Source organism: Megascapheus bottae, chromosome 17 (assembly GCF_031878675.1).
Source record: "Megascapheus bottae isolate mThoBot1 chromosome 17, mThoBot2.hap1, whole genome shotgun sequence".
Classification (NCBI taxonomy): Eukaryota; Metazoa; Chordata; class Mammalia; order Rodentia; family Geomyidae; genus Megascapheus; species Megascapheus bottae.
In genome coordinates this window covers 36,871,524-36,932,471 of record NC_143525.1, presented here as the reverse complement: position 1 = coordinate 36,932,471, position 60,948 = coordinate 36,871,524, and the positions used below count along the sequence as shown (strand labels likewise).

The 60,948-nt window shown below is 49.7% G+C and overlaps 1 protein-coding gene across 1 annotated transcript; it reads right to left on the bottom strand.

Moving 5' to 3' along the window:
* Positions 1-651: 651 nt before the first annotated feature.
* On the bottom strand, positions 652-33,956 carry Itga3 (integrin subunit alpha 3). Its single transcript, XM_090350966.1, has 25 exons — positions 33,315-33,956; positions 26,150-26,277; positions 25,773-25,852; positions 22,004-22,253; positions 19,705-19,791; positions 18,370-18,577; positions 17,761-17,957; positions 16,009-16,097; positions 15,741-15,877; positions 15,503-15,589; positions 14,187-14,254; positions 13,978-14,114; positions 13,276-13,425; positions 13,084-13,181; positions 12,680-12,827; positions 12,388-12,456; positions 11,602-11,681; positions 11,441-11,518; positions 10,028-10,130; positions 8,920-9,102; positions 8,575-8,697; positions 7,555-7,668; positions 6,392-6,490; positions 3,005-3,130; positions 652-1,987 (listed from the first exon to the last, which is right to left on the bottom strand). The coding sequence occupies exons 1-25, from the start codon at positions 33,515-33,517 to the stop codon at positions 1,832-1,834; spliced, it is 3,198 nt and encodes a 1,065-aa protein (XP_090207092.1). The 5' UTR covers positions 33,518-33,956; the 3' UTR covers positions 652-1,831.
* Between the last annotated feature and the right edge of the window lie 26,992 nt (positions 33,957-60,948).

Here is a 60,948-nt window from a genome sequence, read left to right as displayed (position 1 = left end):
TTCTATTTCTGGCTTTTTTGGTATTTTTTTTTTTTTTGTGGGTCATGGGGCTTGAACTTTGGGCCTGGGTGCTGTCCCTGAGCTATTCAACTTAAGGCTACCTAGCCAAGCCCCACTTCCCATTTTCTAGAGGTTAATTGGAGATAAGAGTTTCAGGTCCTTTTGCGTTCAGGCTGGCTTTGAACCTTGATCCTCAGATCTCAGCCTCCTGAGTAGCTAGGATTACAGGCGTGAGCCACTACGCCCAGCTTGTTATTGTTGTTTTTTAAGCAAAGAGTCTCACAAACTTTCTTACTAGGGCTGGCTTTGAACCATGATCCTCAAATCTCAGCCTCCAGAGCAGCTAAAATTACAGGCATGAGCCACCAGCACAGAGTAGTTTTCCTTCCCTGCACCACCGCTGCCCCCACCTCCCCCACCCCACACCAGCCCAGCACTGGATTTCTCCAAAGTGTCTCTTTGCCATCATCTGAGCTTCTTGATCTCATTTCTGTGTCTGTGATTAGCCTTTAGATAGGGGCTGGCGTTTCCACAGATCTTTACCTTCAAGCCTAGCCACCAGCAACCTGGACTTGTCTACCAAGGGGATTGGCATCATCCATCATCCATTCCGACTGAAAAGTCGGGATGAGTAGAGGGCCAATACAGTGGTACAAACTGGGAGCTATTTATTGGTAGCTGTGAGAAGCTCATATACAAAGAAGGCACAAGGGGGAAGGGGGAGCCCCCCTGCTACAGTACCATGGAGGGGGGGAGTTGGGGAGTGAGCCTGTCAGTGAGAAGGGATCAGGAGAGGTCTTGGGAACCAACCTCAACTGCTAGAATGGGCCCTGGGGTACAGAATGGGGCAAGAGCCAGGTTGCTCTGAGAGCCAAGAACAGCCAGGGAGACTCTAGGCTCCAAACCAGTCAGTGAGGAGAGTGGGTGCGGCTGGCTGGGACAGGGAAGGGGCTCCCTCCGGATTCTACATTCAAGTTTTGTTCGCAGTGGGATCTCGCCAGGCCCTGTTGAGGCTGGGATGGTGGTGGTGGCCTGAATTGATGCCCTCTGCATCCTGCCAACATCTGCTGCACCCTGCCAACATCTGCTTAGCCAGAACTGCCCCTCTGGTCTCCTGAGGCGTCCTAGCACAGCGTGTCCAGGCTGCCCACGGTTTCTCTTTGTTCCTTTGGGCTGCGTTCCCTGCCAGTCCAGTCAGGGCCAAGAAGAGAAGCTTCAGAAATCCATGAAAGAAAATGCTCTAGGGACCTGCTTTCTAGTTTGTGGCTCGAGGGTCTGAGCTCAGTGCCTGTGATCGTGCTCCCACCTGGGACAGTCCTCGGTGGGACCCAACTCTGTGGTTGGGGGTGCCTGGGAGCTGCAGCTGGGAAGGGCAGCGGCTACCAGTCAGTCAGTAGTTTTCCTCTGGACAGCAAAGTCAGTCCAGTGACTATGGCTCAAGTTAGATCCAGTGTGGAAGAGGAGAGGTCACCCCATCAGGGGCTTTTTCTTCCTTCCATGTCTGGCAGAGGTCCTTTGGCTTGGTTTTGGCACAGGCAGAGGCTGAGACATAGTACACAAACACAGGCCATGAATAGTGGGCCCCACGTGTGTCCAGGGCGCAGGGCTGTCGAATGCTCAGCATTGTGAGGCCCTGAGGGAGATGCCTGCAGCCAGACAGCATAGGCCTGGGTCTGAAGGGAGGGGAGAGGGCGGAGAAAGGGGCACATGTGCCTGAGCCTGCTGGTGCCAGCCAAAGGCAGCAGCCCCAGTGGACCACTGGAGGCATAAGTTATGATAAATAGGAAGGGCACATGGTGGGGGAGGGGATACTGGGAAATCGGGGAGAACGTCAGTAGTATCGGTCCCGGGTCTGCCAGCTGGTCACCCAGTGTTTCTTGGTGGGCAGGGTGCTCTCTGGAGGCGGGTAACGCTCCTCCTCCGGGATGCGCACGGCATGGTACTTGGGCATGATCCGGTAGTAGCGGGTCCGCTTAAAGAAGTCACACTGGAAGTGGGGGTCAGAGGAGGAAGACTGTTAGCATCCAGCTCTCAAGCAGAGGAGGAAGTGCCCAGACTCTTCCCTGCCACGGTCCTCAGAATCCAGGACCCTGATGCAAATACACCCATCTCAGTGTGAGATGGAGAGAATGAACTTCCCCATGCCCCATCCAGAGGAAGAGGGAACTGAGGAAGGCAGAGAGGAAAGGGAGAGGCAGAAGGGGAGGCCAGGAATGGAGACGCTTAGACTCATTCTCAACATTCCTACAGAGGTGGTGGTGGGGTTAACCTTGACTGTGACTCTTCTCCTGTCCCCAGAAAGTAGATGGGTCACAGAGAGGACTGTGACACTCTTCTGGGATTCCTTAAGAGCCAGACAGGAAGTGTGTGTGTGTGTGTGTGTGTGTGTGTGTGTGTGTGTGTGTGTGACTGGGCTATCCTCTGAGGTGAGGGGAGAGGAGCAGATAGCACAGAGTTAGAGGCCCTGGCCAGCTGGGATGCTCGGGGGAGAGGCCTGCAGGCTGCGTTACCCAGGTGGGCCGGGGTGGGGGCTGTCCCCCTCAGTAGTCGTCGGTCAGCCTCTCCGTCTCTGAAGGCTGGCTCTTCATCTCCGCCTTCTGCCTCTTGGCTTCATACAGGGCACGAGTGCGGGCTCGCTTGAAGAAACCGCACTGGAGGGGAGGAGGTGGGGAGGGCATCAGGGACTTTTGGGGAGCAGTTCCTGGCCAGCAGTACTCAGGGGTTTGGGGGCTTAGGGCTGGGGAGCCTGCATAACTGAGTTTGGGGGTCCCGCACGGTGGGATGACCAGACACCTGTGCTCTTGAGTGTCCCTTTCAACTCTTAGCTCCCTCCATTATAACCCAGGCAGGGAGGAGACTGGAAGCTAGGGAGGAGGAAGGGAGGAACTGGGAGGAAGGGGCTGAAATGGAAATGTGGAATGGGCTAGGGAGCCATGGCATGGAGCACGTGCTGGCAGGAGGTCTGGGGGAGGGGGGAGGGTCCCAGGTAGCTTGGGGGTCCTACCTTCCACAGCAAAAGAATTATCAGGCCCAGCAACAGCAGCCCAGCACCCACGGACACAAGGACAAGCCACAGCTCGATCTCAGCTGGCAGTTCCTCCACCAGGTCAGAGTCGATGTCCACAGAGAACTGGGGAGGGGAGGAAGAGACTCAGTCCTGTGCCAAATTCTCTACCCCAGCTGGGCTGGGGACCAGAGGTTTGACCTATTGCCAGTAGGGGGCAGCCAGGAAATAGAAAAACCCTTGCTAACTTCACACCTGCAGGTCTATCTGTCCAGCTCCTTAGCACCAGCCTCAGATCTGATAAGGCAGCCTGGAGCCACATATGTGGTTTATGAGCCACATATCTAGGCTGTGTACCAGTTCTGTCCCAGATGTGTGAACTTCTCTGCTGAATCTTCTGTGTCTAAAGGTACTGAAGTTAGTCCTTTATTTTGGCTCATTCCCTTTCCAACATTGAAATTTTTTTTTTAATCTAGCTTCAATATATTTTTGCTCATGGTCTGAACTAAATATATTCTCTCAATACTACTTAATTATCTTTCTACGCTGGTTATGGTGGCCCATGCATATAATCCTAGATGATCCAGAGTTTAGAGACAGCCTGGATAACATTATGGATCCTAGAACAGCAAAATAAAACATTCTCTATAGAGTTAACGTGTACTCTATTCAGGCTTGGTGGGTCATGCCTTTAATCTCAGCTACTCAGGAAGCAAAGGCAGAATGGCAAGCTCAAGGCCAGCACACCAAAAGTTTTGTGAGAACTTATCTCAAAAATGAAATACATAGCCAGGCGATGTATTCCTAGCTAATCAGGAAACTGAGATCTGAAGGTCAAGGTTCAAAGCCAGTTCAGGCCCCAAAAGTCCGTGAGACTCTTATCTCCAGTTAATCACCAGAAAACCGGAAGTGGAGTTGTGGCTCAAGTGGTAGAGTGCAAGCCTTGAGCTGAAGAACTCAGGGACAGTGCCCAGGTCCAGAGTTCAAACCCCACAACCAAAACCAAAAACAATACAATAACAACAACAAACACAGAGAAAAGCTGGGAGAGAGTGAGGGAAGGAGTAACATTGTCAAAAAAGAAATGTATACTTTACCTGTCTCATGTAACTATAACCCTCTGTACATCACCTTTATAATAACAATAATAATAATAATAATAATAATCCAGGTGCTGGTGGCTCACGCCTTTTATCCTTGCTACTCAGGCGGCTGAGATCTGAGGATTGACGTTAAAGCCAGCCCAGGTAGGGAAGTCTGTGAGACTCTTATCTCCAATTAACCATCAGAAAATCAGAAGTGGCACTGTGGCTTTCAGGGACAGTGTCGAGACAATGAGTTCAAGCCTCACAAATAAATAAATAAAATAATAAATAAAAGCACACAAAGCTGGATGGCTATTGGTGGATCACATCTATAATTTTAGCTTCTCAGGAGGCTGAGATCTAAGGATCAAGGTTCAAAGCTAGCCAATGGAAAGAAAGTCCATGAGTCTCTTATTCAAATTAACCACCAAAAGGCCAAGAGGGGAGCTGTGGCTCAAGTGGTAAAACCACTAGCTTTGAGTAACAAAAGAAAAGGGAAGGGTTGGGGCTGGGAGTATGGTTTAGTGATAGACTGCTTGCTTAGCATGCATAAAGCCCTGGGTTTAATTACTCAGTGCCACATAAACAAAAAGAGCCAGAAGAGGTGCTGTGGCTCAAGTGGTAGAGTGCTAGCATTGAGCAAGAGAAGCTAAGGGACAGTGCCTAGGATCTGAGTTCAAGCCCCAGGACTAGCACACAAAAAATAAATAAATAAAAATAAAATACAAAAAAAGGGGGTGGGGGGACTAGAGGTATGGATGAAGTAACAGAATGTTTATAACTTGAGGTCTTGAGTTTAATTCCCAGTACTGAAAAGGGGGGGGGGAGGGAGAGAGAAAGAGACAGAGAGAGACAGAGAGAGAGAGAGAAACCAAAACACCTAAATTCTGTCCCATTGATCTTTCTGTCTGGTCCCTCCTCCACCTCTTCTATAGTACATTATTTTAGGAAATATGCGGTATATTTGACCAACCTCCCTCTCATCTCTCTTGCATGTATGTCCTACATATTTCACTTATATCCTTTCCACAACAAATTATAGACATTTTATCATATTTATTCCCCCAGTTGTGACTTAAAATCAAGTTTGGAAGCTTTTCTTTCAAGCTTTCTGATTCTACCAGGGACGAGACTCATCTGGGAAGATCTGGCAATGGGACAGTACTTGATAATACCCATTATTTGTTTGTTGTACACTAACTTTTGTGCCTATTATGGGGAGTGAATTATATACATACGTTTCATATATGTATGTATACACATGTGTGTAAATGTGTGTACACGTTTGTAAATATGTTTTATTACACACAAACACATCTAGATGCATATACACACATATACACACGTTTACATTTTCTTTTTTTCCTTTTTTTTTGGTTGGTCGTGGGGCTTGAACTCTGGGCCCAATGCTATCCCTAAGCTCTTCAGCTCAAGGCTACCACTCTACCCCTTGGGCCACAGCACCACTTCTAGTTTTCTGGTAGTTAACTAGAGATAAGAGTCTCATGGACTTTCATGCCTTGGCTGGCTTTGAACCATAATCAGATCTCAGCCTCCTACGCAGCTAGGATTATAGGCGTGAGCAACTGGCGCCCGGCCTTCTTTTTCTTTTTGAGACAGCATCTCCCTAAGTTGCTTAGCTCGGACTTCAGGCTCAGGAAATCCTCCTGCCTCAGTATACAAGTTCCAGGATTATACGTACCCATCATCCCAGCCAGTTTTAACTCTATTTTTGATGGGTAGCATGTAGGACATTGGTATTCTGACCTTTCGGTTCTGGGACGTCCTGAATTCTCATTGAGCCCAATTACCTCTTCGTTTCTGTCTCATGGCAGTCATAACATCTATACCGCTGATCAGTGGTCCCTCATTTGCTGTATTATCCACTGCCCTCTCTGCATTGCCAGTGACTAGACACTTAACGTCTTTAGAGTGGATGTTGACAAGGGGTGAGGTGAGGTGATCAGGAAGGCCAGGTAACCAGCCCTTGCCCGACAACCTATGCTACTTTGAGCAGGTCAGTCGTGTCCTTGGGGCTTCAGTCTCCTCTGCTGTAAAATAGATATACAGTCCAAGGCAGTTGTTCTCTACCGTGGCTACCTATCAGAGTCACATTAAGAGTCCTGTGGGCACATCCTAGCACTGTGCCCACTGTCCCGAGATCGTACTTAGTTACTCTGGGGTGTGGCCTGACGTTAGAATGCTTCTGCCTTGTTGTCAAGATGGACATTCCATAGCTAGAGTGTGTCAGCATCCTCTTCAAGGTGTCCTGGCTGAGGCCCTCATTCTCGTGCTCACTCACCCACGTGGTCTTGTTCTCCATGTTGATGGTGGGGACGTGGGTCCGCAGGAACAGAGTGGCCCAGCCATCTACCCTGACTCGATCAAAATCTCTATAATCCTGGAAGCAGGGAAGAGAGGGTCAGAAGAAGCAACCAAAGCCCCTCCAAGCCACACCCCTGACCCTCCTCCCCCCTTCCCTCATTCTCTCACTAGGCAGCATCTTTAAGCAACAACCTCTAAAAACCTATCAGCTAGGCCCTTCTGCCACACAAAAATGCATTTCACTCAGGTGCTGGGCTGGAGACGGGGGACAGCAGAGATAATGAGGGGCATAGATCAAACCCATAGGTCAAATCTAGCCTAAGTTTTGGTATGCAGTCTTGCTCACTCATTTATCTATGGCATCTTTTGGAAGTAAGTAGGGGAAGCCACATATTGGGGCCAGGAGTAGGGCCTAGTGGTAGAGTGCTTGTCTACCATGCACGATGCCCTGGGTTCGATTCCTCAGTACCACATACTGCTGCAAGTAGCATTGTGGCTCAAGTGGCAGAGCTCTAGTCTTGAGCAAAAAGTGTCCCAGGACAGTGCCCAGGCCCTGAGTTTAAGCCCCAGGACTGGCATTAAAAAAAAAGAAAGAAACCACATATCCTAGAAAGATTGATAACCTAGTCACATAGTCACAGCAAAAGTCTGGTCTAGGTGACAAGAGAAGGCTAGCATGTGAGAAACCTCAATTCAGAGTGAAGCATGAGAGGTAGGTGCAGCTTTTCTGAGAAAGTTCTAGTGCGTCCAGAGGGAGAAAACTCAGTTCAGTGGTGAAGTTGGAAAGGTGATGAAGACCTCAAAAGCTGAATGGGAGTTTCTACACAGTGACAGAGCAGAGAAGCTGGCCTTCTACAGGGTGGAAGGAATGGGGTAAATATATGGAGATGGAAAACATAATGGGCACAGGGCAGAGTAACAGCCACACAAGAACAGGTATCATGGAAACATCACATATCCACAAGCAGACACGCAACTGTGACACTGACGAGAGCCCATGATGAGGGACCCACACCTGTGCAGAACACACACACACACACACACACACACACACACACACACACACACCCTGGCTTCACCCCTTCCCTGTTGCTCTCTTCACCCCGGTGTGTGGCATAGCATGGCAGACCCAGGACTGACCTCAATAAAGGTACTGTTCCACACCCGGGCCTTCACGCTCACGTTGGTGGTGGTGGTAGAATCAGGAATGAGGCACTCCAGCCACACACAGCGGGCACGGCCAGTGGCACAGGTCTGAGGTGGACAGTGAACGTAAGACATGAGAACTGGCTCCTCAGGCTTCCTTCCTTCCTTTCAACTCACCTAGTCTTTGCCTCATCCCTGGGCAACGGAGGCCATCTGACTTCATTTCTTCACATACCCACATTCCCCATGGCACACACATACAGTGAAAGTAGATTTTTTTTTCCTGTTTAGGCCAAGCTTATCTGATGCCAGAAACTTAGTGACATAAAACTTATTCTTAGCCAGGTGCTCATGGCTCAGGCCTGAAATCCTACTACCTGCTCAGGAAACTGAGATCTAAAGATCATGGTTCCTAGCCAGCCTAAGCCAGAAAGACTGTGAGTCTCTGATCTCCAATTAATCACCAAAAGCTGGAAGTGGAGCTGTGGCTCAAGGAGGTAGAAACCAGCCTGGAGCACTAAAGCTCAGAGACAGCACCCAGTCCCTAAGTTCAAGTCCCCGGACAGTCACAACCACCTGATTCCTCTTCCCCGCCTTCTTACCCACTGAGCCTTTGGTAGTGTTTAGCCTATTGGGACATCACCTCAGACGTCACCCAGGTTAAGTCCATACTGGCTTCTTAGGCCTGTTTCTTTCCTGTCATAGAAGGTGCCATGCCCCATTCATCCTCCTGCCCCTCCCCACTCCCTGTGCCTGGTGTTCAAAGCTTTGAACAGCCTGCAACAGCTTGGGGTTCATTGGAATAGAGCCAATGGCTCCTCCTCCTTGGTCTAGTGTGTTGAATGCTCCCCTGTCAGAGGAGGGTACCCCTGGGGCAAGAGACAAGCCTCTCTCTCTGTCTAGAAGCTCCTGAGGGCTGGGCCCATATCACCTTTCAAACCAGAGTCTCCTAGTAAGTGGGCTCTACCTCTCATACCCTGGCTGGTTGTACCCATTCCTGTCCTGGTCACTCACCAGCACGGTCTCAGACTTGGCTTTTTTGGCAGCAGCCAGAGTGACAGGTGGAGGGCCCTGTCCATCCTCTGGGTCCAGCTGTCGCCGCTTGCGTTGTGGAGACGGTGGTCTGTCCCCAGGATCCTGAACAGGGAAGACATTATTTGTTGGGGGGGGTAGAAGTGAGAGCAAGGAAAAGGAGATTGGGAAAGCAAGGGTTTTCCAAAGGAGACTTTGAAAGAAGGAGACTTTTTGAAGAAGGGTTGGAAGACACCAGCTTTCTGCTAGGTAGGCTGCAAATGAGATGAGATGCAAATGAGATGCAAATGAGATGCAAAGGAGAGGGGTCCCTGCTGGTGAACTTACAGACAGAGTGAGGTTGAGAGGGTTGACAAGGTCGCCGGGTGGGAGGCAGGGCCAGGATCCATTTCCGTGAATAGTGATCTCCGTTGGGTACAGGAGCCACTTGCCGTTGGCGACTTCATAGGGCCACTCCAGCGCTAGAACCAGGGTGCCTAAGGCTGCCAGCCCCTCCCCTACTGGGCTTACCTGTGGACACAAAGGGTGTCATGGTTACTATCTCTTAGAAAACCACCTCCATCTCACCAGCTCCCAGTCCTCCTGTCTGCTGTGAGAAAAGCGTCTTTTCTATTAAAGTAGTCTGCTTCCTCTCTGTTTATTTTCAGATATTTTGTTTTGCTGAATCGTTCTGCTTTGGCCCGATGGCTTGGCCGTTGTTAATTACATTTTAGTTACATCTTTTTCCTGCTGCACTTTAACTAAGACAGCCTATATCAGTGGCTCCTGCCTGTAATCCTAGCTACTCAGGAGGCTGAGCTCTTAAGATCGTGGTTCAAAATGAGTCCAGGCAGGTACATCCATGAGACTCCACCAGAAAAGGAGAAGCGGTGCTATGGCTGCTAGTGGTAGAATGCTGCTAGCCTTGAGTAAAAGAGCTCAGGGACAGCACCTAGGCCCCGAGTTCAAGTCCCATGGCTGACAAAAAGGAGAAAAAAAATTTCTTTTGAAAAAAAAAAATTTTAAAGAGCTTCTTAATTACATTCTGTTAATTAAGTCAGATACTTTCACAGATTGTGAACCCGAGTTCAGCCAATGTGAGCAGAGGGGCAGGGCTTGCCTGCTTTGTGTGCTTGCTTGCCAGATTTTGGTTGATGATTACTCTTCGGCAGAAGTGAACTTTTTTAAAAAAATTATATTTTATTGTTGGGGTGATGTATAGAGGGATTACAGTTACATTTGTTAGGTAGTGGTACATTACTACTTGAACAGATACTCCTTCCCATGTTTTTTCTCCCACTTTCCCTTCCCCCAAGTAGACTTTGCTTTGCCAAATTCCTTTTGAGTTGGTGTCCTTATTTCTATGCGACACCTCAACATCCTGAATCATTTCTAACACCTGAACCTCCATCATCTTTTCCACAAGTACCAGCCAGGACCCTGCAGGGGTGCTTACCTGGAACTCATATTTGAGAGGGCTTCCCACATCCTCTACAGTCTTCATGCCAGACTCTCCCATTACAGACCCACCAAAAAAGCTCTGTAGCCGGTGATTTACCCTAGGGGTAAGAAAGACAAATCATGGGGTAGGAAGGCAGGGCCCTGGCAGAGGGAAAGACACCAAAGCTGGTAAACAACAGCTCCTTTGAAGTCTGGTGAGCTTGGGTATAAACTCAGCTCTTCCATTTACCAGCAAAGTGGCCTCAAGCAAACTGTCCTCAGTTTCCCTAACTGTAAAAAGTGGAGTTGGTAATAATTAGTATGACATAGGGCAGTTTGAGAAGTCAGTGGGATAATTGTGAAATTCTTTGTACAGTGCATTATTTGTTTTTGTTTTGTTTTTGGCTTCATCTCCCACCATCACCTGGACGCACAATGAGTTTGTTTCTCAGTCCTGGGGCTTGAATACAGGGCCTGGGCACTGTCCCTCAGCCTTATTGCTCAAGGCTAGCCTCTACCACTTGAGCCACAGTTCCATTTCTGGCATGTTTTGTTGGTTAGTTGAAGAATCTCAGAACTTTCCTACTAGAGCTAGCTTTGAACCCTAATCCTCAGACCTCAGCCACCTGAGTAGCATGATAGTAGCATTACAGCCATGAGCAGCTGGTGCCCTGTTCACAAAGAGGTTTTGTTGTTGTTTATTTTATTTTATTTTTTTTTTGCCAGTCCTGGGCTTGAGCTCAGGGCCTGAGCGCTGTCCTTGGACTTTCTCAAGGCTAGCACTCTACCACTTGAGCCTCAGCACCATTTCCGGCTTTTGTCTATGTATGTGGTACCAAGGAATCGAACCCGGGTCTTCGTGCATGCTAGGCAAGCACTTTAACCACTAGGCCAAACTCCCGGCCCCTGTTGTTTATTTTTATTTTTGCTAGTCCTGGGGTTTGAAGTCAGGGCCTGGGCACGGTCCTTGGACATTTTTTGCTCAAGGCTAGCGCCCTGCCACTTGAGCCACAGTACCACTTCCGGCTTTTTCTGAGTATGTGATACAGAGGAATCGAACTCAGGGCTTTGTGAGTCCTAAGTGAGAACTCTAACACTAGGCTATGCCCCAAGCCCTCACAAAGAGTTTTTTTTAAATATATTTTTATTGTAATTAATAGAAGGGTTACATGATATTTGCCAGATAAATGGTGCCTTAATTCCCACACATTGATACCCTCGCAAAGAGTTTTTAAGGAATATCATGGACCAACACCTGAGCCCCAGGTTGCTGACTCTTCCTTTTCTGTTACAAAGGGAAAGGTGACATGTAGTCATCAAGCCAAGAGGGGTGTCAGAGAAATTTAGGAGATACCTTGGGGTAGGGGGACCCTGGCTCAGGCATATCAGGCTGGGGTGGGATGAAGTAGAGAACAGAGCAGTTACCCACATGCTAAGTGATGCCTCAAGTGTGTAGTCCACCAGCAGGGTCAGAGTCATGGGCTGAAGATTGTCTTGGTGACTTGACCTGGGGAGGGAATACAAGGGGTAGAAAGGAGACCCAGAATCTGACCTCAGCCACCACAAGACTGGCTCTACTAATTTACTCACGTGGACAGCTGCAGCTGCACCTGAAGGTCCCTGGTGTTCAAAGTTACCCCGATGACCTCAAAGGCGATGAGCAGCTCCATCTATCCCGAGTCAGAGAGAGGGGCATTGGTGGCCTGGTCAGGTGATAGCTCAGGGAAGAGAAGAGGCCAACACCATGCCAGGGAGATGGCTGGCTGACCTCTTCTTCCTTCCGTTCTAGGTGACCAGTTCCAAACATACCCCTGTCTCTCTTTTTTTTTTTTTCCTCTTTTAACGTCCAGATGACATTTCTATTTTTTTTTTTTTTTGGCAAGTCCTAGGGCTTGAACTCAGGGCCTGAGCACTGTCCTTGGGCTTTCTCAAGGTTAATGCTCTACCACTTGAGCCACAGCACCACTTCCAGCTTTTTCTATCTATGTGGTCTTGAGGAATTGAACCCTGATCTTTGTGCATGCTAGGTAAGCACTCCACCACTAGGCCAAACTACCAGCCTCCAGATGACATTTCTGACACTTCAGCTACTGCAACTTTCTAAACATATTTCTTATGTAAAACAATAGTAATCTTGGGTTAGGAATGTGGCTTAGTGGTAGAATGCTTGCCTGGCATGCATGAAGCCATCTTTAGATTTTATCCTCCTGAGATGCTAAGATTACAGGTTTAAGCCACCAGTGTCTGGCTTCCTTTATCCTAATCTTTACTTCAAGGCAGTGGAGGCAGATAGGTGAGGATGAACACACACAACACCTACACAGACACCCCCCCCACACACACACACAGAGGGGGAAGATATAAGCAAGAGCTTACCCTCTGGTTCCTTTTGAAGGGGTTCCCCAGCTCGCACAGGATGGTCTCATTAGCTTGGCAAGTTCCAGACTGAGGAAAAAAGACCTAAGGTCAGGTGTGGGCTTACACTCTGCTGTTATGGAGCGGGAGCAGGGTCAGAAGTCTTGCAAGATGAGCCCCCAAGCATTAGGGACAAAGCAGGACACGGGAAGAGGCCCAATCCAGAGGAGGCCAGCTCCCAGAATCATGCATATTGCAATACAAATACGTGGGAAGCCCTGAACTGGGCCGAGCCTGGCCAGCAGGCACTCACAGGGCGCACTGAGGACAGGAGCAGGGCGGGAGGCACTTCCAGGGTGAGCAGCGCCTCGTGCGCATCCTCCCCGGCCCGCTCTGGACTGGGGCTATTGGTCACATTGATGCTCAGGAGCAGCTTCCGGACATCCCTGCTGTACTGGAGTCTGGAAAAGGGGGGACAGGGAGAGCCTGGAACTCAGTTAAAACCCCACCTCCAAAGCACAATTCAGATCCACCCGGCCACACCCCTGGGGGTCTCTGGGGATGAGAAAAATCCCCTTCTGCACATGGCCTGACTGGCTCTATCATCTCCCCTGGTGGAGACTCTCCTCATTGGCTCATTACAGTCTTTCCATTCGGACTGGGCCTAGTCAATGGGTCCCTGCCTCACCCTGGGCCAGTCGGCACCTCTGAGCTCACCTGCTCAGCCGCTGCAGCTGCTCAGACACAAAAGCTGCCCGCATCTGCAAGTTGCTGTCACACTTGTTGTCTGGCCCACACTCCTTCTGGAACTGAACCTGGGGGCAGTCAGTCAGAGGCATGAGGGGCTTCCACAGCAACAACATCCCCAGGCCCCCAGAGCCCACCCAAGCATGGCCCCTCCCCACCCACCTCAGTGTGGTTCTCCAGAGCCTGGGCCTGGTTGAGAACTGGGTAAGCATCCAGCGACCGCAGCCCCAGCCGTGGGCGCTCGGGCAGCCGCAGAGGTAGAGAGTAGTTCAGAGAAATAACAATGGGCCGGAGTTTGTCTCGGAAGTTGTCCTGATGAGGCAAAGGGGACTGAATCCAGTCCTGCCATCTCCTGGGAAGGCTCCTCATGCTATCCTAAGCCTCCGACAAAAAACTAGGCCTGTCTCCACCCTGTTAAGCTGAACCCCCATTCGTTCTGCTAGTAAATCGAAACTTTCTACCATCTTGACTCCCCACCATGAGAGAAGGTCCTTCCAGGGAGACGTCCCCTTCATCATGGGGTCTCCATTTCTACCTTCCTCTTCCACCAAATCCCAGAGAGGGGCTGAGCTTGCCACCAGTCAGGGACTCCTTTCCCCCAAGTCCCACAATGAACGAAGCCTTCTCATCCCACAGTCCTCCAGTTTCTCACAGTGACAGGGCCCTTAGGCTTTATCTTCACCTCCCCCTGACCTCCAGCTCCTACTCCAGCAAGGCTTATCTAAGCCCATCAGCCCGATGGCATTCCAGGTTGACTTCCCTAACTTCCAATCTGAGGAGACCCTCCTTTTCCCTCACCTTTGACCTAGAGGACATTGATCACCTTTCCTGGAGCTCCCATCCTGCCCCAATCTCCTCCCTCACCGTCAGAAGCAACTCCAGAGTCTGGCAGAGCATCTCTGGCATGGAGAAGGAGCCATGAAAGATGGCAGACTGGCTTTGAGCAAATCGGAGCCGTGGTGGGCGGCGATCCCGGTCAGCCTCTAGGGTGTAGGCCAGGGCTGCAGGTAGACAGGACAGTCAGCGAATGGTCAGGCCAGTGTGCTCCCCCTTGCCCTGAGCCCAGCACTCACTGATGTTTCGCCTGTAGTTGGGGTTCCCAGCACTCTGGTTGTAGGCAAAGCACAGTTCGACCTGCACACTGCAGGGGTGGGGGGGAGGTGAGGGGGAGAGTCTGGTTACAGTGGGACACAGAGCCAGGCCTCACCTCTCACCTATGTTTTAGGCAAAGGGACTCAATGCTCCTCTCCAGGGAAAGGCAGGGGCAAAACTGGGGTGTCCCCAAATCTGGTCTTTGGTGTCCCTGGCTCCTTCTTTCCTACTACAGACATAGAGAAGAGGTGGTGGCAAAGATCACCATTGGGAAAACGGAATGAAGTCATCATTCATTTGACAGCCAGCCTTTGAACCTAAGCCTCAGGCTCTTTAGTCCAGAACACCACAGCCACCACTATCCTGCCTCCCTGCCTTCCTTCATTTCATTCACATAGAATTTAGGGTCCCAATTATCACATTCTAAGCAGCTAACATTTTTTGAGCACCTAAGGCTCCAAAAAAAACCCAAACTTTTTAATATATTATCTCACTTAATGATGCCAAATTATTACCTCTTTTATAGATGAAGAATCTTGAGATTAATAATTTGCCCAAGATGACTTTCCCTCCTTTCTCACATCCATACACCTAATAGCTTTCCTCCTCCTCCCTTCCTTTGGGAGCCTACCTTCCCACCCTGCAATACACAGCTGGGGTTTGAACTAGTTGTTCCAGAGTGCCTCTTGCCAACCACTTGGTTCTTTTGCCCCCAATTCTACCACTTGGACCATCATTCCATTTCTGGCTTGTTGGTGTTTAATTGGAGATAAGAGTCTCATACTTTGCTGCTAGGGCTTGTTTTGAACTGCAGTCTTCAGGTCTCATATTCCTGAACAGCTAGAATTAGAGGCGTGAGCTACCACCACGAGGAATTTTGCTTTTTAATAAGGTTGGGTGGAACCAAATGCTGGTGGCTCATGCCTATAATCTTAGCTATTCAGGAGGCTAAGATCTGATGACCTGAGTTCAAAGCCAGCTGGGCAGGAAGGTCCATGACACTCTTATCTCCAATAAACTACCCAGAAAAAGCTGAAAGTGGAGCTGTGGCTCAAGTGGTAGAGTGCTAGCCTTGAGCACAAAGGGGCTCGGGGACAGCACATCAGACCCTGAGTTCAAGCCTTATGGCGAGAAAAAGTAAATAATAAGGTTGGGTGAGGAGGGCTAACACTGGGGAATGTCCTGAGATCCAATCGTTATAGATGGGAACAGGGTTTGGGACCTGGGGCCTCTCCTAGTCTACCCATACATGAGGAATAGGGCCTGATCATCTTAGAGCCACGGCTGACAGTCTCACCAGGAGGTGGCTGTGCAAAGTGTGGGGTCCAGCACAGCTGGCCTGGCCACCAAGGTCTTGTGGACGATGTTGATGACAGGCCGAGCCCTGCAGAGACAACAAAAGCAGGCAGGTATCAGTGACTCCCCTGGCCAGGGCTCAAGTTTGGACTTCCACCATGTCAAAGAAGGCTGAAGCTGAGGCGCCACGTAGTCAGAGTTGGAAGAGAGAATGGACTGAGCCCACTTCCCCGTCTCACCGCAGCAGCACGATGTGGTCTGACAGACTTCCTACGAGCAGGTCCGGGTAAGAGTTCTCATCCACATCCATGTGTCCACTCAGGGAGTAGCCAAAGGTGGACAAACCAGACAGTCCCAGGTGTTCTCCACAGATGATCTGTGATGAGAGAAATGCTGAGGACACGCTCTGGCTGATGGGGCCAGAGGGGAATAGGGAAGAAGTGGATGGAAGGAAGGGGACGGTCCTCACAGCTGGAGGGGACAGTGGTCACATCTGTCCATCCGTACCTGCTGCGGCTGTCTGAGGAGCCCCCCAGAGCTGCTATGGTAGATGTATACTGTGCCCAAACCCTCGAATGGGGCTCCCACAGCAATGTCTGGAAAGAAGAGACAGACACAAGATTACCCAGGTATGCTGGACCCCACATCTCCCTGACCCTGTCCTACAAGCTGTAGATTCCAGTGTGGCACTGATTTGACTCGGCTAAATGTGCTTGGAGAGGCAGGAGGTTGCAGAGCTTCCAGGCAGAAAGGTAGAGCCGGGAGAAGGGGGAAGTAACTTACCCAGCGTCTCACAGTAAAACATTCAAGAGTTTTACCCCTTTCTCTCTCCCACCCTAACTTCCTTTCCAGACACGTGGCTCTTCTAAAAAGCACCATCAGAAGAGCGTTGTAAAAGAAGTATTCCTAAAGCCAGCCACTGGTGGCACACACCTATAATCCCAGCTACTCAGGAGGCTTACGGATTGATGTTCTAAGCCAGCCCAGACAGGAAAGTCTGTGAGACACTTATCTCCAATTAACCACCAGAAAACCGGAAGTGATACTGAGCCACAGAGTCACAGCGTGCTAGCCTTGAGCAAAAGAGCTCCAGGATAGCACCCAGACCCTGAGTTCCAGCCCCATGACTGACAAATCAATAAATTAATAACTAAAGAGGTGTCCCTAGTCAGTGAGGCCAGGGGGAACAGGATGTGTCTAATAAATCCTCACAAGAGTTGCTGTAGGGAAGTTATCACTGTGCCCCCTTCACAGACGAGGAAGCAGACGCAGTTACACAACTAATGAGAAGAGAATGCTTGAGCTCCTGCCTAAATACCAAGGACTAGGAGACCTTAACTTTTACGAGGCTCTTTGTCCTTTGTGACATTTGGTTGGTTAAGGCCTGAGTAACCAGAAGGCCAAGTTTGTTAGTACAGGAGGCCAAGGAAAACTACGTAGAGCCTCAGCAGAAGCCATCAATCAACCTTCTATAGGAAGTGCTGGGCTTTGTTGCTGGACTCTGGCTCCTCTGCCTTCCCTTAGGCTCACAGCTATATCCTGGGAAGTTGTCAGAGAAGTGACACTGGGACAATCCAGTTGTTCCCATGGCAACCAGGTTCACACCCATATACTTTTTTACCCCCTGCCACCCCAGGCCTGCCTAGTCCCATGTCTACAAAAGCACTGGAGATGACCTCTACTACTCTAGGGGTCCCACTTTGTTTTAGCCCTTAGTTACACCCCAGATCTGAAAGACTACGTTCTTGATCTTTACCCCTCTTCCCCAGCCCTAACCCCTCCTATTTCACCTTAAGAGCTTTTGGCTTTTTCACTTAAGCCTATAATTCTACTGCTTGAGCCACAGCTCTGCATCCAGCTTTTTGCTGGGTAACTGGAGATAAGAGTTGCACAGACTTTATTTCCTGGGCTAGCTTCTAACAGATATCCTTAGATCTCTGCCTCTGGTTACAGCCATTGGTGAGCTACCCGTGCCTGGCTCATTACTCAAGAAGTAGCTTTCAGCATGTCCACACCATTTATACACAGCCTCCCACCCTGTCATTGGGAACATTCCCGCACTGTGGCTGTGCCCCTGTTCCTTTTCTGGCAAGTCCCAGCCCTTTCAGGAGTGCCCCCAGGACCCTTGCACAACTTCTCTCTAGCATTGCTCTGAGCAAACTGGGCGCAGATCCCAAACCTTTTCCTCTGCGGGCCCTATCAAGCTGGTATGCAGCTGGCACTCTGTGAGGATGCTGAGGGAGGGGTGCTGGCTCATACCCTGGAATCCATCCTGGTTGATGTCACCAATGCTGGCCACAGAGAAGCCGAAGGTGGAGCGACTGGGGCCATGAAGAAAGAGGGACGGGTGGGTGGGGAAGGAGGTTCCTGCCTGGTTCATGAAGACATAGACAGCACCCCCTACCTCTTCTTTCCTCTCAAAGTAGTAGGGAGCACCCACCAGGAGGTCCTGCCATCTGCACGGGAGAAGAGGAGAAAGGCTGATCTCCAACAGACAGCAACTGTTCTTTAACAAGAACGGATTGGCCAGAACACACAGATACACAAAGAGCCCGGGAAGGCCGTCATGACCCACGGAATAGAAAATGCATGACACAGAGAAGCCGCACAGTCAAGGAGCACACTCACATAGCCCACATCCACCGAAGCCAAGCAAATGACAGGGGCAGACAAGCAAGTGCAGGTGTCATGCAAATAGCACGCAAACGCCCAGGCTCCCGTAAGATCTCATTGCAAAACCCTGCAAAGAGCAAATGCACAACTGCGAAGCTTCCATTTTTCTCACCTGGCTTGGACAAGCCTGCCCTCTTCCCCTCCTCCTCCCCTACCCCTGGTCCAAGAGGCTGTCCCCGGTCTCTAGATTCTCACCCATCATTGTTCAGGTCTGCCAGGGCGATGGCGCTACCAAAATAAGCGCCCACCTGCGTGCCCTCCAGCACCTGCCTCCTCCGCAGGTCTCCGCCTGCCTCCTGGCTCAGCAAGAAGACGGCGCCCATATGTCGGTGACGGGGAGCGCCTGTCACAATAGTGATGTCTTTGGGGTGCAGGACGGCGCTGCCCACCTGCATTGTGTAACCTGGGATAAGGTGAAGAAGGAGGGCGTTCCATCAAATCCCCAGTAATCTTTCTCCCAATCCTCTCGTTAACCACCCCACATCACCTATTCTTCTATTCCAAGTTGAACAAAGAGTACAGCTCTCCTCAGCCCCTAGCCGAGTATATCAGTCCACACCTACAACCCCACCACTTGAGACGCTGAGCAGGAGGATCTAGAGTTTGAGGACAACCTGAAGCTGCGCGAACCAGTTCCAGGCCAGCTGAGGTTACCTGGTGGGGCCCCAATCTCCAAAAATGGGGGGGGGCAAGGCTCAAGTCATAGTCCTAGCTAGTTGAATGGCACAACTGGGATGGTCTGAAGTCAGGCTGAGCAAAAGGGAAGTACACAAGACTCCATTACAACCAATGGCTGGGTATGGTGGTGCTCGTCTGTCACCTCCCCAATATGGGGACATATGAGTAGAAGACTGGCCCAGGCAGGAGGTGAGATCTACCTCCAAAACAACCAGTAGAACCAGATGCTGGTAGCTCACTGCCTGTAATAATCCCGGCTACACTGGAGACTGAGCCCTGAGGCTCAAGGTTTGAGGCCAGCCTGGGCAGACAAATTGGAAAGACTTTTATCTCCAAATAACCAGCAAAAAGCCAGAAGTGACATTTTGGTAGAAGAAAGTGAAAACATGAGGCCCTTAGTACAAACCCCAGTATTAGCACACACATAAAAAAAAAAATAACCAGGCATGCTTGCTCAGCATGCACAAAACTTTCCCTGGGTTTGATTCCTCAGTACCAAGTACACAGAAAAAGGCAGCAGTGGTGTGGCTCAAGGGTAGAGTGCTAGCCTTGAGAAAGCCCAAGGACAGTGTCCAAGCTTTGAGTCTAAGCACCAGACCAGTAAAAATAAAAAAGGGGAGGGGGAATGAAGTTCAGTGGTAGAGTGCATGCTTAGCAAGTACAAGCCTCTGAGTTCAAGATCCAGAACTTTAAAAAAAAAAATTCCAGAGGCTACACCCCATCCCATTTGCAGTCCTGCCTGCCCCTTGGATTATGAACTACTTGAGGGCAGGAAGGCCAGCATTTTAAGGACCCATCCAGCTTCCCCCCACCCCTTCCCCATCACTAATGGGCCACCAGAACTGGACTCACCGATATAGAGATTTCCTTGGTCCTTTGGGTCCTTGTAGCTATATTCAAATAAATCCCAGTCCTTCCTCTGAATCATGTAGCTACTTCCTGTAGTATTGGGGGAGGGGCAAGGGAAGTGTCAGTCATCATCCTTTTCCTTCATCGTGCCCACCTAATAATAATTACCCCCTTTTATTTGTGAATACAGCGTCACTGGTAAATCACTTCCCCTTTAACAATCTGTGAGGTAAAAAGGAGAGAAAGTAGAGCTCCGAGGAGCAAGGACTTTCTCATAGTCCTATGGCAATAGCTACAGAACACAGCTGGCATCCTGCTGTGGGTCCCTGCTTGTCCACTTTCTAAATGTCATGGTCACCCTCATACCATTTTCTCCTGTCCCCAAACTCAGGCTGCCAAGCTCCTGTACCCAGAGCTGCTATGGAGGAAACCAGTGTCCCTTACCAAGCTGTTTGTTGAAGGACCAGGGAAGGGAGGAGCAAGGCCATGGGGTAGGGGAGGACAGAGCCTCAGCCTTACATTAGCCCAGGGCTGCTACTCTACCAGACTCCCTACTGGTCAAGAGGACACTGAATGCTCTCCATCTGTTGGTTCTATGACAAGGGGAGCTCAGGAAGAGAGACAGGTGGCTATTGCTACAAGCTATGTGATGGAGAGAGGCAAGGAGATAGAGGGAGCTTGAGTCATCAGATTCAAGTCACATAACAGTTGAAAGCATGGATCTTGCTAGGCCCCAGCAGGTCACTCCTATAGTCCTAGCCACTCAGGTTGAGATCGGAGGATCAGAGTTCAAAGTCAGCCAGAACAGAAAAGACACTTATCTCCAATTAACTGGTAAAAGCAGGGGCTAGAAGAATAGCATAGTAGTACAGCTCCAGTCACAAGCAAGTGGATCAAGACTGTGAAGTCCTGGGTTTAGGCCTCAGTATCACTGTATGCATAAACGTATGCACATGCATGCACACGTATGTGTACACACACACACCCCAACCCTTCCCACCTCAAAACCTCATGAGTCTTGCAGGACACTGATGTTCAAGCCCGCAATTCTAACTACTCAGGATTACTCAGGAGGCTGAGAATAGAATGAATATGGTTTGAGCCCAGCCTAGGCAGAAAAGTTCTCAAGACTCAATCTGCAAAATAACCAGCCCCCCCCAAAAAAAAGAAGAAGAAGAAGAGCTAGAGGCATAGCTCAAGCAGAATACTAGCTCAGCAAGGACAAAGGCCTGAGGTAAAACCCCAGTACCACTAAAAAACATACATACGTACATACACAAAAGGACTTGCTGCTGGTGACTCACCCTGTAATCTGAATTATTCAGGAGGAGAGATATAAGGATAAAGGTTCACATACAACCTGGGCAGGAAAGACTATGAGATTTACCTCCAATTAACCAACAAAAAGCTGGATGTGGAGGTGCAGTTCAAGTAGAAACTTGAGTGAATGTCAGCCATGAGTGAAAGCTAAGGGACAGGATCCAGGTCCTGAGTTCAAGCTCCAAAACCAGCACCAAAAAACAACAACAACAACAAAAACAGTGTTTACCAACATGAAAAAATATCCACAGCTTTTATTAAGTTAAAAGAAAAAAAGAAAAAGAAAAAGTCGGTGCTGGTGGCTCATGCCTGTAACCCTTACTTAGGAGGCTAAGATCTGAGGACCACCATTTAAAGCCAGCCCGGGCATGAAAGTTCGAAAGACTCTTATTTCCAATTAGCCGCCAGAAAACCAGAAGTAGCGCTGTGGCTCAATGTGGTAGAACACTAGCACTGAGCTGAAGAGCCTAAGGACAGTGCCCAGGTCCAGAGTTCAAGCCCCATGACTGACCAAAAGAAAAACCCCCCAAAACGGTATAATTCTATTTGCTGTTTTTGTTAAGGTATCTATTCTAAAATCTGGAGGGACTCACAAGGTACAATGAACATTGAGATATAGGATGGGAGAGATGGGACACGTTCCCTCTTTTTAACAAACCCTGCTATACCAGGAACATGGATTACTTAAGCTGACGATTAAGCTGAAATCAGACTGACCCACATTTCCATCTAAACTTCTAAACTATAGTAGGATAAAGACAATATGTGCATAACCTCTGGCACTGTGAGTGCTTTAACCCAGCACAGGTCCTGGGGCCTGCTGCAATGGGGGGCAGTGTGCCCTGTCTCTTCTGCTTCCTAGCGTGGATGGATGACCTGGGTGGATTGTCTGTTGCTAACTATGGGGGAAAAGGTTGTGTGTGTGTGTCGGGGGCGGGGGGAGGAGTGTCTTTACCCTCCTCCCTTTTTCTACTGTCCCCACCTTTCCAATTGTAGGCTCCAGGAGCTCCAAAGTACACAGTGTTCTGGGTGAAGCCACCGCTGGTGCCGAGCTGGCACATGCCCGTCTCCAGGTAGTCGGTGTTGCTGTTGCACATCTCATTGTGGTATGTCTGCCACTCGTCACTGGAGTCTAGTTTCAGGTCATTACCCCGCACGTAGCACTTGCCCACCATGCGTCGCTGGTCCTCCAACCCCGACCACAGCACCTTGGTATAGCGGTGGGCACAGACCTAGGGAAACCCCGAACCCACAGCCTTAGTCTCTCTTACCCTGAGCCTCGCTGGCTGGGTGGGACAGGAGTAGAAAGGGGACTCCAGGCCTTAGAGCATTTGAGCATTGGTCCCAGCAGGCAGGGCCAGTGTGAGGGGAGCCAGAAAGAATGGACTGGAGAACAGTTTAGGGGTCTCGGTGAAAGAGAAGGGGAAGGGATGAGCTAATGAGGCGCCTAAATGCCTGGTTCTTTGGGAGCTGTTTACAGAAATTTGGGAACTTGCTTCTCTATCCCCCAGTGACTCTTAACCAAGGGATTCTTAAATAATAATAATCTTAATAATAGCATCAATAAGACCAGCAGCAGCTAACACTGAGCAATTACTATATGCCAGGTACAATTCTAAGTATTTTCCATATTAACTTTTTTGTGTGTGTATGTGTGGTATCCATCCCGGGACTTGAACTCAGAGCCTAGATGCTGTCTCTGAGCTTCTTTTGCTCTACCACTTGAGCCAGAACTCCACTTATGACTTTCTTTTTGCCAGTCCTGGGCCTTGAACTTAGGGCCTGAATACTGTCCTTGGGCTTTCTCAAGGCTAGGGCTCTACCACTTGAGCCATGGCACCATTTCTGGCTTTTTCTATGTACCGAGGAATCGAATCCGGGTCTTCGTGCATGCTAGGCAAACACTCTACCACTAGGCCAAACTCCCGGCCCCTTCCACTTATGACTTTCTCTGAGAGGTTTATAGGAGATAAGAGTCTCAGGGACTTTCCTGTCCAGGCTGGCTTCAAACTACAGTCCTCAGATCTCAGTCTCCTGAGTCGTGAGGATTGCAGGTATGAGCCACCGGCATGGGCTCCATATTAATTCTTTTAAGCCTGATCATAACCCTACAGTTAGGGACATTTGTTGTTGTTGTTGTTGTTGTTTGGTTTGCTTATTTATTTAACGTTCAGCAGTAGTGAGGTTTGAATTCAGCACCTTGTGCTTGCTAGACAAATAGATACTCTACCACTTGAGACACACTCATAGTCTTTTTTTTGCCTTTAGTTGTTTGCTTTCTGCCCAAGCCAGCTTTGGAATGTGATCCTACTACCTATGAGTCTCCTGTGTAGCTGAGAATACAGTAAGATGTGAATCACCACATTTGGCTTGTTTTTGTTGTTGTTGTTGTTGTGTATCCGGTCATGGGACTTGAATTCTGGGCCTGAGCACTGTCCCTGAGCTCTTCAGCTCAAGGCTAACCCCTTGAGCCATAGCATCACTTCCCAGCTTTCTGGTGGTTAATTGAGCTAACAAGAGTCTCTCAAACTTTTGACTTTTGTGCACAGGCTGGTTTTGAACTGTGATCCTCAGATCTCAGCCTCCTGAGTAGCTAGGATTACAGGCACGAGTCAGAGGCACCAGGCTCTGGCTTGTTTTTTTGAGATAGGGTCTTGGTAACTTTTTCCTCTGGTTGACTTTGACTTATGATCCTTCTGATCTGGTCATAGGTAGCTATGATTACAGATGGAAACCACTGACACTGGCTACTTTCTCCATTTTAGATAAAGAAACCAAGTCATTGAGAGCTTTAGTAGCTAGTTCCCAAGAAACCATCCAAGACCCCACATCTAGACAGAAATAGAGAATACTCTAACCAAGGCTGACTGGTTCCAAGTCTGATCTCTTGCCCTCGTAAATGCAAGAAACTATACACAGCATCAAGCACATTGCACGCACTCTATATTGCTTTAGGACTTGGCTATGGCTCCGTGGTAAAACACTTGTCTAGCATATGTAAGGTCTTGGGTTCAATGTCCAGCATCACAAGGAAAGGAGGGGGGTAAAGTAGACTGAAGTAGGCAATTTTGCCTATATGCTTTTCCTGTCTCCTTCCAGATATGAGTTTGCCTGAGCCACAGCTGTTTCTAGCGCTAAGCATCATGCATGATACACATAGGTACTCACTAAAGATATACTGAATAGCTAACTGCTAAGGACCCAGGGTCCAGGTACACAACAGTGCACACAGAGGCATTTCAGTGAACTTACTATGCCAACCTGGTGCTTAGAACAATGCTCAGGCTGAGTACCAGTGGGTCCCATCTATAATCTTACTCGTGAGGCTAAGACCTGGAGGATTGAGGTTCGAAGTTAACTTTGTGCAGAAAATTCTTCAAGAAAATTCTTCAACTAACTAGCAAACAAATTAACCTGGAGATGTGTATGGCTCAAGTGGTAGAGCACTGGCCAAGCAAAGAAAGATCCTAAATTCGAGTTCCAGTCCACCAAAAAAATTAATAATAATAATAATTTAAAAAAAAATCTGGGCACCACACTCTGGAAGACAGTTTGGAGGTTTCTTAAAGAACTGAAAATAGATCTTCCCTATGATCCCACCATACCATTCCTGGGCATCTATCCTGAACATCATAACCCAGGATATGAAAAGGATACCTGCTCAGCCATGTTCATCTCTGCACAATTCACAATAACCAATTGATGGAAACAACCCAGATGCCCTACTGCAGTTGAATGGATACAAAGAATGTGACATATATATATATATATATTCACAATGGAATTCTACATGACAAGATAAAATAATGGCATTCACTGGGAAGTGGATGAATGTAGAGCGAATCATGTTGAGTGAGACAAGTAAAGACCAAAGGAACAAAAGGCACATGGTATCCTTAATAGGTGGCTATTAAATCCAAAGACTAATAGAGCGAGGACTCAAAAGTTGCATACTCAATGCTAAGGACATGGTATTGGAAATATAAGCACAACTACACACTCATAAAAACTTATGACTCTATAGGCATCATGTTTTATTACATAGATTATTATGTATCTATGACATACAAACCTTCACCCTAATTTTGATTATGTTCTAAAATCTACGTGCCAGTGATTGTATATAGAGATTCCCTTTTTGAATACCTGTTTGTTAAACGTCATTGAAATATGATGTAAAAGTCAATGTTAATAAATTCTTTAATAAAAAAAAAAAACTGTCTAGGCCCTAGGTTCAAGCCCCATGACAGAGGAAAAGAAAAGAAAAGAAACAAAAAGACTGTCAGCAGGAGGTGACAAATAACAGCAGGGAGTAGCTGGGGTCAGCAGGGCTGAGCTTCTTCCGGCAGCCAGCCTCCCAGGAAGCAGTGCCAGCCAGCGCCCAGCCCAGCCGCCTGGGGCCTTTTCTGCCCTTTCCTCCTCCAAGTTCCCTCAGCTCTTTCCCACGAGTGGTTGACTATCCCATGAGGGAACAGGGAGGAAGTGAGTTGATTCACACAGGACCCAGGCCATGCCAGCCTTGACAGAGTGCAGACACCACCCCTCCCGGGCATGCAGTGAAGGAGAACCATACAGGGGAGACACAGCTGCAGAAAGACTACAGCATAGACACACACACACACACACACACACACACACACACACACTCGATCCCTGCTGGTCACTGTGGAACAACCTACCCCCACGCTACCCCTGGAAGATCAAGAGAGCTGGGATGGGGTAGGAGAGGGACTGGGTGAGCTCTCACTCACCAGGACTCGACCGGCAGGACCTTGGCTGGCCACGGTCACCCCAAGCCACATGTCCTCGATAATGTGATGGACGGGATCACCTGTGGGCATGGAAGGGATTCATGAGTCAGCGCACCTCAGCACATATTCCAGCGCCCAAAGCCTCTAGAGGGCAGGAGTGGGCCCTCGGGGACCCACACTGTCCCAGTGTAGGGAGCCTCCCTTACTCTCCTTACTCTTGCCTGTCAGCTCTGCCAACCCCATATGACCCTACTCTCCTCCAAGATTCCCTCTTCCCAGCTGTAATTAAAGCCTTACATCTCTCTACCAGGTCATTCTCTTGGTGCCCCACTGGCCAGGCCTCTGACCCACACTGCTCCCCAGCCCCTTCCCCTCACTTTTCTCTTTGATGTCCATCCGTTCACAGTCATCCTTGAGGGCAGTGAGGGGGCACAGGTACACAGCACCGGTCCGGTTAGTGTAGCCATCATGCACAGCAAGGTCCTGGGGGGCACCAGCCAGAAGTCTGAAGAAAGAGAGGAAGGCAGATGGTCCAGAATTTCCACAGCTCCCTGGGACTAACTTGCTATTCAACCCACATTAACTGAGCCTCGTTTCTGTGTCAGACTCTGGGGTTGAGACATGAATGGATGGACTCCAGCACCTGCCCTCTGGGAGAGGCCAGGATGGGGAAGCAGGCCAAGAAATGGATAGCCCCAGTACTTAGTCTCATGAGAAGAGACTGGTTAGCATCGAGCTAACCCGTCCTGATTCATCAGAGGTCTGCAGAAGAGGTGCCTAGGCCTATACCCGAGGATGATAACCAAGAGGGTGGAGAACGTTAGACAAAGGTACAGCATGTGCAGGGATCAAGAAGCAGCATGATCCAGGGAGCAGGTGTTGTTCATACAGCTAACGCCCAAGACCATGTTGGGGGGAGGGAGGAGGGCCTTTGAAGGAGCCACAGAGGACTGGAGGCTAAGGAGTATGTCTGGATTTCCCGATGTTTTGGCCTCTGAGATGAAGGTAGATGGGAAGAGAACAAGATGGAAGGAATCCTGGTAAAAGCTTCCAATTCTGCTCACAGGAATGGGTCATTCGGAGTAGGGCAAGGACTTAGATACAGGAGGCAGGGCCGCTAAGTGAGCCGTGTGATGTTCACACTCCTCGATCCCTCTCTCCCACCTTGACAAGGCACAAAGGTATGGGATGAGACTGGACACTTTGGAGAACATGTGGCTCAAAAGTAAAGTTCCCAGTGAGTGAGGATGAGCAAGGATTAAAACCCATCTTTGGGGAAAACGACTAAGTTCCTATAAACGTGTTTAGTTAGGGCCCTGGCCACCTATATAAAACCGATGGTACCAGAGGAACTAAAGAAGGGGGAGGGTGGGGTTGGGGTATCAGTCTTGAAACACCTTCACGGATAACCCCATCCCATTAGAAACCCCTGGGATATCTGTGAAAGAGGATAATTTCTCAACTCCACCCCAAGCCAAATAGAGCCAATCTGGTACACCCCAGTTCAAGAACCACAGGTCTCTCACCTTCTTTCCAAATCCACTTTCTGCCAGAGCCCCTTCCTCAATCCTGAGGGCTCAGCCTCCTGGATGGACAGGCACCTCTGGGATATCCCTCCATTCAGCCCTAGCAATGCCTCGGTTCTCATTTTCCCAGCTCAGAACCTGGCCTTGGGCTTCCTGCCCGGACGGAAACAGGGAGCAAAGCCACAATGCCATACCTGCAGCCCTGCCAGGGACCTGTAGGGGAAGCAGGGAGTGGAGTAGGGCAGGGCCTGGGCATGCTGGGACTTGGGGTACCTCCGCCCACTGAGAGTAAGGAATGCATTGCCTGGGGGTTCTGGGAAGGGGAGGGACCTGGAGACACCTCACAGTTGAGACTGAGATGTTTAGACCTCCCCTGGGGAAATAAATGTTCCTGGGAGGAGAAAAATACAGTAAGCACAGACAGAAGGTAGCCAGGCCCTGTTAAGTCACCTCCTGCAAGGTTGGACGGTGCCTCCACTGGCTGACTCCCCTAGCAGGCCTGACAGAGGAGAGAAAGAAGCCAGGGCCCTGAAAAAGTAACATTTACAGGATGCAGGAGATCTAGTTCTGGGGTTGCTTCTGCCTCCAAGGCAATCTCTTTTCCTTTTCTGAGCCTTGCATGTCCTTTCCGTAAAATGGGAACAGCAGCTGTCCTGCCAACCATCCAGGTTGTTATTGAATAAATGGATTCATTCAGTAAAAGGGCTGTCTAATTACAACGTCAGGGCCCAGAGAAGCACTGCTGCTCGGGTTTCTCGTGGCTGGTGCTGGCCCTGGCATGAGCAACACTCCCTGCAAGGCCCAGAAACTACTGTCCCAACAGGCTGGACAGAGTAGATGGAAGAGGATAGATTACTGCCATGGTTGGGGAGCAGAGGAAGACTGTAAGTAGGACTTTCTTAGCTTGAGGAGATTCAGCAATCACCATGTGTGGGGGGACACTGATGGCTATTCATATTAGGGTGGGAACTGTAGATTGGCTGGAGGTGGAGGGTTGGAGGTAGAGAGTCCCACTACAAGGACCTCGAAGAGTTGTAGATTTCAGAGGGTAAAGGAGCCCCTGGAGTTTTCCTACAGGGCAGGGCATATGAGGAAAATATGGTCCTCATTTCTCCTGCTGTCCTGACACACTGTCAGGTAAGTGGTATCCAAGAATGTGTGTGTTTGCCAGGCAAGGGGGGTGGCGGGGTAGTGGTCTCCACGCCTCCCTCCTTTTAGCTTCCTGAGGTACTGAGCAGAGCCAGGCATTAATGGCAACCAAAAGCAAATCCTCAAAGCACCCATAACCCTCCCGTCTTTGCCCAGAGCCAGCCTTGTGCCCACGGATGGAGATGGAACAGGGTCAGTGCCCTAATCCTAACTCCACATCCAGGCCTTCCTTCCTCAGAGATTCCACAGGGAGCACCCCCCAACACACGCATCCCCCCTGCCCCCCCGGAGTATTTTTAGCTCCAACTTGGCCTGCTTAGAGGCCCTTTAAAGCCCTCTGGCTCCTAGCCCAGGATCCAAAGAGTCTACAGTCAGAAGCTTGCTTAGATTGGGGGTGGGGGGAAGGAGAGGGAGTGAGGAGTGTATGCAGAGGGTCAGGCCCAGCTTCCTACAGTCACAGCCAGGTGTGTATTATTCTCAGACCAGAGATTAGAGAATCCAGGTGGTAGGAGGAGACCCTACTATTATATAAATTAGTATCACAGATATGCAAATGAGCATCTCTCCTAGCAACCAGGTGTGTGTGTGGGGGGGGTCCTTAGTTCTTCATCCAAAAGCTAACTAGCACTGAATTCAAGTCAGAAATGGGACAAGAAATGGAGGAATGTGCCAGGTGCGGTGGCTGACGCCTGTAATCCTAACTACTCAACAGGTCGAACTCTGAGGATCACAGTTCAAAGCCAGCCTGGGCACTAAAGTCCCTGAGACTCTTATCTCTCCAATTCACCAGTAGAAAACTTGAAGTGGCGCTGTGGCTCAAGGAGTAGGGCGGTAGCCTTATACTGAAGACCTCAGAGACAGTGCCTGGGTCCAGAGTTCAAGCCCCATGACTGACAAAGAAAGGAAGGAAGGAAGGAAGGAAGGAAGGAAGGAAGGAAGGAAGGAAGGAAGGAAGGAAGAAAGTAGAAGGGGGATACCCCCCACCTCCTGGGGTTTAGGCACAGAACCCACCTAGTGGTAGGGTGGATGGGTAAAATGTCTAAAACTGATGCCTCCTCACCCTTGCATTTGACCAGTCAGAAAGGCCCTTCTAATATCTGGAAAAAGCTCTTCCTCGCCCTGCCCCAGTGTTCCTCCTGGACAGCTCAAAGCTAATGGAACAGCAGAATAGAAAGCAGAAGCAGGTTAGGAAAAGGCCTTGGAGAGTTCAAGGCACCAGGCTGGCTGACCCCCAAAGAGCAAAAGGCCTCAGGGGATGGTGGGGTGGGGCGATGCTCTAAGATGCAGTCAATAGAATTCAGTTTCCCACTTTCATCTCAGGGAGGTGTAGAGTGGTTCCCTTGGGGAGCTGCCAGAGAGGGCCAGAGGATCTTGCATTCCCCTCACAAGGCCTTCCTCCTGCTCCCTTCCCATGCCAGGCCAGAAAGAGGGGAGGAGATCTGCTCCAATCCAGGGGGGGTTCAGTCCTTGGATGTCAGGATAGCAGCTCTGTGCCAGCCCTGCTACCCAAATTAGCCACCTCCCCAGAGGCAGCTCCTGTGGCCCCCGAAACTGTAGCCCTCATCCTCCTCCCTACTTCTTGGGCTGCTCACCCAGCCCCCTCTTCCCTTGAGGATTCAGCCTTAGAACCAGAGCAACAAGCTAGAGGGAGCCAGAGGAGAAGGACAGGAGAAGGACAGAAGAGGCCTTGGTCGAGCCTCAGATAGGAAGGATATGGTTGTTTTTCTCATTTCTTCTCCCTTTAGTCTTAGCTCTTTAGTATTCTTTCCATATTTGACCTCCTAGGGTATTGTGTCATTGAACCTCAGTTCCCTATATTGCAATGGACACCCACTTTTTCCTTGAGCTCTGACAAAAGCCCCCTTTGCTACAGCTTTTTCTGCAAGGTAAGCCTTCTTTCTACTTCCTACCAATTTAGCCCCTTAGTCTAGACTGGTCATGGAAAGAGCCAGAAAAAAAGCATATACTGCAATGTAGGCCTTCTGTCTGCAACTCCAGCTGATGGGCCACTTTTGCTGGCACAAGCCATGAAAGTTGCTAGGCCACCTGCCCTGTCCAGGGAACATTTTTCAGAAGGGCTCTCCTACCTCAGGCATGACCTCATTCCCATGAGCCATAGCTGCTTCTGTGCCAGGCTTCCCAGTCACCCTCACTTCCAGGCAAGGGGGAAAGGGAGAAGAGGATTCCCTACAGTCTACAAGGTCAGACCAGAGTCAGGAAGAAAGGATTGAGTCCCCCTGTCTCCAAGAGGCCCTTCCAATTCATGGCATGGGGTCCTCCCTGTTTCTCAAGACTAGGAGCTTGAGACCCGGGCTGTGAACGGGGAATCCCAATCCACAGATGAAAGCAATGGCACAGCAAAGTACCCGCTTTGCATTTTTAACCATTTCTAAAGTAAAAGTCTCCTTTGGGAACACAAAAGCTGTGTTCTCCCTCTCCTTCTACCCCCACCCCCAAAAATGTACAATTTTGTGAGTACTTTTAGAGGTCCCTGCATCTCCTGAAACTATTCTGCGAACCCCAGATGAAGGACTTACTCAGAGACTTGGGGGATCACGGAATAAGAGGCTGCAGCCTCTTGTTGTGCAGCCTCTAAGGAACCCTAGAGCTGTGTATGCTCACTTCTGGCTACACAGCTGGCTGCAGTGAAGCCCAGCTGGTGCACCTGGCTCTCCCAAAGGGCCAGGAGGCTAGATTCAGTGAGATGAACAGATAAGCAAGATAGAGAGGCACTCCTGGGCAACACTGAGAATATCCAACCAGGGGATACTCAAGGAAACTGTCTAGAAGCACCTGCTCTCGGAAGTTCCCTGGTTTTAGCACCTCTCCTTTGCTCGGCCACCTTGAGTGGGGTCCTTGGGAGAAGGAGGTACACCATATCCTGGCCTCAGCCTGAGAGCCTTACAGTGCTCTTTGCGGAAGCAGGTACACAGAGTACTTTACATCCACTATCTCATTAAAGCCCCACTCACAGCCAGTCAAGACCTGTTGTACCCAGGTGTGGGGGTACACACCTACAATCCTAGCACTCTGGAGGCAGAGGCAGAAGCAGGAGCTATCTGAGGCCAGTCTAGCCTCATAGCAAGATCCTGTCTCAAATTAAAACAAGAAGAAAAACAACAAAAAGGACTGTTGTTTCCCTTGGCTGGACATGGAAGGGTACTGAGGCTCAGGTATCAGTGACACATCCAAGATAGGACACTGGCCTTGGGAGTTAGCTAAGCCTCTTCCTCTTCCACAATGCCACGTTGCTTCTCATAGGCCCCAAAGACAGGAAGGTGTGTATGTATGTGTATGTCCAGGTTCTACAGCTTTTTGGGGGGAAACTGGTCCTGGAAAGAAGCTAGAGAAGCTAGCAGAGGGGGCATGGGGTTGCGGAATCTTTTTTCTTTCTTTCTTTCTTTCTTTTTTTTTTTTTTAAACTCTTTCCAGTCTGATCTCCTTCTATTGAGTTACTTTATGTCCTGCAGATTCCCCACTGAAACATCTGAAAATTCGCAATATTGAGTTAGGATAGAAAAGACTCTGCTCTAGAAACTCACACCCACGATGGGTCTAACATGACCTCTGAAATCATAAGGGTTGGCCAAAGCCAGAAGGATATGGTGGCCCCTCCCTTCTGCAGAAATGTCAGGTAGAGAGGCTAAGTCCAGGCAGGTAAACTGGACAAGGGGCTGGGCTAGCTAGGCAGAGCCCAAGGCTGAAGTAGTTTGGACTTTAAACATTCCAAACTTCCTCAAGTTTCTGCAGGCCCCAGCCAGAGCAGGAAAAGTTTACAACACACCCTTACCCTGACCGTGGTCTTCAAGTTCAGTGAAGTCAGAGGCCAGGGAGAGGCAGATGACTGGCTAGGCACCCAGTCAAAAGAAGCGGAAGGGGCTTGTCCCAACCACTGTCAGCCCTGGGAGAGCTCACCTCTTCCATCCAGCCACCCTCTTTTCCCCCAGCTGCCAACCTCAGGGGCCTGAACACATACAGAGAAACCTCTGAAATGTGGATATGGCCCTCTGGGTATGGGAAGGGGCAGGCATCTCTTCCCCTCCTCCCCTCCACCTAGCTCTTCCCAGTCCTTCTCCTAGCAGTTCTTATGAAGGAGAGCAGGAGGGAGCACAATAACAAAACCAAGAACCCTATTAACACCATTTCCCTCTTCAAACCAAAACAAACACACTCAGAGTCAACATGAATCTGTGGAATGCACCGCAGACGTCTGCTTGGGGGTGGGCGATGGAGACCAAGGCCGAGTTAGGTCTGCACCTCCTCTGTCCCCTACTGTCCTTTCCTCTAAGGATCAGAGAGAAAGAGAGCGAGCGTGCGCCTTTAGACAACTCCAAAAATGCCCATGCTCGGGCAATCACCCCACCCCAGTAAGCCAAGCGCTTAAGAAGGCGTCCACCGCGTCCAGTCTGATCCCGCAGAGGGTGTGGCTGGGGTGGCCGCAGAGTAAATACGAAGTGTGATGAGCTTAAACACATCCGCTCCCGGCTTATTCCCCGGCAGAGTCGGAGGGGTGTTTATCTGGCAGTGTGCTTCAGCTAGCCCCCCCGGAGAGAGAAGAGGATAAAACTAGATACTAGGTTCACCCGGGCGTTAGGCAAGAGAGAGACCTCCCCACCCCACCCCACCCCACCGCACCGCACCCCACCCGTCCCCACTTCCGCTGCAGGAGAGATCTCCAACAGCCGAGCCGACAGGTTCTGGTCGGGTCAGTACTTGCCAAGCCCCGGCAGTCAGTCGGAGGGGCTGCCCGGATACCCGCCCTCCGGTTAAGCCGCAGCAGGCCTGGAAGCCAGCGGGGTCCCGAACTCCGGCACCCCAGCACACACCCTCTCTCCCACTTCACCCCTCCCCAGCCCGCCGGACTTACAGGTAGCGCTGCTGCCGCTCCGTCTGCCGATGGAGGGCGACCGAGTAACCGAAGAGGCTCTTCGGATTCCCGGCCTTCACCACCAGGAATCGGGTGTCCAGGTTGAAGGCGCTGGCTACCCGGCCGCTGGCAGCCACCATCAAAGCCAGCGCACACAGCATGGGGCGCGGAGCGCGGGGCGCGCAGCGGGGGCCGGGGCCCATGGCGACGAGCGGGAGCCCGCCCAAGCCCGGGCACAGCCGGGGATGGCGCCGCGCCCCCGAGAGGTTGACCACCGGTTCACCTGCTCCGGGCGCCGCCGGAGGACACCCGCGCTCCCGCAGGGCCGGTCAGTTTCTCGTCTCTCCCCACCCCGGCCGGTTCCACCTCGGCTCTGGGTCTGCGGCCTCCGATCCCCTTGCCAAGGTACCGGAGTCGATTTTCTCGTCGGTCCCGTAGCCGGATCCTCGTACCCTGCTCGTGTGCCCCCAGTTTGTCCTGGCCGCGCCCCCCTCGGCCGCGCTATCCGCCGGAGATCCCAACTACGCGGTGGATCCGAGCGAGGCAGACCGGCCGACCGCAAGGGGGAGGGGAAGGAGAGGTTTCCCCCACCCCACCCCCGCCGCCCCGGCGTGCGCCCCGCCTCCCCACGCCCAACCCCGCACCTCCCCACCTTGCGCGCCCAGCCCGAACTCCGCTTTCCTTCCGGGGAAAGAGAAAAGGTCCCGGGCTCGGCCGCCGCCTCTTAAAGGGGCAGCATCGCCCCTCCCTCCTCATCCTTCCTTCCCCGGCTCCGCCCTCACCCCCAGACACCTGTCGAGATACCCTAAAGGCTTGGATTTCTTCTCCCCGCCTCCTCCTGCTTCTCTCCGGGAGCTTGTCCTCCCCGCGAGGTGGATGGGATGGGTGAGGTTGGGGGTGGGATCTGTTCAGCAGTTTTGTTATGTTTTGCTTTTCCCCTCCTGCGGCTGCTACTACAGCCGGAAAGCCGGCTCCCGGTGCGGTCACCAGCCATCCCCGCTGGACACACCCGCTGTTGGAGCCTAGGAGAGGCGGCGTCCATGCGCGCGCGCGCGCGGCGGGCCGGCGTGCTGGATGGCTTCCGCAGCTCCTTAAGGGGCAGCTGGAGAATCTCTGGGCATTTTTCCTCTCGCTCAGCCCCCTTCTCGGTCTTTGTGAAGATTTAACTCTCCTGCCCACCAGCCACACCCATCCAGATCCCAGCTAGACACACATGGCTCCTCAGAAAACCCAGACCAATATTTAGCGGTGTGTAATAACCACAGGTCACTAATTATAATTAGCCAAGGACATTTCCCCTAAGGGATGCGACTTCTGGCGATGAGCTGGGCTCAAATTCCTCCCTTATCTCATCCGATTCTGCCGGTAGGCAGCAGATGTCCAGGGGTCTTCGCATCCTCCCAGGTTCTGCTAAGTCTTTAGGCCCACATGCCCATCAAAGTTGCTTAAATCCATGAAGCAAGGTGAAGTGTGGGCGGGCAGAAGAATCAAATGGAAAGAAATCTTTGAGTCTAATTGAGATTTCTCTTATTACAGCACAAGGACCCCTCTGCCCCTGGATATTACATTCTCAATAGGTTCTCATAAGAAGAAAACCATCGTGTATCAAATACATACTAAGTACCTTTCAAATATTAAATCCTCACTTCAATTGTTAAGGAGTCATCTCTTTTAGGATAGGGACACTGAAGGTTAGGGCAGATAAGCCACTTGGCTAAAGCAACAAATAAAGATTTTAATCCTGTGTTATCTAATCCTGGAGTCCTTAATCATCTATGGTAATAACTTTTTTCTTTTTATGCCAATCCTGAGATATGAATTCAGGGCCCTGAGCTTTTCTGCTCAAGGCTAATGACTGGAGCCCACACCTCTACTTCCAGCTTTTTTAGTGCTTAATTGGAAATGAGAGTCTAAAGGATTTTTCCTGACTCTGATGGCTTGGAACCTTGATCTTCAGATCTCAGCCTCCTGAGTAGCTACGATTACAGGTGTGAGCTATCATCAGCAACTGGCTTGCTAATAATTATCTTTTGTACAACACTTCAGGCAAATCCTGAAGTTTGGTGAGACCTGAAGCTTATGCAGTTTGGCATTCTCTTTAAGAAATAGAATAAAGAGCCAGGCACAGGGACTCACACTTGTAATCTTACCTACTCAGTAGGCTGAGATCTGAGGATCACAATTCAAAGCCAGCCTGGGCACCACAGATCCTGAGCCTCTTATCTCCAATTAACCACTAGAAAATCAGAAGTGGTGCTATGGCTCAGGGGATAGGGGTGGTAGCTGAAGAGCTCAGGGACAGTGCCCAGGTCCAGAGTTCAAGTCCAAGCCTCATGACCAACAAAAGAAAGAAAGAAAGTAAAGTTTATTGGGATGGGACTATCTTTTTGTGCTGGCTTTGCTTCCTCCTCCTGTTTGTGAGGCATTTTTAAATTCTGAAGAGAAATCTCACCTAAAGGAATTAGCTGCTAAATCTTAAGAACCTAAAGTATCTGACGACCTTTGTCATATCCCTCCTTGCTCTTCAAGTACTACACAGCATGGAAATTGCTGAATGGTTTAGCTTGTTGAAACTTGATAGATCTGTTTTAAGAAAATTCAAGACTCTGCCCTCTTATACTTCCTTTCCTTCCCTATAAAAGTCCTTGCTATAAAAGTCCTTTATAGCCCAGGGTCCCTGAAGGAGGAAGGCGGCTAATGTAATCCTAGCTCTGAGATCTGAGGCTCTCCACTCAAAGCCAGTTCCCACAGGAAAGTCTATGAGACTATTTCCAATTAACCAGCAACAAGCTGGACGTGTAGATGTGGTAGAATACCAGCCTAGAGTACAAAAGCTAAGGGAGAGCATGAGGGGAAGCCAAGCCCCAGTGCACCGACACACAAACAGTCCTTTATAATACCCCCACCTCCAAATTGGAGGTGATTCCTTCCTACTAACTTGGTCTCCTGAATATTGGCTTTTTCCCCTTATGGAACTCAGATTGGTCTTTAGATATTGGATTGTGAGCAGCAAATCACATAAACCATAATCCAGCAACATTAGGAACACAAGATTCGATAGAATCAGAGCTTCCAGTCTGACTTGACAATTTACAAATTATGGCATGTGCAAACTGCTTTCATCTTTCAGGTTCCTAGGGAGGGTCGGGATTATCATCTTCATTTGCCCAATGGGGGATCTCAGTAAGGCTCAGGAGATTGCCTAGATGCACAAAGCTGTGCAGTATGAATTATAGGAGGGAGGCTGAGATAGGACTGGACCACTGTCCATAGCTGTGTCTTTAAGAGACAAACTCTAGGCAGATGTTGTTCAGACAGCCAGACACACCTAAGTAAAAGCAGCTGTGATAACAGTTCTCTCTGTAGCATTTGGGGGAGAGGACACTTGTCCCTGGCTGCCCTTAGAACAGCACTTGTTCCTGAGCTGTGACTCTCAAAGTTATTCAGCCTCTCACCGTTTGTCTTGTGGTCCAAAGCCACCAATGTTATGTAATCAGGAGATATCTGGAGTCAAGGAACAGGAAGCTGGGCAGAAATTGAACAGTCTTTTGCTTTCTTGGTGGCTCCGGGGTCCTCTGTGTTGTTCTTGGAGAAGAGGAGACAGCCAGAGCCAGGAGGGCTGGGGTCCAGGATGGACACTTAGTAAGGAGATGGGTTCCTACCCAAAATAGCTTTGAGTTCTGTGATGACACATGGGCACCATGCCAGGCCTTATCTCTTTGGCCATCCCAAACAGGAATTACCAGCATGTCCGACTGGAGACTGAGAGAGGAAAGGGATGAGGGATGGCTTTTCCAGTCCAGGGGAGTGTCCACAGGGAATGTAGGAGCTAGAGCTGAGCCACTGCTAAGTGGGAGGGCCCAGCTAAGGAATGCGGGCAGGGTCAGACAGATCTGGGGGAGAGGCCCTGAGGGTAGAAGATGTGGAGAGTGCAGGGTTTGAGACTAAGAGCTGGAGAAACAGAAATCCCAAGTTCCTGCTCCAGACTGAAATCTTTTGCTAAAATCCATATTATCATCTACAGCCTCATCTGATCAAGAGGACTTTATTATTATCGTCATCATTTCCCAGTAGACAATGGACCCACCTAGAAACCTAGGCTAAGAAACAAAGGCATGCCAGTATCCAGTAACAGTGAAAAAAAGAGGCTCAACTCTGGTCCTCCTTCTTCCCCTAATTCCCCACACCTGGACAAGCTGATAAGAAAATTTGGCGCTGTGTTCTTTGGCATCAAGGTTTGATGGGGGGAGATTCATGAGCCCCTTTCTGCCATGATCACTCACCCACAACCACAAAAGAAACTCAGGCCAATCTCCTTCCTGACTCTCCGGAGTCATTTGGGGCCTGTTGTCTTCAGAGACTACAGTGTTGCAAATAAATAGGAATCCTTTTCATTCCCTTGTGGTGTATACATGTCATCATCCATCTTCATATCTAAACAAAACCTTGTTATAGGGGTCCCTTGGCCTCTGCAGGTGACCACAATACACAAGCTATGTGTTCTCCTAGACAGTCTGGGAGGCTTCCAAGAGAAGGAGAAGAAGGAGGAAGATGAGGAGGAGGAAGAGGAGGAGGAGGAGGAGGAGGAGGAGGAGGAGGAGGAGGAGGAGGAGGAGGAGGGAAGGAGAGCAGAGACAAGAGGGAAAGACAACACTGGGGTGGAGAGCCTTAGAAGAGAAGACAGGGCCCTAGTTTGGGGCAAAGTTTTCCCAGCTATATCAGTAATAATGTATTCCATGAAGTTGGCTTCAGCTCACAGAGTGCTTGTTTGCCCTGGTGTGGCAAATGTAGGTGCTAGGTAGCTGATGGAGGAATTAGAAGGACACTCCAAAGTGTGCAATGGCCAGAACCAGCCTTTTTCTTTCTTTCTTTGTTTCTTTGTTTCTTTGTTTCTTTGTTTCTTTGTTTCTTTCTTTCTTTCTTTTTTTCTTTCTTTCTCTCTTTTTTCTTTTGCCAGTCCTGGAGCTTGAACCCAGAGCTTGAGTAGTGTCATTGGGCTTTCTCAAGGCTAGAGCTCTGCCACTTGAGCCAACGCATCATTTCTGGCTTTTTCTATGAATGTGGTATCAAAGAATGGAACCCGGGTCTTCGTGCATACTAGGCAAGCACTCTACCAGTAGGCCAAATCCCAGCCCCTAGAATAGGTCTCTTACATCCAGTGCAGGCTCTGTTAGCTTCTTACCTTAGACAAGTGATCTTCTGGCTTCTCAGTTTCCCATCTGTGAAATGAAAAGGCTGGAGAGAAGCCCTCTTTGTACACCAATCAAATGAAAAGTCTTCAGAAAAGCCCTCCTTCTGTGTCAGTCAGCATCTGGTGTGGTTCAGCGTCCCATAACCGTAGAACTAAGTGGGTCAAATCCTAAGATTCAGGTTTTTAGCTCTGACTTTTATTGAAAATGTAAATCACTGGGGAGAGGAGGAAGGAAGAAGGGAGGGAGAAGGGAGCAGTTAAGCATGAATGGGTTTATCAGATTTTCTTATCCACTGACCCAGATGCAGACTAGTCCCAGCCACTTACTTGGTCTAGCATCCCTAAGCCTAAAGACTGCTAGTCACTAGAATAGAACTGAGTCTCCTTCCCTCCAGGACCATCAGGGATGAATAAAGCCTCTTCTAGGAAGCTGGGGTTTCATCTGGGTCTCACATTTTAGAAACTCAAATTTAAACATGTTGATTCACATCATCTTGTGCTTTAGCATTAACAAGACAGCTATCAGAAAGAACATTCTGACCCAGCTCCGATGACTCATACCTGTAATCTTAACCACTCAGGATCTCTATTTGAAGCCAGCCTGGACAGAAAAGTCCCATGGAGATGTGGCTTGAGTGGTATAGCTCCAGCTTTAAATGGAAAAAGCTAAGCAAGAGTGTGAGGCCTTGAGTTTAAGATGCAATAGTAGTGACCCTCTGCCCCATCAAGGTGAAGGAGGAGGAGGAGGAGGAGGAGGAGGAGGAGGAGGAGGAGGAGGAGGAGGAGGAGGAGAAGGAGGAGGAGGAGAAGATAAAATTTCATTCAATTTGCAGCATGAAGTTGACATTGTCAGGATAAACAGGGGGAGAGGCCAGGCAAGGGCTACTGCCATAACTGGGGCAAGGGGTGAGGTGGGCTGAGCAGAGGCAGGGCTGAGGGAGTGTGTATGTGTCAGAAAGCCCCTCAGCTGATTTGACTTAGACTTCAGGGACTGCTGTGTGTGAGGGGTAGGGGCAGGGGAAGGGGAGCACAAAGGGCTTCTGGGAATTAGTGGGAAAAAGCCCCCTTTGTACTTGGTCCTAAACATTAGGAACTTCCTACCAGCTGACCCCTCTGTCTCAATCATTCTTCCATGCCCTTTCCAGGGTCCCTTCCTATTGCCCAAGGCCTAGCTGCTGATTCAAAGGGGCTCTGCAGCATTCTTTTGTGTGTGTGTGTGTGTGTCCTGGGGCTTGAACTCAGGTCTGAGTGCTATCCTTGGTCTGAGCACTGTCCTTGGACTTTCTACCACTTGAGCCACAGCACCACTTCCAGCGTTTTCTATGTATGTGATACAGAGGAACCAGACCCAGGTCTTCATACATGCAGGCAAGCATTCTACCATGAGGCCCAACTCCTGGCCTGCAGCATTCTTTCCTTCATGTCAACATGCTCCTTTGAGCAGGGTGGGTGTGGAGGTGGGGTGGCCCATCCCTGTGTCAGGCAGTGCCAGCTGAGTCAGGTTGAGTCCTCAGCCCCCTTAGGGCTTAACTGTCTTGGGAGAAGTCTTCTTACTGGTAGTGTCTTGTACTCTGATGGGAAACCCAGGTGAGAAGGGAATGAGTACATGTGTCAATGCACACTGTGTCTTATGCATTCACCCGTGTGCCTATGTGGTGTGTCCCTGAATATTTTGTGAACATGGAGAGTCAGTATTTATTGAGCACCTTCATGGCCCAGTGTTTTAGGTATGTTACCTTGTAATAACTCTAGGAGGTAGACATGCTTCCCAGTGGATACTGAGAAGCTCAACGTGCGAGAAGTGTGAGCTCCTCCCTGATGAGGCAGGATTCCCCAGGGCTTACGGGATTCCACACTTGAGAAGTGTATATGTCCATTTGCCAGTGGCCATGGTTGTTCTAGAAGGTGGGGCCAGTAAGGCCCTAGGGAGTGACTGGATGAATAGATGACAGTGGCTTCTGTTTAGTTTAGGCAATTCATTAGAGACCAAGGATTACCAGTTGCTGAGGGTTTTGTTTGTTTAGTGCCAGTCCTGGGGCTTGAACTCAGGGGCTGTCCCTGAGCTTCTTGTGCCCAAGGCTAGTTAGTACTCTACCACTTGGACACAGCTCCAATTCTTGCTTTTTTTTTTTTTTTGATAGTTTAGTGGAGATAAGAGTCTCCCAGACTTTATCATGCCCAGGCTGGCTTCAAACCTTGATCCTCATATCTAGGTCCTCTGAGTAGCTAGGATTACAGGTATGAGCCAAGGGGCTTACGAATTCTTCCCTCCCTCCCTCCCTCTTTCCCTCCCTTCGTTCCTTCCTCCTTTCCTCCCTTCTTCCCTTCCTCCCTCCCTCCCTCCCTCCCTTCCTTCCTTCCTTCCTTCCTTCCTTCCTTCCTTCCTTCCTTCCTTCCTTCCTTCCTTCCTTCCTTCTTCTCCTCTTTTTTCTGTCAGTTGTAAGCTTGAACTCTGGGACTAAGTGCTGTCCCTGACCCTTCATCTCAAGACTAGTGATCTACCACTTTGAGCCACAGCACCACTTCCAGTTTTCTGGTGGTTAATTGGAGATAAGAGTTTCACAGACTTTCCTGGCTGGTCTGGCTTTGAACTGTGATTCTCAGATCTCAGCCTCCTGAGTAGTTAGGATTATAGGTGTGAGCCATTAGCACCTGGCTTGTTGCTTTCTTATTAATTAATTTGGGGATAGATCTGCCATACTGTTATGGTTTCAATATGAACTGTTCCTTCCAGGCTCATTATTGAATCTTGGTGCCCAGCTCTTTTGGTACTGTTTTGGTAGATGGTGGAATCTTTTGGAGGTGCTGCCTCCGTGGAGGAAGTAGGCCTTGGATATGGCCTTGGGATTGTATCATGCCCCTGGCTCCTTTATGTCTCTCTGCTTCCTGTCTGCCATAGTCTTACCACAGCCCAGGAACAATGGAGCCTAGTGACTATGGACTGAAACTATGAACCGAAATAAATCTTTCCTCCTTTAAATTGTTTCATTGTCACAGCAATGGAAAACTGGGAAAAAATGACTGACTGCTCACAAAATAGAAACCAACACCAACACATTGAAGTGGGAAATCCTGTCTCTTCCCGATAAGTAAAAATTGACCTATTTGCTTTGTAAAATATTTATTTAGGAACAAGATCTGCCTGTGTTGTGTCACTCAAAAATCCTCCTACACCAGCCCCCCACCTGCTGGCATTACAGGTGTGTGCCGCCACAGCCAGTTACCACTGGCTCTTAGTAACAAGTCTCAAATCAGTGTTCTTCTAGCCTTGCCACCCTATAGATATATTGATTAGCACTCTGCTACTTGAGCCACAGTACCACTTCCAGCTTTTTCTGAGTATATTGTACCAGGGAATTGAACCCAGGGCTTTGCACATGCTAGGCGAGCACTCTACCATTAGGCTATGCTCCCGGCCCCCAGCCTTGCCACCCTGTAGATCTATCTTTTGAATATAGTCCCTGTTGGGAAAACTTCAGTCACTGAGACTCAGGGCACTTCAGACTGACCCACAGGTCTCATCTAGCCTCTCTACTCAAGGGGCTCTCTGCTGGAATCTGGACCCCCCCCACCCTTGACTCTACTCCACTTAGACAATCTCTGTGCACCACTGATTGCTCCTTCTCAGTATTCTTGCTGCTGTTCTGGGTCCTTCCTCCATAATTATTTCATGTTTCCCTGCATCTACCTCTCTCCCTGTACCTACCATAGAGCCTTCTTATAGCTTTCTCCTAAATCCCCCGCAATGGCTAATGGCTCCTCCTGTTTGAACATAGGGATCTGCTCGAGCCAATCCTGATCACCTTCCTTTTTTCTCTTACTTTTCTTTCTTTCTTTATTCCTGTGTCAGTACAGGGGCTTGAACTCAGGGCCTGGGTACTTACTGTCCCTTAGTGTTGTCTATCACTCTGCCACTTGAGCCACAGCTCTGCTTGCAGCTCTTCGGTGGTTAGTTTAAGATGAAAATCTTGGGTTTTCCTGTTGCCACTGGCTTAGAATCTTGATCTTCAGATCTCAGTCTCCTGAGTCGCTAGTGTTACAGGCATGAGCCATGGGAGCCAGCATTTTCTATTTTACCCTATCCCACTACATCTTCACACTACTTCTATTTCCTCGTGTAAGAGCCCTTTGCCCACAGTTCCCCGACAGAACTTCTAGGTTTCTTCCTGCCTCCATCCTTCAGCACTACTTCCACCAGGTATCCTGGGACCAGGGGACTGCTTCTTTGCCTCCAGTCCTCTTGTCCTTAGTCTTCCAAAAGCCACAGCTTAGATGGTCCACTTTGCCAACCTCCCCCTTTATTTCATGGAAGGCTCCTCTTCTGGGCAAAGACTGTAACATCTTTGGTGTTTCGTGTGGCTCTCTGGCTGGCAGCATACCCTCTGTGATTGATTGAGTTTAGGATTTTAAACTCAGGACCTCAAGTTTGCTAAGCAAGCAGTCATGCCTCCAGGCCTGATTTTTGCTGGGTATTTATTTTCTTTATTTCTTTTTTTTTTTTTGTCAGTCATGGGGCTTGAACTCTGAGCCTGGGAGTTGTCCCTGAACCCTTCAGCTCAAAGCTAGAGCTCTGCCACTTGAGCCACACCACTACTTTGTTTTCTGGTGGTTAATTGGAGATAAGAGTCTCCCGGACTTTCCTGCCAGAGCTGGCTTTGAACCATGATCCTCAGATCTCAGCTTCCTGAATAGTTAGGATGACAGGCGTGAGCCCCTGGCACTCAGCTTTTGCTGGTTAATTCTGAGATAGGATCTCATTTCTAGCCCAGGAGTGCTCCTGGAACAACCCTCCAATTATTAGGCTTCCTGGCAGCTAGGATAACATCTAGTTCTTTGTTGAGAAGGGAATTGGAGCATTTTTCGTCTGTCAGGGCTAACTTCAAACTGTGATCCCAACAATCTCAGCTTCCTAAGTAGTTAGGATTACAAGTGTGACCTTTGGTATCCCCATCTCTGTGTTTTATGTGAGTCCCTCCCCACCTCTCCCAGTCTCTTTCTGAGGAATTCCTATCACTGTCCCTGGCAGGACCTCCACCCAGTCTACTACCCAGTCCACCAGGGCTTGTATCTTGCCTCTCTCCCCACAGCCCTCATGTGGTACTAGTACCATTTTCCTACATGCTAATGATGCTCAACATGGCCTCCCCCAGCTTTGAACCTTAATGTTGGGCTCTTGCCAGCCACCTCTAGCTGGTGGCTCCAGCTTCCTCAGATTCTACATTTTCCTCTTGTCTTATGGCCTTCTCCTCCTGCCCCAGCCTCTGTCTTGGAGCCATTCCCAATTCTCGGGGGACGTACCACAAACACCCCTCTCTGCCTATCCTTGATCACGCTGGCCCCATGCCCATGACTTACCTAATCACTTTGAACATGTCTACCTGTTCTTCAGAATCTCTCATGAGTTCTTTCTCAGTAGAGCCTCCTCTCACATCCACCCACATGTGCCCAAACAAATGCGGGCACACCCTGCATACACAGCCACAGGTGCTGGAGTCTTCCAGGCTTCACACGGACTGTAAGTCTGGACTAGTAGTGTGACTATTGGTTGGCAGAACTGTAACCTGGCACAAATTCCTTCATTTTGCCTTCATTTTATCCATAAACTGGACGTAAAGATACCAAACACACAGGCGAGTCGAAGCAGCAGAACTGGGACTGGAAGTGGACTGCAGGCTCACTAGGCATGAGCCGTCATTCGTTCTGTGATGACACCTGTATTTCCCAGACAACCTGTGTGTGTCCCGCTGAATTCAGTCATCCATATACAGTCCTTATGGTGATTAAAACAATGAACTAGGCCTGGATGTTTGGCCTAATGGTAGAGTGCTTGCCTAACATGCACGAAGACCCGGGTTCAATTCCTCAGTACCACATACATAGAAAAAAGCCAGAAGTGGTGTTGAGGCTCAAGTGGTAGAGCTCTAGCCTTAAGTCCAAGGACAGTGCTCAGGCCCTGAGTTCAAGCCCAGGACTGGCAAACAACAACAACAAGAGTTTGTGAGACTCTTGTCTTAAATTTACTATCAAAAAGTCAGAAGTAAAATTGTGACACAAGTGGTAGAGTGCTAGCCTTGAGCAGAAGTGTTCAGGGACAGTGCCCAGACCCTGAGTTCAAGCCCCTCAAGGGGTAGGGGGAATGGAGGTGAGCAAGAGGCCAGCTTTGTTTCTTTAGTATCCTTAGGCTCCTCGCCCCTCCCCCACCCCCTGGATCCTGTAGGGACAAATGTCTTAGCTCAGTGAGTTGAAAAGGAAAGTCACAATTCTGAGGCATGAGTCTCTGGACCCGCTGACTCACTTCCTCCTCCCTGCCTGTTCCGGTAGGCAGAGGTCCCAAGCAACACAGGTGGAAGCTCCCTCACGACCCTTGCCCCTCACTCCAACTTATGACCCCCGTGGTGGGGGAGGAAGGTGCTCCCAACTTCAAGGTAGTAGAACCAACAGCTGCTAGTTTGAAAGCTGTGTGTAAACTCAAACTGAGCTGAAGAGTTAGTGCAGTTGGAGTGGGAAGGCACAAGCCCTGCTCTCAGCTTGAGCCTGGTGGGCTCTAACCATGACAGAGCTGGAGCTGGGGCAGGGGGAGGGGTACAGGAGGGAGCCACAGCTTCCTGCTCATAATGGTTCTCTCTGTCTGGTCAGGGATGGCACGCTGGCCCTCAGGTGGTTGAAGATTTGGTATCCTGATGGTTCCTCAATGCAGAGGGCCAGGTGATTCACACCTATAATCCCAGCTACTGGAGAGGTGTGGATAGGTTGGAGGCCAACCCAGGGTTTTTTTGAGATCCTCTCTCAAAAACAAAACGAAGGGGCTGGGAGTGATCTAGGGGTAGAGTACTTGCCTAGCATATATGAAGCCCTGGGTTCGATTCCTTGGTACCACATACCCAGAAAAAGATGGAAGTAGTGCCATGGCTCAAGTGGTAGAGCACTAGCCTTGAGAAAGCTCTAGGATAGTGCCCAAGCCCTGAGTTCTAGGCCTAGGACTGGCAAAAAAAAAGCTGACACAGGTGGCTCATACCATCCAGTATAATCCTAAAATCTGGAAGATTACAGTTTGAAGGTAGTCCAGGCCAAACAAAAACCAAAACACAGGTTGAAGGTAGAGCTTAAGTGATAACAGGGCCAGGCAAATAAGATGGAAGCCCCTGAGTTCAAATACAGGCAAAACAAAAACAAAGGGTTATGGCTCACACAGTGGAATGCTTGCCTAGCAAGTATAAGGCCTCGGAATTTTTCTTCAGAACCTCCAGGACTGCCAAAACTACAGAAACATTTTTTTATTTTTTGCAGAGAGCCCCACCTGGCACTATGGCCTTCCTGCTGGAAGGGGCAGGATGTGACAGCATGGCCAGAGATGAGAGCATTGAGGTAGATGAGTCAGGAACTTGGGGTGGGGGGTGGGGAAGGGCCAGAGTATGGGGAAAATCTGGGACAAAGACTTAATTGGGAATGTGGGCAGGGGCTCCATAGGGTCCTTGGTGCCCACCCTCTCTGGTGAACTGAGCACCACGAGGACAATGGTGAGGGAAATTCCATCCAGCAGAACAATCCCCCCAGGGTGTTGGTTCTTTCCATACCTCAGTGACTCCCCTGAGTGGAGGAGTCCTGTGGGGCTTGAAGGACTTGGAGGACCACTTCTTCCAGTGCAGAACTGCCCTGGGACACAGTCCACCTCCATTGAAGCCCAAGGAACTTGGGAGAGGAGGAGGGAGTAAGATCAAGCAGGAGAAGAGGAGGCAGAAATCTCAAGTACAGCTGCCCCCTAAGGGCCATCCATGTTCAGGCCTGGAACAGAAGGAGCTGGTGGAGTCATTCAAGGGAATGAGCTGACAGTCTTGATAGATTCCAAAGCGTCTCTCTGGTTGGGAGCCAAGCAGGTCACCTAGGGACTGGTGCAAAGAATAGAGATGAGAAGGGGTTGAGAATGTGTATTATGAAAAGAAAGGGACACTAAAGGAAGATACTCTTAGAAGAGGAACAGAAACACGCAATAATGCCTAAGCACATCTGATCATATAAAATAATGTTTATCAAAATCAACTCCAGGAAATGAGATCCAGAGGGATTTCTGTGGGTTTTTTTTCTTCTTTTTTGGTGTTTTTGTTTTTGCTCTTTTTTTTTTGGTTCTGTTTGTTGGAGTGACAAGGGTGTACAAAGGCAGCAGGGATACTCACTGGACACCATGTTTATAAGGAACTATACAACTTGTGGGTGGGGATGGGAGGGAAAAACTGGGATAGAGCGAGGGAAGGGGTGACATTGTTCAAAAAGAAATGTACTCTTCACCTGACTTATGTAACTGTAACCCCTCTGTATATCACCTTTATAATAACGATTTAAATTTTTCTTTAATTAAAAGCAAATGGCCACTGAGATGTAGATGGATGGGCTGGGGGCGTGGCTTCAGTGGTAGAGCACTTGCCTAATATTTTCAAGGCCCTGAGTGACAGAGGCTTAAGAGGCTTGAAAGAGAGCACAAGAACTGGTGACAGTTGACACAGAGTGAGGGCAGCTGAGAGTCTGTGGAACCCCTTGGGGCTTGTTGTTAGGGACAGAGGACTGGCTGGCAATTAGCTCCAGGCCCAGGACAGGGATGGAAACAAGGAGACCAAGCCCAAGAAGCAAACATGCCATTCCTCCCCAACCCCACCAGACCCCTCTCCTTGTGACCCCCTCTCCCTGTGTCCCCCTCCCCCCTCCACTCAGGATCTGGGCACTGTCTGTTAGCATTTTCAAAGGCTAGCACTCTATCATGGGAGGCACAGTTCCACTTCTGACTTCTTGATAGTTACACATGAGAGTCTCACAGACTGCTCTGGCTCTGAACTATGATCCTTAGATTTCAGCCACCTGAGTACAAAGCCTCCTGGCTCTGAACTATGATCCTGATGTCAGCTTCTGGGGTTACAGGCACGAGCCACTGGCACTTGACAGCCCTTTCCCTTTGATGTAGCAGGGCCATTCTGGCATGGCTCCCTGTGACCCAGCTGGGTCACAGGAAGTTCAAGCAGGATAGTGGCCCTGGGTCTCAATTACCACAGGTCTCTCACTGCTGGACTCTCGCTCCTCAGTACTCTCTTTTCTTCCTCCCGACCTCCTTATGCTGGCTCTCTTGGTGGCCCTGGCTGCAGCTCCAAGCCTCCCAGTTCATCATTTCATGGCAACCTGCTCTTCTGTCTACACCTACAGATGCCCTGAGAAGACCTCAAGGTGAGGCACACTCCAACTTCCCACCAGGGTGCAAAGAGCTAAGCCCAAGCTGTCCCCCTCCCCTTCACATTACTAACTCATCTCTGAGCTGCAGTTTCTTCACTGCAAGGAGGTGACACCCATGCCCAGCTCTCTGGACTGCAGAGGATTAACTGACTCTAGGCATGGGAAGCCCCTGGCACCAGGCCCAGCACACTGTGCTTTCCTTTGCCTTCCTTCACTTCCCTTAAAGACAATGGCCAGCAGGCACCAGTGGCTCACACCTGTAATCCTAGCTACGCAGGAGGCTGAGATCTAAAGATCAAGGTTCAAGGCTAGCCTGGGTAGGAATGTGCCTGAGACTCTCCATCTCCAATTAACCAACAAAAAAGCTGGAAGTGCAGCTGTGGCTCAAGTGGTAGAGCATTAGCCTTGAACAACAACAACAACAACAACAAAGCTAAGGGACAGCGTTCAGACACAGAGTTCAAGCCCCAGTACCAGCACAGATGATGATGATGATGATGATGTATTTTTTGGTCATTCTTGGGTCATGAGCTCAGGGCCTGAGCACAGTCCTTGGGCTTTTCCTCAAGACTAGCACTCTACCACTTGAGCCACAGCACCACTTCTGGCTTTTTCTGTGTATGTGGTACCAAGGAATCGAACCTGGGTCTTTGTGCATGCTAGGCAAGCACTCTACCACTTAGGCCAAACTCCCGGCCCAATAATATAGTATTTTTATTGGAATGGTGGTAGTAATGGTGGGGGAAGGGAGTGGCAGTAATGATCCTGTTTTTGTTGTTGTTGTTGTTGTTGTTTTGCCAGTCCTGGTCTTGAGCTCAGGGCCTGAGCACTGTCCTTGGACTTTCTCAAGGCTAGAGCTCTACCACTTGAGCCTCAGCACCACTTCCGGCTTTTTTCTATATGTGGTACCAAGGAATCGAACCTGGGTCTTCGTGCATGCTAGGCAAGCACTTTAACCACTAGGCCAAACTTCTGGCCAATGATCCTGTTTTTAAGAACCCCTACCAGGGGCCAGGAGTTTGGCCTAGTGGTTAAAGTGCTTGCCTAGCATGCACGAAGACCCAGGTTCGATTCCTTGGTACCACATATAGAAAAAAGCCGGAAGTGGTGCTGAGGCTCAAGTGGTAGAGCTCGAGCCTTGAGAAAGTCCAAGGACAGTGCTCAAGCCCTGAGCTCAAGCCCAGGACTGGTAAAAAAAAAAAAAGAGCCCCTACCTGCAGGAGCACAAACTCAGACCCTCTCTCTCTACCCTGTCACGACCTCCTACTGAGGGCTCCACTTACAGTAAAGGGATTCATTGCGTGCTTCATAATGGTCCATTGAAAACCTCACAATAGGAAACAGGCATCAAAGAGCTAGTGGGGACACAGGTACCTGGTAAAGGTGCCCCCATCACAGGAGCCCAGAAAGCTCCAGGTCTCAGGTTGAGACCCAACATGCAAACAAGTCCAGAGGACCTGAGACTCCCTGGAGGAGGAAAATGGGAAGAGCAAGAAGATCACACTTTGGGGGAGAGAATCTCCTTGTGCCAGGCCTTTTGCATTTCTCGTATCTTTTGCTCTTCATGAGGTTAATCATGTCGTCCACTTTTCCAGAGGAGAAAGCAAAGGTCCTGACCAGTGACTGACCTGTCTGAACCCACACAGCAGTACGGGAAGCAGGATTCTCCCCCAGGCTAGGCTCTCAGAGGAGGGTCCCCACGAGAGACAGCAGGAGGGGTGAGGATGGTAGAAGTTATTCCAGCTCCAGGCCAGCTGCCCACTCAGTCAGGCTGTGGGTGGGGCGGAAACAGCCACCAGAAGTCAGGGGCACACGGCAAACAAGGGTACCAGGAAATGACCTGGACCCAGGCCCTTCCTCTGGGCCCGCCCTGTTGCCCCTGGCTGCTGGCTGCCTTTCATTCTCTGTGCTCCCTCTATGGGAACAAGAAAGCTGGGCCAGAGCCTGGGAGATGTCCCCACACAGTGGACAGGGCTGGGAGAGTCCTGAAGCCCAAGTCATTCTTTCCCAGGCCTGATCCCCAGGTCAGGGTCTTGTCCTGTTTGCCCCAGACTGGGCCCAGCACAGAGAAGCTATGTGATGAATATGTGTTCCCTAGAGATGTCACCCCATGATGTCATGCTGTCAAAATTGACCACTGGATGCATCATAGAGATTCCTAGCCATCAAACCAAGTTGCAATCCTAGACTAAATCCCACCACCTGAATCCCTTCCAGCTCTGGCAACTCAACTCTACTCATTCTTCTACTTACTGGTTAATGTGTTATTCCAGTAAAATAGATACATGGCAGAAGCTGGGTGCTGGTGGCTCATGCCTGTAATCCCAGCTACTCAGGAGGCTGAAAAGTCCGAGGGTGATTCTTATCTCCAATTAACCCCTCAGAAACCAGAAATAGAGCTGTGGCTCGAAGTGGTAGAGTGCTACCCTTGAGCAAAAGGGCGAAGGGACAGTGCCCAGGCCCTGTGTTCAAGCCCTATAACCCATAAAACAAAGAAACAAACAAAAGGAACTTAGCAGAGCACAGTGAATATATTTCAGTGTAAAACACAGCTGAGAGCAGAGCAAAGTTTAAAGCACAGTGACTCTCAGGTCACACAGACTGGGGCACTAGAGTCAAGAGTTTCACAAACATACAAGGGAGGAGCAAGGAAGGATAGAAGAATTTCCACATGCAAAAGGATGGCTGAACTCCTATTAGACCATATATAAAAGCTGGACTCAAAACAGACCAGATACCAACATAAGAGCGAGACTTTTTACAAGAGTTTCAAAATCTTAGAAGTAAACCTGGGAATAAATCTTTGTAATCTCAGCTTTGGCAATGGAATGTTAGATGTAACACCAAAAGCAGAAGCAACAGAAGAAAAAAAAAAGATAAATTGAACTTTACCCAAATTTAAACTAGGATTAGCTCAGTTATTATGGAGTGTTTGCTTAGCATGTGCAAGATTCCAGGTCCAGTCCTCAACACTGACCCCCCCCCAACAATCTCCCCACCAAAGAAAAATCACCTCCTCCTTCTTCTTCTCCTTCTTTGCCAGTCCTGGGGCTTGAACTCAGGGCCTGGGCACTGTCCTTGAGCTTCCTCAAGGCTAGCACTCTACCACTTCAGTCAAGCACCACTTCCAGTTTCTCCGTGGACGTGGTACTGAGGAATCAAACCCAGGACTTTGTACCTGCTAGGCAAGCACTCTACCACTAGGCCAAATTTCCAACCCCAAAAGGATATTTCTTCAAAGGCGACACATGAAGAACCAGTGGGTTCAGGAACCGTAGCATAATTATCAGTCATCAGGAAATGCAAATGAAACCCCAGTGAGGTCCCACTTTATAACCATTAGGGACACAGGCAGGTCTGTCCCAGGCCTGGTCACCTTGCCCCTGTGATTCCAGAAGGACTCAGCTTCAGGAAGGAGAGATTCTCCCTGTCCTGTCCCTCTACCCCCACCCCAACCTAAGTCCCATAAAGCCTGACCAAGACTAAAACTCTGACTTATCCATGGCTTTCAGGAAGGATGCAAAACCTTGGGCTATGCCAGGAGTGTTTATATCCCTCTTCCTGGAAGTAGGACATTACTCATCTGCCAAGATAATGGGGTAGGTATGGGAAGGAGTCACCAGATCTCTGAGGATGAGGGAAACAGTGGGTGCGAACAGGTTGGCTGGCCCAGTGTCAGGCAGGGGGTCTTGTTCAGTTATAAGGCATGTTTTTAGTGGGTGGGAGGAGAGCTCAGAGATGAGGGCACTGGGGAAGGGAAGTTGATCTTTAGGTTTTAAACATCTTGGTCTTCATAGCATTTATTGAGCACTTACTGTATACCCTATCTAAGGGCTTTGTGTGCAAATAGTATCTGAAAAGTTTTTTTTTTTTAAATTTCAGGTAGGCTTTATTATGCCAGGGCATGATATTAATAAATGTTTATATTCATTTAATTAATTAGCTATTTTTGCCAGTCCTGAAGCTTGAACTCAGGGCCTGAGCACTGTTCTTAGAGCTCTAGCCTTGAAAAAACCCATCACTTGAACCCCAGCACCACTCTGGCTTTTTCTATGTATGTGGTATGGAGGAATCAAACCTGGGTCTTTGTGCATACTAGGCAAATACTCTGCCAGTAGGCCAAACTCCCAGCCCAATTAATTAATCAATCAATTAATTTTGCCAGTCCTGGGCTTGAGCTCAAGGCCTGAGCACTGTCCTTGGATTTTCTCAAGGCTAGAGCTCTACCACTTGAGCCACAGCACCACTTCCGGCTTTTTTCTATGTACGTGGTACTGAGGAACCAAACCCGGGTCTTCGTGCATGCTAGGCAAGCACTCTACCACTAGGCCAAACTCCCGGCCTCCAATTAATTTATTTTTGAGATGAGGCTTTGCTATGCTACCCAGGCTAATCTTACATACCTAAGTTCAAGTGATTTTCTTGCCTCAGCTTCCTGAGTTGCCCAGGTTATCGGCACACCCCTGTGCCTGGCTATTACCTCCATTGTACAGATGATGAAGAATTACAAGAAGGGTTCAAAAATTTGCTTAATATATATTTCTTTCTTTCTTTTTTTCGGGGGGGGGGGCTGGTTGTAGGTCTTAAACTCAGGGGCTGAGCGCCGTGCCTAAGCTCTTTTACTCAAGGCTCTACCACTTTGAGGTCACAGCCCCACTTCCGATTTTCTGGTGGTTAGTCTAAGATAAGAGTCTTACAGAACTTTTCTTCCTGGGCCAACTTTGAATGGCGACCCTCAGATCTCAGCCTCCTGAGTATGAGGTATGAGGTATGAGTCACCAGTACCTGGCTCCAAAATTATATATTTGAAACAGGGTTTTACTATGTAGCCCAAGATGGCCTCAAACCTACAATTCTCTTGCCTCAGCTTCCTGAGTTCTGAGGTTTAGAGGTAGGCACCATCATACCTAGCCTAAATTTTCACAATTATTACACAACAGGAGTCTCATAAAATTCTGATAGAAATGGAATTATACCTAAGGGAACAACACTAGAAAAGCCTCCCACATTCTTGTTCTACCTCAGCCCAGCCACCCCCCCCCCCAGCCTCTCTTAAGGCTAACAGGTAACTGGCAGTTCCCGTGTCTGCTCAGGTATCCAAAGGCATGCTTGCCACCTTGATCTGAGGCCCAAGGAGAGGGAGGAAATGATTAGAGACTATTGAGAGGTGTGTTGCTCTCTCAACTCTCCTAAGTGGGTCAGGCAAGAGGCTTCCCAGTAGCTTTGGGACATCCACCCAGGGTGAGCCCTTCCAGGTAGGGAGACAGGGGCCATAGCTCTCAGGAGGGTCATAGTGGAGCAGAAAGAAGACCACAGGTAATGGCTCAAAGCACAGAGGGGTGCAACGTCAGAACCAAGTAAAATGATTCTGGCAGGGCAAAAGCTAAGGTTCAGAAGGAACAACCTCAACAAAAAGTCCTGTACCTAAGACAGAGGCTGGAGGAGATGCCAGACAGGCTTAGAAGCACAGGGATGGCTGAGTTAGACAAATGGCCACCTGTCCGCTCAGCACTCCAGACCCACAGATCCTCCAGGCCTCTTCTGCTTGAGGGCTGGGGGATGAGCACCAGGCCCTCCTCCTGCAAGGAGGACTTTGTGGGGCTGCAGGAAAGCATTGCTGTGTGGGGAGAGGCGGGCATTATTCACTCCCCAAATATTTACGGACAGCGTTCCTAGCACTGGGCCTTCAGCCAAGGCCCTGGGGTCAGGCCCTGCTCCGTGAGCATTATTCTTGTGTCACACAAGCAGGCCCTGGATGGCCCTGGATGGAGAGCTGAGAGGGAAAGGCAGGAGCCTGGCTCTCGTTGCCTGGGGGATGGGGATGCTGAAGGGCGGTAGCTGTGGCTGGTGAGCCCACAGGGCTGGCAGGCGTCCGGCTGCATCTCCAAGCTGTGGGCCTGGTCTCTCCAGCAGAGGTGGGAGAGCTGGAGACCTCCTGGCTTCTAGGACAGGGGTAGGAAAATGATCTCTTGCTCCCTAGCTTGAATCAGTACCCCAAGAGGGAACACCCCCAGGCCCAGGCAGGGTGAGACAAGCCACTGCCGGCCTCACATCCTGGGCGGGAGGCAGACCCTGGAGGCAGAGCAACAGGAAAAAGGGGCGGGAATGGGGGTCCTGCTTGGGACAGGGCAGTCCTAACAGCCATGCCTCCCAGGATACCCATTGGTTCACACATGGCAGCCATGAGAAACACCCAGAACTACCAGCTGGTATGTACCCAGAGGTTACGCAGCCCCCAGAAAATTAAGATCTTTTTGTGAACATTGCAAAAGGGGACAGTCCTTGCTTTCCTCCCCATTCTGGATGAGACCAACCTGGCACCTGGTTTCCTCCCACACCAAGACCCTTTCTGGAACCTTCTCCTCTGCCACCTTTCCTCTGCCTCCAAGTCCTGCTTCAATTCCCCATTCCCAGTCTTTCTCTCTCCTCTCCATGCCCCTCCCCCTTCATCTTTCAAGTCTGCACCCACAGGCTGGGACAGGAAACCAGGTGCCACCCATTGAAAAAGCACTTTGATGGGAGGAAAGGAACTAGGCCAGGGTAAGTAGCCACTGATTCCCCCGGGATGTGTGTGGGTGGGGAGTCCAGACTCAAGCCTCTTCCATCCCTTTTAGGTCCCCACCTATCCCCTTGGAGTGTGGGCTGGCAACCAGAACAATAACAAAAAAAATCTCTTCTTGGTATGGTTTAAGCACCTAAACCTGGATTTCAACCAAGCATCTCCTCTCTCTCAGATAAAGCTCTTGATGAACTACTCCAGAGGCTGAGATTTGAGGATCAAGGTTCAAAGCCAGCCCAGGCAGTGTGAGACTCTTGTCTCCAATTAACCACCAAAAACTGAAAGTGGAGCTGTGACTCAGTGCCAGCCTTGAGTGCAAGAGCTAAGGGACAGCACCCAGGCCCCCGAGTTTAAGCTCTAGTACTGGTGCACACGCACTCATGCACACACAAATGGACACACACACACACGCACACACACACACACACACACACACAGCCTCTGACGACAGTGGGGAAAACAAACAATCCCTTTTGCCTCCTGGACAGCCACTGTCTGCCTGAGGCTCCACAGTCCAGTGAAGGATGGGAACTGTGCTCTGTCACCAGCTCTGTTTCCTCAGGTCTGGGTGTTCTGGTTAAGACCACACAGAGGAAAGGATGGGAGCTGGAAGATGGAGACCTTCATAGCTTTGCACTTTGCCTACCTATGGAGGTCCTGAGACAGGGCAGCAAGTGCAGGCCCACCTTAGCATCAGGGTACTTGGCTCCTATAGAAGATCTTAGCCTCCTTCCACAGCCCTAAGCCCTCCTCCTGCCTCCAACTTCCGGAATATTCTTGTCTCTTTCCCTTAGGACTTCTTCCAGATGGCACTGATCCCTCTCTGATTGACCTAAAAAGTGCTAGAGGGGTGAGAGTATGACTCGGGAGTCATACTGCCTAGTATGCAGAAAGCCCTGGGTTCCAATGTCAGCATTGGAAAAAAAAAAAAAGTGTTGATGCACCTGCTGTACATAAAGTCCTTCCCTGGGGGACCCAGAGCCTGTCTACCCCTCCTCAGAGGCCAGTGGGTTCTCTGGAGTAGGGGTAGGACAGCCTCTCGAGTGAGGGTGCATGAAGAAGGTGACATGTGGAGATGGTCTTATCTCTGTGGGGGAGGGGAGCATGCACACTCCTTCCCCCCATGTCCTGTCAGCCTCTTTAAGTCAGGGTCGAGCAAAGCCAAGCACTACTTGGCAGCCCGGTGGAATGCCAGCCTCCACCTCTCACTGTCAGAGGCAACTTTAAAAATGGTTTTCTATGATCAGGAGGCCGAGATCTGAGGATCATGAATTGAAGCTGGACCGAGACAGATAAGTTCCCTGAGACGCTTTATCTCACCTAAGAAAGCCACCTGAGAAGACAAAAATAGAGCTGTGGCTCACTAGCCAACCAGAACACAATAGCACCCAGGCCCTGAGTTCAAGTCCTGATGCCAGCTTGCTTTTGGTGGGTTCTGTAATGAACTAAAATCCGCCCCCCCCAACTTTGTATATATCTGTGCACTATTTCTTGGCTGCAGTCCCTTTGCAATCCCCAATTTGCAGAAGCAAAGAGATTCAGGTAAGCGTCTTGTGAGGAAGGCAGACTTCCCCTCACACAAGCATGGCCTTATTATTATCTTAAAGCAAACAGTCCCAGACTCAAGATACACCTGGTTTCTGTCTCCAGTAATGGAGTAACTTTTTCATAACTTTTCTAAAGACAAAGACTGAGCTAATGGTCAACCAGGTCACACATTTGGGACCTGGGATTGTGTTAACTACACATACCTTTCTCATCCCTTGCCCCCAATTCTATTTACCCCCAAGCCCATGTCTGTGCCACCTGAGGATAGCTGAAGATGTACCGAAGTGCCGTCTTCTCACGCCTGCCACGGAATAAATGTCCTTTCTCTGTATTTTGTTAATTGGACATAAAAATCTCATGGACTTCCCTGCCTGGACTGGCTTTGAACCATAGTCCTCAGATCTCGGCCTGCTGAGAGCTACAGGCAGGATCCACAGGCAACTAGCTTTTCTCTGTTCCTCACTATGTACCAGTGGCCGGAAATAACTTGGGTGGGACTCACTGACTGTGGGCCTGGGATCCAGGACCTCTCAGCTGTGCGTTCGCGCTCTCCATGGAGTTCAACATCATGCCACAGATAGCACTGGACTTGCCCCGTTACAGGACCTGGCCTGGGACACAGCCCCATCCAAAGGGTGGGAATCCTGGTGGGTGCCACACGGTGAGAGGCAGGTGCCCCTCCACCTTGCTGGCTTCGGGATTCGCTGCTCTGGAATTGTTCAAGTGACTCATTGTCTTCAGTATCACTGGTTGCTGGTGTTCAGGCTCCGCTGACTCCTCTTGGGGATTGTGGCCAGGACTGAATTCCTTGCTTCTTTGGCTATCAGCCTCCTCCAGTGTGGTTGTGGGTGGGGTTAGGAGTGGGGCCTTTAAGCTTCTGTTGGATGCTGGTGAGCTGAATCTCCAGCTATGGCAACCTTTGGCCTTGAGGACCCACCTAGTGTGTGTGTGTGTGTGTGTGTGTGTGTGTGTGTGTGTGTGTGTGTGCTTTATTGGCTAGGGTTACAGCCTCTACCAGTTCAGGAAGAGCTTTGGGATGGCGTGTCTTTCCCAAGTGGGAAGCCCCACAGATGGGTCTCTGTAAAACCCAGGGTCCTCTGTGCCTCCATTGTCCTCCTGCCTTGGGGAAGCACTTGGGGCTCACCCTCCTCAAGGGGGCTGGGTGCCTGGTTCTCCATTCCCCCCCTCCTTCCAGCCTGCTCTTAACTCCATCCACACCGTGGGAAAGAGGCCCCTTGGACCTTAGATTCCTCCTGAAATACTGGGTTCAGCACCTAAGGCGGTACGGACGGCGCTACTCCTGAGGGATGAAGGGACGCAGGAACGTATTTGTCCCCCAATCACAAAATTTCAATTTAGGAAGCCTTGGTTTCTGCTCATTCTAGTTGGTTCTCCTTTGTAACTTTTCATTCTCTTCCTGACTCTCTCTCCCCCTCCCTCCCTCCCTCCCTTCCTCCTTTCCAGAAAGAGTTCTCCTAGGATATTGCCTTCCTCTCTTGACATCCTGAGGGCCCAGCGAGGGGGCTGTGGATAGTTCTCCCTCTCAGGAATTCCACAGCAGGCTTTTATCATAGCAGGGCTGGGAGGCAGGGTGTGTGGGGGGGGTGGGGGGGGGCTGCTGTGAGCTGCAGAGGTGAAATGACAGACCAGAGCCTGCAGAGTGAGGACCAAAACAGGAAAGAACATGGGACTTATTCAAGAGCTCTGTGGCTCTGGACAAGTTAGTATGTCTTTCTAGACCATTATTTTATTTGGTATGTTTATTTTTGAGAATGTTTTATTGAGTGTAGCACAACATTAAAAAAAAAAAAGTTGTCTACTTTTCTAACAAAATGATCCCCTTGGGAAAACAGGACTTCAGTTAAGAAAGATGCAGTCTTACCTGGAAACTCAGAGAATAACACCAGGCGTGGTTAGAGCAAGCCAGACCCCTCTCTGCCTTTACCCTATAAATACCCCCCAATAGCCCCCAAAATGGGTTCTCTCAGTCTCTGTCTGTGCCTCCGTGTGTGTGTGTGTGTGTGTGTGTGTGTGTGTCTGTTTCTGTGTGTGTCTCCTTGTGTATGTGTGTGTCTCCCTCTCTATCTGTGTTTGGGTCACTGTGTGTTTGTCTCTCCATGTCTCAATCTCCTTATGAAAGCACCCACACTCTGCTAGAGTGTGCCCCTACCCTTCTGTTTGTCTGCTTTTTGTCTATTTGTCTGACTGTTTACTTACTTGATAAAGCTCTGCCAAGTTTTCTTACCATTGTGACTTGCCCAGAAATTCTTATTCTGTGATGGAAGTCAAGGACCATAAGTGAAGAGTTCCTATATTTAAAAGGAGGCATCACTAAACCTCACCTCTGTCTGGTAACAAGTTGAGTGCTGGAATTACAGGTGTGAGCCACCATACTAAGCTCTTTTTCTTTTCTCCTTTCCTTTTCCTTTTCCTTTTTTCTTTTCTTTTTTTGTCAGTTATAGGGCTTGGGCTCTATCCCTAAGCTCTTCAGCTCAAGGCTACTGCCCTACCTCTTGGGCCACAGTGCTTCTTCTGGTTTTCTATTGGTTAATTGGAGATAAGAGTCTCAGGGACTTTAGTGTGCATGCTGACACTATTTTTATTTTCTTAAGGGTGAATGTTGACTGCTTCCTTCCTTCCATCCCTCCTTCCTCCATAAGGGACAGTGCCCAGGCCCTGAATTCAAGCCACAGTATCAACACATATCGCCAGATGCAGTGGCTCACGCCTGTAATCTTAGCTACTCAGGAGGCTGAGATCTGAGGATCTCGGTTCAAAACCAGCCTGGGCACTAAAGTCTGTGAGACTCTAATTAACCGCCAGAAAACTGGGAGTGGTTCTGTGGCTCTAGGGGTACAGCAGGAGCCTTGAGCTGAAGAGCTCAGGGACAGTACCCGGCCCAGAGTTCAAGCCCCCCCGACCAACAATAAATAAAATTTTAAAATAATTAAATAAAAATTTGGTAGTTTCATTTCTCCCCCTTTAGTGCTTATAACTTCTTTGGACTTTATTCTCTGTCTGACACTGTAATGTAGTGCCAAAAAGAAATGATGATATCGGTCTGGCTCTTGATCTTAGTAGGAAATCTAGCATTTCAACATTAAGCCTGATTTGTGTGTGTGTGGAGGGGGGTGTGGGCATGAATGTGTGTTTCAGTTATTCTGACAGTACTACACTTGTTTGGACACACCCACTGATAAGAAAAGGTTCTAAGACCTGTTTCTTGCTCAAATAAAACTCGAACAAATTTGTTACAAAAGGGGAGTTTCAAGAATAACTTCTTTCTATGCCCCACATCTGTGGTCAAAACTCCCACTCGGGTGAGTCTTGCTGGGTGTTCTCCTTTGGCTCTCAAACATGAGGATCTATCCTTTGTTCCTCCATTTCTCAGGCAGGCAGAAGCTCAGGGCAGGATGTTGAATAGCCTCTGGTGCCAGAAACCAATGGTTCATGCCTGTAATCCTAGCTACTCAGGAGGCCAAAATCTGAGGATTGTGGTTCAAAGCTAGCCCAGGCAGGAAAGTCCTTGAGACTTTTATCCCCAATTAATCACAAGACAATACAATAAAAGCTTCTGGTTATACAGCATGTTGGGACAGACCCAGAACTAGAGTTCAAGGCTCCTGGATCCTAGCTCTCTCCTTTACTCACTGCATTGTGGTCAGGAGTTGGGCAGGGTCCAAAGAACAAGGGATATGGTACGAATCTTTCAGGAACAGGAGCGATCCATCCAAGCGGTGACCCCATTTCTCACAAAGCCTGTGGAAAGAAGGTAGCCCGACCTCCAAGAGGCCCAGGTAGAATGCAGGGGGAAATCAGGTAGAGGAGTTGGCCCTTAAAGTCTAGCTCGAGCCAATTTGTAAGGAGAGTTTAAAGAGGCACCCTCCATGGTAGATACAGACCTAGATGATCAACATCCCGAAACTTCAGACAGCAGGACAGGGACCGGAGACCAGTGCTCTTAACATGCCTGTAGATCCTAGATCTAAGTCACACAATAAACCATATACCTAAGGACTCCACCCAAGTTTCTCTCACCAGCTAGAAGGTCACCCTCAAGCCCCAGAATCTCTCCAGACCTGTCAGCTTCTCAATCCAAAAGATGATAAGGCTGAGAAGGGGTGGGGGGAACAACAAAAGGAAGAACAGAGGAGAAAGAAAAGATCCCCCAAAGTAAGGAGCAAGACCTGGGGTCCATAGAGGGAGGCACACAGAGGGAGGGGAGCAGGGGGCAGAGCTGCACGGGTCCATTCTTCTTCCTCTTCTGGCTGGCCTCCCCCCAGCTGCCCACTCTGGAATGCCTGGAATGTGATGAGCTGATAAGCACAGGATTCCCCTCCACCTGGTACCAGGCCTGGGGTGCTACTCAGCCCTGCTTTTCTGAAGGGTTTTTGTTTTTGCAGGGGAGAAATTTGGTGAACACAACCCTAAAGAAAGGACTTCTGGAAAGGAAGGGCTCAGGAATGGGGCAAGTAGGCCAGATGCCAGGACCGTGGGCACAGCCAGATGCCTTCCAGCTGAGCTACACTGTGAGTCAGAAGCAAGGACCAAGCTGAGGGAGAGGGGGTCCACTGCCAGGAGGCTGGGGGTGGGGAGCAGATGGTAGAAGAGAGGACTGGGCACTTTGGCAACTGGACAAAGAAGCCTGGGACAGGGGACCGCCGCAATACCCTTCGTGAATTGAAAGTCTTTACATAGAACAGTGAGCGAGAAGGGGACTGTGGAGATCGTGTGGCATTCACTGGGTGGGACCGGGGTAGTTGCAGCTCCTTGGGCACTGGGCACACAGGGCACCATGCTGGATTGATCTTCACTGCCCAGGCTTGCCTCACTCTGCTTTACCTAGGATCTGTGTGGCCTTTGTCTCTGCATAGCTGCTTTTGTTCTGTCCTTGTCGGACATCTCACCTCTGTTGGGGCTTTCTGTGCTTCTGTGAGCTTTGTTTGTACCTGGACCAAGCCGAGATTCCTGCCCTCAGGGGCCGTCCTCCCATAGGGAAGCTTCCAGCATCCTTTCCAGAAAACAAGTGCTCGGGCAGTGAATGAGAACATAGGGAATTGGGTGGAGAGGTGAAGAGCGAGGCTTAAGAAAAGCAGAAGGGCTGGACGCTGGTAGCTCTTGCC

Coding starts and splice junctions, on each gene's coding strand:
- Itga3 (XM_090350966.1), bottom strand. CDS start 33,517: ATGGGCCCCGGCCCCCGCTGCGCGCCCCGCGCTCCGCGCCCCATGCTG. Junction 18,578..19,704: donor CCAAGGAAATCTCTATATCG/GTGAGTCCAGTT, acceptor ACCTTATCCCAG/GTTACACAATGCAGGTGGGC. Junction 12,828..13,083: donor CAGCTGCAGCGGCTGAGCAG/GTGAGCTCAGAG, acceptor CCCCTTTTCCAG/ACTCCAGTACAGCAGGGATG.